The 71,328-nt window shown below is 48.1% G+C and overlaps 2 protein-coding genes and 2 long non-coding RNA genes across 5 annotated transcripts; 2 read left to right on the top strand and 2 right to left on the bottom strand.

Annotated features, from left to right (window-relative positions):
* The first annotated feature begins 1,966 nt into the window (after nucleotides 1-1,966).
* On the top strand, nucleotides 1,967-2,752 carry LOC144168500 (uncharacterized). Its single transcript, XM_077697470.1, has 2 exons — nucleotides 1,967-2,181; nucleotides 2,530-2,752. Exons 1-2 carry the CDS (start codon nucleotides 1,967-1,969, stop codon nucleotides 2,750-2,752), a joined length of 438 nt encoding a protein of 145 aa, XP_077553596.1.
* A 1,333-nt stretch (nucleotides 2,753-4,085) lies between these two features.
* Nucleotides 4,086-6,870, bottom strand: LOC144167628 (uncharacterized). The gene is made up of 3 exons (XR_013322070.1): nucleotides 6,747-6,870; nucleotides 5,564-5,749; nucleotides 4,086-5,311 (listed from the first exon to the last, which is right to left on the bottom strand). It is a non-coding gene; the product is annotated as an uncharacterized LOC144167628 (long non-coding RNA).
* Nucleotides 6,871-18,773: 11,903 nt separating this feature from the next.
* LOC144169884 (ornithine decarboxylase-like) lies at nucleotides 18,774-60,804 on the bottom strand. 2 transcript variants are annotated; one of them, XM_077699295.1, is made up of 11 exons: nucleotides 60,627-60,804; nucleotides 56,803-56,961; nucleotides 55,702-55,808; nucleotides 52,841-52,937; nucleotides 52,603-52,679; nucleotides 48,488-48,654; nucleotides 39,176-39,310; nucleotides 34,678-34,843; nucleotides 22,179-22,332; nucleotides 21,001-21,104; nucleotides 18,774-19,157 (listed from the first exon to the last, which is right to left on the bottom strand). In XM_077699295.1, the coding sequence occupies exons 2-11, from the start codon at nucleotides 56,879-56,881 to the stop codon at nucleotides 18,861-18,863; spliced, it is 1,383 nt and encodes a 460-aa protein (XP_077555421.1). In that variant the 5' UTR covers nucleotides 56,882-56,961; nucleotides 60,627-60,804; the 3' UTR covers nucleotides 18,774-18,860. The 2 variants fall into 2 exon arrangements, with proteins under 2 accessions (XP_077555421.1, XP_077555420.1); XM_077699294.1 differs by having other exon boundaries at nucleotides 18,775-19,157; nucleotides 55,702-55,797; nucleotides 60,627-60,803.
* Nucleotides 42,582-47,372, top strand: LOC144167627 (uncharacterized). The gene is made up of 4 exons (XR_013322069.1): nucleotides 42,582-42,701; nucleotides 43,847-44,356; nucleotides 44,443-44,565; nucleotides 45,622-47,372. It is a non-coding gene; the product is annotated as an uncharacterized LOC144167627 (long non-coding RNA).
* Nucleotides 60,805-71,328: the final 10,524 nt, after the last annotated feature.

Here is a 71,328-nt window from a genome sequence, read left to right as displayed (position 1 = left end):
AACATTTCTTGAATAACAGTTGCGCAGTAAGGTTCTGTGAAGGCCCCACCATAGCTCATCTCCAGCAACAGTACTGTTTCGGCTGCGGCTTTGGTTTTTCCCTGCGGGAATAGTGCTTGTGGTATTTTTGTTCACACTAATTTAGGCTGAAAATTCTGGTCTATATTGATTCCTTATTACCTAATAAACCTTCCGTACCTCCTCTTCTGCTCTTAACAGAGCTAATATTTTCTACAGGCCTTGCTGGTCGCACACGAATATGCAGTTTGCAACTCCGAAAAACGAATTGTCGCCAAAGCGAAAGGCCGAAGCTTCGTAAGCCGAAATACGGATCGCATTAGCGCTCGTGTTGAGTTCTATGGGCTTCATGAAACTTACTCTGTTTATTACACTCAGGAACTAGCAGAACAGAGCCGCATTTATGACGGCACGAATGTTTTCGGGGCGCAGTTTTCGCTTCTCGATTCACTCTAAATGGCCGTTCGGCCGATCGGTATGGTCGGCGTCTTCGGCCAGTGAGCCAGTCACACCACGCGGACTTTCGATCGGCCGACGTGTTCGTTTCCCCATCGTGTGTCAAGGCGGTCTGCCAACGCAGAAGTCGTCGTCGCCGTCGTGTCGTCGTCGTGTCGGCCCAGCCAACACGCCTTAACAAGAAGCGTCGTAATAGAGTAAAAAAAAATCCCGGGCCATCTCCACTAACGTGAAACCTAGGGAACGGCAAAGAATGCAGTGTAAAGGGTATTCTTGGCGCCTTGGTGTTTTTGCCAACGGGGATGAAACCATCGGGGGGTAGAGGCATCACCTTTGCTGTAGAAGTGTTTTGTTGAAGCACGAAGCTTGTGCTTCAACAAGCTTCGTGCTTCGTGCTCTTGTGCGAGGCGTAAACGAGTGGCCTGGTGTTTTTTTAGCATGCGTTACGTTCCAGCACGAGGCGTAAGCTTGTTTCCCGGTGTTTTAGTACTGTGACTACATGAGATGAACGACGATTACGACGACGACGAAGACGAAGACGACATGAGACGCCAACAGCCCCAGCCCCTAAGTGGCTTCGCCCCTAAAAGATAAATGTGGAGAAACGCAATAGCGTTAGGCGTGCTGCAGGAAGTGCTGACTAATCGGAGGTGCCGCCCCGACCTGTCGACGCTACGCCGACAAAGCTTTTCTTCGCCGGGAGTGCGAGAAAAAGCTGTCCAATTGCAGCATTTCTGCTTCGGGACGCACATCGGAGAATCGATGACGTACATGCGTCGGAATGGCGAAGCCCAGGAATGTCAGAAGAAAGGGCGGAAACTCGGCAAAAACGTAGCAACAAAATTGCGAGCTTTCCGCTGTACCTGAAAAAATTATACTTGGCCCAGATGACCTTGACCACGCAACCTAACGATTGCGCTTGTACATTTAGTGTACTCAAAATGAATTGCAGGACCAGTTTAATGAAGGTACAAATGTGCGACCAGGCCGGCTAACAGTAAACTATGTTCTTTAATGGCTGAGAGAACTTGTGAGAACAAAAGTAGAAGTATTGTGGTTGGAGATTGCTTACTTTTCTTAGCTTCAAACCAGCATAGTGAGCAGTCGAGGATCGAAGAGCCAGAATTCCAAGCAGTCAGCCTCAGTGCGTTAGTTGAGGGCTTGGTACTGCTCGTTGGGGTTCCGGAGCTCGCCTTCAAGGAGCACTGACACCAAATTTTCACTTCATGTTTTTATTGGTTAGATCGAGACCTACTGGCCTAACAACCAGGAAACAGTGGTTAAAGCACATGAGCGCACGATATATACCGAAATATAAGGCTGTGAAAACTGCCGTCCCCGGCTGCCAGCGCTTCCTGCCCGGAGAGCACGGGCGGCCAAAAATCCCGAGTATACGTCACAACACTGCCGGCGCTATCACGTGGGTAGACGAAAACCTGTGACGCTCTACCAGCGCTTGTTCGTCTGCTACAGTCCGCACGTGGTTTGCACGATGGCGCGTAGCGGGTCGAGCGACGAGTCTTCGAGCGACGTGGACGATTTTACGCCGCTTGAAGAGCTGCCAGACGCGGCGGCACTCGCAAACGGGTGCCATTTCAGGTTTGACCCGCTGGCAAGCAGCTCTTCAGACGGCACCAACGAAAGCGACACCGACGCAAGCGACAGCCCTGAAGACAACAGGGCCGCACGCGTCGGAAACGTGGAGTGGTAAGCTGTCTTGAAAAACATTGTAAGAGCTTTATGTCAGCGTTTTGTAGGTGCTGCGATGGCGATGGCGATAGCATACGAATTCGTAATTATTTGTCCAATCGTAACGGCATCATTGCAGTTGCAAGCGCTACCCGGCGCAACGTTTTTGTAACGCTGTACTGCGCGAGGTGAACTCCATGTACGCCTAACGTCATGAGTTCATTTTGCTCGCTGAACCTGTTATGCAGATCGATGATGGAAAACGGCGATTCAGAGCGTAACTAAATGGAACCGCGTCCTGGCCACGGAAGCCAGCACTGGCAGTGTTTTGCATGTAGGCCTGCTGCAGTGGTCCATTTCCCGCAGGTGCCAGTGCGGCCACTGTCGGCCTATGACTGACGGGCTGCAGTCCGTGTGCTGCAGGGAGGTGCCCGAAGTCGACGCCCTGGTGCCGGAGGGCGATTCCTGCATAACAGCACACCCCACGTACATCCACGGCTGCCTGAACATCCACGCGTTGGAAATTGCGTACTACGCATTCCGGCAGAACCGGCCAAGCCTCGTGGACGCCCCGGACATCCACACGTAATAATTTTGGGCTCCAATAACTTGGTTTACTACTTCTAAGTGGCGTTCATTCATTCCGCGACTACTAATTGCGCTGTGGTACCTTCAAAATGTGCTTGTTGTCATGCATTTGTTTCCCGTGCGTTCGCAGCACACAAAATCAACACGAGGGAGTGCACCATTACTGAATCAGAACCAGGGTGTACTTCATATGAAAAGTTAAGGGGGAGAATAAAATCCAACCCTCTGCATAGATATTTGTTGAACCTCTTCCCCCATTTCTTTGTTTTGTTGCTTCACCTTGCCCAATCATCATTTTTATCAGTGATAAATTACAAATCAAGCTGTCATGTTCATTTAAAATTTGCTGTGTCTCATTCTAGACGGTACAGGCTGACTGCCTACAGGCAGTTTGCCCGGTGGATCTACCACTACCTGGGTGCAGGCCACCGAGAAGTCATTCCAAGCTGTGCAGTGTGGAAAATTAGGGACACATTCCCATCTGAGGCATACGTTGGGTTCAGGTACCCAGAATATTAAAAGTGGTGGAGCAAAGACAGTGTTTTTATTCCATAATAGCACACAGTGCAATGTCATGCAGTATAACACCTTCTCTCATGCCTCAAGAAAAAATGAACTTGAAGTAAACAGACATACACAGGAATGTATCCGCATCATCACTGCAATCATAATTTTAATGCCAAGGACACATGCACCATACATACTAAGTCATCGTACTTTGCACAAGAAAAACAATGATACAATCTTTTCACCACATCGATTCACGTATACAACTTTGGTTGTATACGTGTACAACTGCAAAGCCTAAAGGCCCTTTTCCTAGAAATCACATGGCCCCATGCAAAGCACGTGGAGTCTTGACTTTGCCATCAGAATTTTTAGTGCAGGTGCTGGTCAATAAGCTTTTTTTTTTTTGCTAGCCACAATTGATCCGCATTCACACGCTTTTCAGTGATCGCTGTGTATTTCATAGGCAACATTCAGCCATACTGACAGTAGTATTTCTTGACCTAAAGTCAGCATTTGATTCAGTCTTACACACTGCAATTCTAGAGTACTTAGCTACTTTTGGTCCCTGTGGAAGACTGTACACCTGGATTGCGCATGGAAAAGCAGTTGAAACACAAGACAGCATGCGTCACCCCTGACAGGCACTACGAATTTGTAGGAATTCCGTTTGGCCTGGCCAATGCCCAAGGGGTATTCAGACACAGGATCAACGTGGTTCTGGGACTCCCACGATACTCTGTGGCACTCTGTGGAACCAGAATTGGAACTTCTTGTGATACCCATTGGCATGAGAACGACATTTTTACAGTTCCGGCTGTTTCGTGCCTGTTTTTGTTTTTCTTCCTCCGTATTTTTTTTAGTCTCGTTGGGCTCGTAAGCCTCGTCGTGTAAGTGGTTAGCCATGTTACAGCAACGAATGAAACATCGCAGTTCTTGTTCCAGTCGTTCGGTCTCGATTCAAGACGCCGAGGTTACAGGACTCAACTCCTGCCGCCTGGTTCGTGCCATCGTGGTGCTATTCGCACTTCATTACCGCGTTGCCGTCCTCGAGATTCGGTGGCTTGCAAGCACTGGCGAAGTTGAGGCCTCTAGCCTCCGTGAAGATGCAGTTGCAAGGACTCAAACAAAAATAATTGATGCATTTTGTAGTGCACAGCAACTCATTGTTGCCAAATGAACTTTGTGAATGCTGTGCCTATGCCTCTTGTAGGTTTTTTGCTTTCTAAAAAACATTCACGTGCATTCACCTTCCAGTACTTAGAGTTCCATGAAATGCCATTACGACTGCGTAGCCACATAAATTTTCACCTTTGCACATCTCTCTCAATAAATGGAACTCCTGTTAAACGGAACTAATTTTTTCGGTCCCTTGAAGTTCCGTTAATCGAGAGTCTACTGTATGTTGAAGGCTTCCAGGTGGCACAAATCAAAACCTAGCCCTCCGCTGCAGTGGGCTCATACAGCACATGTAAAACTCCCCTTCAAAAAACAAAAATTCAGCGGGTTTTTTTAACAGCCTTCATCTAAAGTTACAAAAGTGACGGATCATATGGCCTGTTGTAACCTTTACATTTACTTGTTTTGGAAAAGTTTACCTGTTGACTTTCTTCTAAACCAAGAAATCAAGCAGACAAGGCTTATTGTGAAAGACATGAGGAAGGTTTTGGTCAGGCACCATTATGGCAGACAACACACGAGCGAGCAACATGTAATGTTACAGGTTTTGTCATCATAGGTAGATATTTGCCCAACAATGCACTGGAAACTGCAAAGGTAACCAACATTAAAAAAAATAGCTAAAATCTTAAACTGGAGGACTGTCCAAACTGTTTACAATTAGTAAGCAGAAATTTGAAAGGCACTAACGCCGTTGACATTTCGAGTGCAGGGTCGTAAGTCTCATCTGCAGGATCATCTCTGAATGGAATGGACGTGTCCATTGGTTCCAGCTCCAGGTGGTCTGGCACACTAGGACAAGGCGTTGAGCAGAGCCGTTGATGCATGTGCTCATGCAGCAAGACATCGGGAAGCTCCAAATCAGTTTGGCACCCTAGAAGCAAGATCAGGTTATTACTGGTGAGAGCTTGCACTGAACTGTGTGAGCAACTTAGTGCTCATCTATTCAAAGGAGTGAAAAAAAGTTACTAAGAAGGGAAAGAAGCAATGAAAAAGTAATTATTACGCTGTACAAAAATGCCTTTATAGTGTTAGTGTTGGAGAAAAATTTCTGAAAAATTGGTTTGGCTAAACACGCATTTGAATTCGGTACAAATGAGCTTTTTCTCCAGTAAAGGGAACGCACCGGCATCTTCGGTTGCGGGACCTCCTGCTTGCACACCAATTGAACGGGTTGCGGGCCTGCGGTTCACCTGCGTGCTTTTCATGGCTACGTGTGCGTGGGCCTGCGTCTGTGCATCCACGAGGCCGACTCTGGGTGGGGTCCATGCCTCGTTGGCTGGACTGGCAGCAGATGATGCAGGTGCAATGGCTGAATGTAAAGGCAAGAACTGAACTATACCAAGCAATTTTGGTATAGACCCGGAGAAGGCTCTTACACGCAATCACCTCATACACGAAACACATTCAGTGCAGGGTACAACATCCATAAGCTTGCCTCAGGAGAGAGAGGAGGAGGAAGAGGAGGTTGGAGGAAGGGGTCACTTCATTGCGTGCCAGAATGCAGATGAAAGGTGCTCATTATTATTATTATCATTGATACAATTATAAAAAAAAGTTATATTTTTATGTACGTATTTCCAGAGGGCTAGAAACTTACATTACCATGGTTTTTGCAACATCTTCTGGCTATTACGATTTCTTGGTGTACAAAAATCAGTGCGCAAGTTTCCCACGGTAAGGTTTTGTAACTGTCATTCATTCATGGCCAATGTAAAGACAATGAATAAAACATATGCTTGAATGAAATGCCCTTCTACCCAAATGTGGATGCCAAGACCTCTCACACTGATTTTTTTTCTCCTGAGACAAGCGCTGCCAGCTACAGACAGCTCAGTGACCGTTTCTGTATGATAACCCAGCAAAAAATTGCTGTCTCTCTGCTTCACTGTCTCACAACTACAAACATTCCCCTGCAGCAAGCAGCTTTGCCTAAAGCACACCCCTGTCACTGCCACTACCAACAAGCAATTTAGCTGTCACTTGCAGTCTATATTTCTATACGTAAAAGCGCGACAAAGTAACCAAACAAATTAGAGGTGTGCTGTTTATATTGTTTGTCCTTGGTTTTGAAAGCGCCACTCAACTGGTCTAAACAGAGCACCGCAACAAGCAGGTTATTTACCGAGACTCGAGAGCGAGCTCATAACGTGCAGTTTTTTTTTTCTCGTAGGTCTAAAACTCTTTATACCTTGCCGGCAGGTGCATTACTTTGTACAGAAAGCGGCTTAGCGTGTTTCAAACAAACCGCCGGAGCACTCGGAAGCACAGCGATATTCCGAGCGCGCGAGACAAGCGCTATCACAGACCTTCTTCGCTCGCCGGTGCAATCGCGACGTCGGCGCTGTCGATAGCTCGTGCGCCGCTTTCTGCTGCTGCATCTTCCTGCATTATACGATAGGAATGCAAGCGATTAGGCCAAGCGCTGCGTCAGAAATGTATACACCGTGTGACATAAACAATAGGCGTACGAACCTGTCACTTACGGCGCTTGGGCGTCGCTGCTGCGCTCTCAGCCACAGGTGCGCCGGGAAGAATGGTTGGCAGTGACCCGGGAAAGATCCATGCGCGACCTTTTGAAAGGTTAAACCTCGCCAGGTATTCCGGGTTCTCACTGTAGCACTCGGTTGAAAAGTGGAGCGAACACAGTTCGCTGCTCTTCTTCGCAACCCACTCAGGGCGACCGCTGCGGCGCACGAATTCGACCCATTTATCACGCACCACCTCGTCGCAAGGAAATGCTAAAAAAGAAACTCCACTTCCTGTTTTCGATGGACAGTTCTTCACTGAACAACAATGCATCGTGCACTGCTCACAGCACTGCTCACGGAACTTGCTTCATGCGACTGCCTTGCGATCCGCCGGTTGTTGTTACGCGACGTCACGGATTTTGGAATATCGCGATTGACGTCACCACCTTTCAGTTTCCTGAGTCGACGTCACGAGATGTCGATTTCGGTGGAAGTCGAAAGAAGAGAGGTCTCGTGGGGGCTACATTTACCATTAAATTAAAATATGTTCCACTCTACACACGCTGTTCATACTTTACGCATGACATCGTGGCAGGTAAAGGAAGCGAATGGTACAATAATATCAGGCACAAAAATTGGTGTCAGTGGTCCTTTAATGGCTTCAGCGCTGGAGGTCATTTTTTGAATCAACATCAGAAACAACAGTCGGCCTTGAGTTCCTGCTTACTTTATCTGCACTAGTTAAAATTTATAGCAGGTGATAGGTATTGTGCACGCAGCTGCAAGTTTTGCTATTCCAATGCTGTTTATAGCTAGCGCTGGCATGCCTGTCTGCCTTGGTAGCTATTTACTTGATGTTGGTGCTCAGCACTGTATGCACTGATTGCTGACCTTCCTTCTTAGCTTACATTATAACTTCAGACGGCCTCCACTAGGAACAAAGTTCAGGCCCGAGCCTTGATGTGCTTGGACGCCCTCACAAGAAATATCTGACGCTGCTCCTCTGGGATTATTATTTTAAGCTCCCAACACACGCAGGAACTTCGGAAAAGTCCTAGAAAAGTGTTGACCACACTTTGGTGTGCTTCGTGCAGCGATTTGGATTGCAGCGAGACCCGGAAATCATTCTTCGAGACGCGGGGAAGCGAGTGGTTTCTGATGGACAACCTGGGCGCTTACTCTTTAAGTTTCGTCAGCGGCTTCAACGGCATCGGCTTTCCTGCCGCCCACTACACCGTCCCGCCGAAGGTTGCCGTCATTGCCCGCAAAGCGTGCAGTTGGTCACCCTTTCGCAGTGGATACAACCAGCCGCAGGGGGCCGTCAGAGAGAGACTGAGACTGACTGAGTGGACGTCGTGAGCAGCGTTTCAGCGCTTAATACACCTTTATTGCACTCTGTCATTTCCCCCAATTGGAAGGGAAAATATTTGCACTGCCCCAAACATTACGCCCTGTGCCACATGGTGTGAGATTATCAGCGAACCAAATCCCTAAGACTAAGACTAGGACTAAGACATCCCAGGCTAGAGGAGGCCCCCGACAGAGCAGGTGCCCAACCATCATCAGCGCCTGAGGCTCATTAGAATTGAAGTTTATTCACTCACTGCATGTAAAGCGAAGTGTTTGCACTAAAAACTCAAACTGCGTTCCTCTGCACCAATTAATCATGAGCAAATGCAATCCTCCAAGCCCATTGCATGGGTAAAGGGAAAGGCCGCGAAGTCCCACTAACTTTACATATGGTTTTCAGTTGAGAGCTGCGGATTCTATGCTTTAAATAAAAGAAGTGTTTGCTTATTCACGGCCGCCCCAGCGTCGTAATTGATATGCATACACTCACAGCGAGTTTGGAGCCCTTCACAGCACAGTGCGGAGAGCTGACCACTTTGGAGAATACGGCAGCTGCCGTCACGTAAGCGTATACACCTTGAAATGAAGCCTGCAGGACCCCTCGGCGGCCCTCTCAATGGCCTCTTGTGTGTATGTAGCCAAATAGCAAGAGTGCTGATTCACACGATCGCAATCGTGCAGCCGAATCGCAATCGTTTATAATGATATCGCCATTCCACCTAACTTCAAAACGAACGTTGATGTACCGATTTCCGCGTTCTGGTTAGGCGGTAATAGGTTTTGTTCCTATTTGATGCCATGCCTAAAATCAAGAGCATTTATTCACCATGAAGGCGGCGTTAACACGAGCCATGCGGGCAAGTTGACCACGCCCCGTGCCTTCTAAACAAGTAGCGCTTCGGGATGCACATAGGATTACTGCCGGTGGTCCGTTGTGGCTCAACCGTTGCTGGGCGAACTGAGGTGTGCAGTGTTCAGCAAAAGTTGATGAAACACATTCAGTACGTTTACCGTGCATATCAGTGGCGTGTCTATAGGTAGTTAGCTCCAAAGTGAGAAGTTTGCTCTGAGCGTCGAATGCAGGCGCGGAATTTAATGTTGTGGGGTGCGCAGGTACGTTACAGGTAAGCTAGATGTGTGGAATGTGATTTCACTACGGGATTGCGCCATTTAATCAAGCCCACATTAAATAAAAGCTGTGAAAATTGCTACAGTAAGGCATAATACGAATCGAATCATGGCTTTAACCACTTGAATCTGGCCTGAAGCAGGCCTGAAGCTTGAAGTTTCAGTGGACGGAGGGGTTTCTTCATGTAAAACAACAAATGCCAACCAATCGTTGAGATTAAGGTGTCACTGGTTTGATTTCTTTCTTTCTTCATTCTTTGCGCACCAACACTCGTTAAATAAACATTCATTCCTCCTCCTTCTTTAAACAAGAACCTGAATGTCTAATAGTGGTCCAGTATAACTTTTTTTGTACTAAGTAAAAACATTGCTAACTACTGAATTGTATTGAAAATGCATGGCTTAGTTGCAGTGGAGCCCACCACATCATATACCATTTGAGCGCAAGCATCGGTGCTGTTCTCTGCTTTCGCCACCAGTCGACACTGGGACAGAGGGGGATCAAAAAGAACGAACAAAAATATACAACAATAAGACATCCTGTGAAGGTGTATCCTGTGAAGGTGGATGGCCAGCGCAGCTCTTGAGCACCCCACATAGAGCGGACGCAAAATTTATCTGAGGGGTATGAGCAAATTTTATTTCTTTTCAGCATTGACGGCGGTTATCTCAAAGAAAGACATATACATACACGCACGCACATTTATTTCTACACTACTGATATCGAAAATGGTATATCTTGATAACTAATCTACTCTAAAGGCTATCCAAGCGAGGAGACTGTGATCTTGAGATCCAGATGTTGTTCTGAACGACGTGTGACTTCGTTGGTAACCGCCCGCTATTGCGCACATACCGGTACGTTCGTTTTTCAATGTCTCGGGCTACAACGACACCCGGATAGTTGACCGCTTCGTTCGAGGTCATGGAAAATACAGGGGCCCTTAGCCATATATTCTCCGTTTTGAAAATTAAGCCCGTTTGATCAAGCAGCAAACACACCGAAGCATCGCCAGTTTTGGCGAATTTCGGCCTATGCAGGCAGCTTTAATCACACGTCACAAAGAGGCCCAATTTCTACCAAAGCGGTATGGTTCCTTCAGCCTGCTTGAGTTGGAATCTGCATAAGCGGAATTCTTGGTTCAATGAGTGGTACGATAATGTAGCCGAGATCAAAAAATTAAAGCTGTTCCACTCTATGTAAAAGATCTTGGAAGTGCAGAGCATTAATTCGCCATAATGGGCTGTACCGCCGATATCAGCTCACTGCTACTACCCCAAGCAATTCAAATTTTCCGCCTTCGCGGTGCTCGCGCGCCCCCGTCTGAAACTGTGCCAGCGGGAGTGCTGTTCCTTTTGCGATTGCTTCAATCTTGTACGCAGGAGCTGCTTTGCATCATTCCGAACGCGCCATTTTTTTCTTGCGTGGCTGGAGCCTTTCTGCGGGATTTTGAACGCGCCGTTTTCTCCATGCGCGTGGAACCCTTTTGCGTCATTTCGAACGCGCTCTTGTTTTCTTGCGCGGCCGCTTTTTTTTTTTTTTTTGCTTTCTATTGTAAAACCCAACCCAACGAGTGTTTCTGAGCAAGAGTGAGGGCTAGTGTTGTTAGAGCGCTAGTGTTGCTGGCCAACGGGACACCTAAAATACGAACTTGCCAGGTACGCCAATTAACCCACGACCCTCAGTCTCCAGTGGCTGCGAAGAAACTGACCATGGCGGTGGTCAGACCTGTGACGCAGCAGAGGGTGCTAAGAATACCTGGACCCGGACAGGCCGCCATTGGAAGCTGAACGTGGCAACGTTTAACACGAGAACCTTATCTAGTGAAGCGAGTCTGGAGGTGTTCGAGGAATTAAAGGGCATCAAATGGAATGTCATAGGGCTTGGTGAGGTTAGGAGAACAGGTGAAGCCTTTATGGTGCTGAAAAATGGACACGTTTTATGTTACCGTGATCTAGAGGACACAAGAGAACTGGGAGTTGGATTTCTAGTCAATAAAAGCATAGCTGGCAACATAGAAGAATACTATAGCATTAACGAAAGGGCAGCAGGTCTTGTAATTAGGCTCAATAATAGGTATAAGCTTAATGTGGTACACGGCTATGCCCTTACATCCAGCCATGACGACCAGATAGTGGAACGCTTCTATGAAGATGTGGAATCGGCAATGGCTAAAGTAAAAACACAGTATACCGTAGTTATGGGGGACTTCAATGCTAAAGTAGCAAGAAACAGGCTGGAGACAAGGCAGTTGGGAACTATGGTGTGGGCTGTAGAAATATCAGGGGGACCTACTAGTTGAGTTTACAGAACGGAATAACCTACGCATAATGAATACCTTATTCTGTAAACGGGAGAGCCGGAAGTGGACGTGGTGGAGCCCGAATGGCTACCGTAAAAATGAAATAGACTTCATATTATGCGATAACCCTGGCGTCGTGAAGGATGTGGAAGTGCTCGGAAGGGCAAGGTGTAGTGACCATCGTATGGTAAGATCTCGAATTAAGCTAGATTTGAGGAGGGACCCTAACAAGCTAGTACGAAAGAAGCCGATTAATGCGCTAACAGTAAAGCGTAAAGTAGAAGAATTCAGGATCGCGCTGCAGAACCGATATTCATCTGTTACCGAGGAAGCCGAGCTTACGACACAGGAAGCCAGCGAACCCTTACACGCATTATGACGGAGTGTGCAGTAGAAGTCGGGAGCACGATGGCTAGACAGGATACTGGTAAACTTTCCCAGGAGACGAAATATCTAATTAGGAAATGGCAAACCATGACAGTCTCCACGCCAGCTGACAGTTAATCAATAAGTGGCTACGTTTTGTGAACTTTGCAAACGGAGGAGAAAGAGAGCTAAAGGAAGTACGAGTGTGCTTGCTTCATTTCCGAGGAAGTGATTACGGCATGGACCCTTACGTTAGCTCACTCCTGGAACATGCTGGCGCTCGTCGCCGACTTCGTCAAATTTCAAAGCGCTCTGACCTTGGGGGAAAAAAATACCGTACACACCGCGCACTGACGCTCGTATCTTTCTGGTCGAAGCAGAGAGCTCGCGCGAACGGCTTTCCATACACGACACCGGCCAACTGGCATAAGCGATACTGCTACTGAAATTGAACTATTTTTAACCGTAATAAAAATACAGCACATACGTACCAGTCTGTATTCGTCCGTCGCGACGGGGCTGACGAGGCAGCGGTGCCGACGGCTGGGCGTTCGTCTGTTGTGGCTATCGCGGAATGGTCGCTTTCCGGTCCATGCGCGTATCCCACAACTCGTGCCGCTCGTGCACTTAGAAGCATTGAGCGTTCAAGTGATGTGAGGTTGTTAAATGCAAGCCCGAGCTTCTCGGCGAGAGTTTGTTCTCCGGATCAGGCGATTCCATGACTAGGGCTGCGGGTGCACTAGGTTTTACTAGTATTTTTAAAATGGCCGCCGTCTCGGTTTCGGCACGAGTTCCGGTTCCTGTTTGATTCCCGCTGTGGGTACTATATGGAGTCGACATACTAAGTATCTGTTTCATGGACCGACTTGTATGACGGCATTGTTCACGTCACGAAATGTGCAATTTAGCGGGAGATTTGAAATTTTGGGTTAAATTGCCTTATTTCTCAGTCAATAAAGCATCATTTGCTTCTGGGAAAGCGCTTAGGGTACTATGAAACACCTAATCTTTCGAATAAAACAAACTTTTTTTTTCTCTTCATGGCTCCTTTAAGGATTCGTCAGTAGAAAAAAACGCAGCATGCACCATAGTTATGTATTTTTTAACGTGCAGCTCGCTAAAAAATAGACGTTTTAAATAAACAGATGGATATTGCAGCGTCGATTTCCTGACGGGCACAATTTGCAAGGACTGGATAAAAGCGGGAGAATTTTTTAGACCTTCACTCAGAGTACGAATAGACAGCAGGACAACTACAAATGCAAGAGTCAGTGCACAGCACATGATTGCCCATCCCATTCACAGGCTGAACACCAGGAGGGAATGCTTGCAGCATCTTCATCCCTTACTTGGGCTCTCAGTTATCAACACGTGAAAAAAAATGGAGACACCCCCGTTGCATTACCTTTATTGCATCACTCAAATCTGTTAAGAGAACGAGCAAGATTTCAAGCCGAAGCTCTGCGATCAAGTTGAGAAATACGGCCATTTCTATAATTTACACTGGAAAGCTGAACTGGGCATCGATCCTGGGCGACCACGGACTTCAATGGATACACGGTGAATCTTCTGCCACCCCACGAGGGGATCTTACAATATATATATCAGTCGCACTCTGCAAAGGACGATGATGTTCCCCACAACGACATGTTCACGCGTTCGCGTTCGTTTAGTGCGCCTCGGCGTGTGCAATGTGGCTCTATCTGGAGGCGGTATGCTCTTGCTGCTACATAAAAAAATTAAAAGGAGGGGCGAAGAGCGTTCACAGAGATAACCACTTTGCGATGCGCAAGCCTGTAGACGCATGTTGCTTTCACAGACGAGTAATTGTGGATTTTATGCATGTATGGCAACATCATTTATTCTGCATGGCTATTTGGTCGACGCAAGACAATTGTTTAAAAAACCTGTGTGTAGGTTTTTTCCGTTTAATAACAATAGGTTCCCGTTATGCGACAGAGCAATTTCCTTTTGGGATGTGCTGTCAATAAACATTTCGGAACTTTTAATATTTAACAGAAATCACCTTCCTTCGTTCTTCTGCATGATATCCCTTGGATGGTTTGGAATTCTGCTTATACTAGTCTAACGCCCCCCTTCGTCCCCCCCCCCCCGCTCCCAATGCAACGGGTTTGCCCCCATTAAGAGAAAATCCTGCCGACGCCGACGCCCCCACTACAACATTTTTTTTGGCAGTGCACCATTCACCCTGATCTCAACTCCCCCACTGCAGTCTACCTGTATCCCTGCACTCGCGGTTTTGACCCTTTTTCTGAACCCCCCGCGTTCGAAACGACCATGTACCTGCACCCCCTCGTGCAGTGTGACTGGTGACATTGATCACTTCATTATGAATTGCTCCAAAACCAACCCTGAGCGGACGAACTGTTTTCGTGATCTCGAGAAGTTAGGAGTGCCCCATGCTTCATCGGAGGACATTATTTTTCCTAGGGACCACTGGATTGTGCGAAGAGATGTGTCTCATCTCCTACTCGGATTCTTGCAGTCCACAGGACTAAGTGAGGTGTGGTGACATTGCGTGTCTGTTATTTTAGGACTAAGTGATGTGTTATGACTGAGAGATTTGATATGGTATTGGGGATGATTAGGCGGAGCAATTGCCGGCAGCTATGCAAGGCTAAGTCCGCCTTATTCAACAATACTTACTACTACTACTACTACCCTTCCCTCATCTCCCACAAACGTCTCCCACAAACGAGGGACAGGGGGACCCCGCCCCGCCGTGACTTATGGCACTACGCTGAAAAAAAAAGTAGAGGAAAGTGCTTGTTGGGGTTTGGGGCTTGTTTTTCGTGCTGCGCGGAGTTTTCAGGGCCGCGTACTCTCGCAGCAGCTTCTCCCTCTCTCTGCTGCAAAGGGACACCAGTGGAGCAGGACGGTTCCACGGTTCCCAGTTGGCCCAGTGGAGGCATAGTGGCGGCTCTTTTCTGCCGAAGAGGTGGCTGGCGCGTGCATTGAGAAATGAAGTGTCGCGCCCCGTCCAGCTTGGTTGCGGCCTCGAAGACGGGGTGTCCTACGAGTGGGCTGCTTTGGCTAGGTTGTCGGCCTCTTCGTTGCCATCGAAGCCGACGTGCGAAGGCACCAAGAGCAGGGAAATATCATGGGCTTCTCCTTTGAAGTCGCGCAGCTTCCAGCTAAGCTGCTACCCGAGGGGCAGTAGAGGGTTGAAGGGAAATGGTGCGTTTATGACGTAACCAGCTGAAAGTAATAAAGGAAATTGACAGGTATACGTTGAAAGGTGATAAATGGCAACCATATGTCATACCCCGTGGAACAATATCATACAGTATACGATACGACTGATGCTATGTATTGCACGGTAGGTCCATAATCACATGGAATTAACTTTCGGTTAGTTTAGTGAAAGGGCCAATTAACCCACATAAATGACTGAAAATCGCCGTTAAAGCCACAGAAGGTCAATTTCAATTAAACATATGAAGAATGTTGAATGAAACGACGTTCTCAAAAGAGGCGCGTTCCATAAACTGTCTGAGAATTTGATCTGGACGGCTGAATGCTAATAGAACTTCGTCCAACTAACAGCTTGGGAAATAGTTTTCAAAGGTCATACTTCGGCTGTTCCCTTACCAGCAAAAGCCGATGTCGTGGGAAGAAAAACCCGCCTACGTCACTACAGAAAACGGTGTACGTATGCTCAGTTTCTGCTGCTAGCTGAGCCCCAGGTTGCGGGTACGATACCGGCAACGGTGGCTGCTTTTCAGATGGGCGAGAAAAGCGAAAACGCCGGTGTGTCGAGATTTCAGCGCATGTAAAGATCCCGGAATGGCCAAAATAAATCTGAAGCCATCAACTACGGCGCGCCTCATAGCGCACACGTGAAGCTTCGGGGCATTAAACCCCACAATCAACAAATAAAGAACGTTCACAGATGATAGTGATTAAAACAGCAAGCTGATATTCAACACAGACGCGACAATGGCTAGTCCTAATGCAAATATACATGGCAGAGAGAAAATTGGAGCGCGCACTCACACCGCTTTACCGTTGTAGTATAAACTAACCCTGGCGTATGGATGATGCCCACGCGCAAGCCTGGACGACGCCGGGCCGTCGCCCGGCGTCGTCCACGTGCGCTCGGGGTTTTCTGTTTACGCTGGACGTATTCGTGTTGGCCTAAGAAGGTCGGCCTAAAGAGTGAGTGCGACTCAGCGAGCAATGGAACGGAAGACGACAGGTGTAACCTTAGGCGATAAGAAGAGAGCAGAGTGGGTCAGAGAACAAACTTGTTGTAAGGTTTGACTTTGGAGGTCGCTGCAGTGCGAACGCCCCCCATGACGCAGGCGCAGAGACGTCGGCCATCACCTTCAGCAGGAGCCGCTGAGAATTAGGCCCGCTCGACGCGCGGCGCCCACAGAAACGAGCAAGGCCGTGTCCGGCTTGGGACAAAAAGGACCGGCTTTGTTTTATTGTTGGATGGCGACCACCATGTATACACGTTCTCCTAACACCGCTTGCTCGATCGGAGAGCATTGTACTTGGCCTTGCTGTTTCTTGTTTTCTTTAACGTTTCCCCTTTCCTCACTGAGAGGATTTATGGTGCGCCCTTCGAGCGAAGGAGGTCTTTTGCTTTCGGACTCACTGGAGGTCGCGTGTAGGAACCCGCGGCGCCGGTTAGACCCCGGCAAGCTTCTAAGCCCCACTGCGGGCTACTTTAGTTGTCTTTTATATGCTCTGTAAATGTTCCTGTACATTAACTGTACATAGTTAGGACATTGGAGTCTGCCTCGTTCCTCACCGCGACACGAGACACTGCGGCGCATTCCTGGAGAAGAATATTCCTGAAATTTACTAGCGTGTTAATGATACCAGAAGAATTAAGGAGAAGAAATGGGAGTGGGCAGGGCACGTAATACAGAGGCAGTATAACCGTTGGTCATTAAGGGTAACAGAGTGGATCCCTAGAGAAGGCAAGCGTGGCAGGGGGCAGCAGAAAGTTAGGTGGGCAGATGAGATCAAGAGGTTTGCGGGGATAAATTGGTCGCAGTTAGCACAGAAACGGGATACTTGGAGATCTATAGGAGAGACTTTTGCCCTGCAGTGGGTGTAGACAGGCTGATGATGACGATACAAGAGCTCTGCTGTAAAAAAAAATTACTTCAATATTTTTGTCTATCGTTCGTCCTTCTGGCCCTTCGCCAGCTCTGTTCCACGTTCATTTGAAAAGAGCGGTATTTCTGAATTTAAGTTATTTTCGCTGCATCCTGTACTACGGTATGGGAGAGGCCTACGGTATGGGAGAGGCGCCCTACAGCCCGCAGAAGAAAAAAAAATACACATGGAGCCATCGCTGTAATACACTACAAAACGGCTAAATTGAGTAAATGCGAACATGCGCCCCAAGAAGTGATTTAATTTTTGTAGTGTATGATACCAGTATATGTTTGCGGTCAATCTGAACACTTTTACCTGAGAAGAAGTTACACTACGTCCTTTTTTCCGGACCGTGAAGATTGGAAATAAGTACCAGTTCCGATGTAGCCTGGATTATCCTTCAGCGCATGTTCTCCCGACAGTCGTTTGAAGGGGGACAAACGACAGTTAAACTATCTAAGGCCTCTACAACTCTCCTGCTCCAAGACCCGGAGAAGGATGAAAATTAGCAGGTCCCTAGGTGTCCTTATCCCCGAACATATCCAATGGCTTGGTACGTGTTAATAGTGCGGTCGCAATAGCCAAGGAGAGATGAGGTGGGAGACGTCCGAACGCTACCGCGCCGTGGACCCAAAATCGGTTCCCCGCTTATTTTCCGCTCGTGACTGGCACTGCACTGGGGGCATCTAGCCACCACTCACCGGTAAAGGCGCAGCCCCAGCATTATCGCTCTTGGGGATTGTCCTTGTGTGGCAGTAGACGCCTGTACGTGTTGGGGCGCCGCCACAATGTACTTAAAGGAGCCATGAAGACAAAATACAAGTTGGGTTTATTAGAAAGACTACTTAGTCCCGATAACAATGATACCAATATCATCGCAATCTTCGAACAAATAACGGAGATATTAAAGAAAACGTGTGAAGCAGTCGCGACCCCCTAGCCAATTTCCCGCAACTTTTCTATGACGTCACGGAACCTTGTTTGTGCGATTGGCGGCCGCCTAACTGACCTGTCGCGACGACACATGACTGGACGTCTGTAATGGGGCCTCTAGTTCCATTTGACCGCATCACTTGAATGCTAACATGCAGTTAACGCATTGAAAATTATGTTTTATTGTTGGCCCGTATGACGTCATTCTTGCTCATAACACGTCACTGTGGCGCAAAATTTGAAAGTTTTTAAATACTTCTTGCTTTTTTTTCGTTAAAAAACATCTTTTGTGGCTGTAATGGAGCTGAGTGAGATACTGAGTCCGTGTTCTTTCAAATTAAACGAAGTTGTATTTTCTCTTCATGGCTCCTTTAAGCAACACCACACTTTGTAAAGCTCCCAATGAAATAATTATTTTGCTCAGATTAAGTGGCAGTCCCAGTGCCAACTGGCCGCCGTTAGAAGGGTTTTACGGCGATAGCCCTATACGTCTGATCAGTACAAAAATTTGGCGTCGATGACCACCCTCAGCAGATGATGCCAAAGAGCCCTGCAAAGCGCATAATGCGTGGAATGAACCCATGGCATCACGCGAGAAAGTCCGGTGCATCTTCTCCACAGAGAACGCTGTTTCTAAAAGAAGTGAGGTAAAGGGAAAGTGACTTCGTTTATAACAAAGTAAATGAAATGAAATATAGAAATTTTGAATATCCACTAGCTCATTCGGATAACTTCTTCAGTCCTTCCTGAGAACTTCTTCGGGCTGTGTGTAGCCACTTTGTAGGGGTGAGCCGGCGATCACTTCTCGGATTGCGGAAACAGCTGACGGTGGGGCGATGTAGTGGACGGGAGGAAAGCCGGTGCCGTTGAAACCGCAAGCGAAGCTCAGTGTGTACGCTCCCAAGTTGTCCATTAGGAGCCACTCGTCGACGCGCACATCGAAGAAAGGCTTCCTGGCTTCGATGCAATCCAGCGGGTTACACGTCCCGCCCCACAGCGTGGTAAGCACGTCTCGAGGTCTTTCGAGGGGCTCCTGCGGGTATTTGAAGGAATTCATTATAAACGATAAAAAAAATCTTGCCAAGCACGGCATCAGTTGAGAGAGAGCGGTCGACGTACACCCGTTTCTGATATATGTATGCAATTTTGGCAAACTGCCCGCACGTGGTTATTTGAGGGGACTTTGAAAATTATTTCAGCGTCACTTCGCATAAAACAGAAGGTCCCTGGTTCTATAATACACAATCAGCCACAGCACCGGTTCTCGCTTAGTCGTGGCTACTAAGTACGTGTCTCCACTGCTGTCTTCCGCCTCTCTGCGGATATTAAACTCAATGGTTCTACCTTCATATCTGCTTCACTGCACTGTCCGGACTTCACGACTGATCAAGTCACCAGAAATGACGTCATAACTACCAGTGGCGTCATTTACGCCTTTGTTCTGACGTCTGCTGTTAAAACTATGCCCCTCCGCCGCGGCCTTAGCTACTCGGAAATACTGGTTTAGGCCTGTTGGTAGGCCATTGCAAAATTTGGTAGCTCTGACACAGAGAAAGACGAAACACGTGGTTATTCACAAGCCGCTATAGGTAGTGTCCTGTGTGTGCCAACCGGCTTCGTCCGTGACAGTGTTAGTAGTACCAAAATTTTGCAATAACCTTACCCAGCCCCTTTATCCATGCCTGAAACTCTCGTGTCTGTGACCTTGCAGTGCACCTTGCTATGCAGTCCTGATTTCTACAGTTACTATAGTCCTAATCATCAACTCGCTGGAATCACTTGCTGTGAAGGTCCCTTCCGGATACGGATGCATGAAACAGGTGTACTTACAGACTATATGAGAATTTGTGTTAACGTATATTCAGGGCTTTGCGATAAAATCAACTTTCACTACAAAGTGCACCTGTCACCAATGAGTTACCGGTTTTTGCTGACAGACGATGCCGAAGACCCACAAAGTTCTGGAACCCTGTTGGTTGCGCCCTTTAGCTAAAGAATATTGGCTATAAAATTAGGATAGTGAAAATAACTGCAGAAAAAGGCCGCCAGGAGGCCGCCAAAAAGTCAAACCACGTTTCGAATAAGACAAAGCGTCTTATTTCTATGGTCCTCAGCGTCTTGTGTGGTAGCCCGTAGGACAGAACTGCAGCTGCATTTTCAGCCGAAGGGTTTAATACCTTTGTTTGAAGAATATTCCTTCAGAAATTATGGTACAAGAAACAGGTGTAATAATAGTAAGGGTGATCAGTATTGGCTGAATTCGTTTTTTTTTTACTACATTCCCTGTTACAACTAAGCTCCCATAGTTCCGGATGGCCAAGCGTTCCGCAGCGGATCGCATGGCGCCACTCCAAAAACCAAATGTCTCAAGCATAGCAGGGATAATGTATATCAAAACTAAGGCAGTAATATAAACGCACTTGATGGATACTAAAGTAATTGACAGAATGAAAACTGTAAAATTAAAAAGAAACAAATGTAGAGAAACGCAGGAACTACGATCCACAAGTCTACCAATCGCCCGTGAAAAACCAACATAGCAACATAAGAACGAGTAGCACTTCCGTATGCGCTTTTTAAGCAAAGAAAACGTTTCAAGGTTCCAAAACGTTCCAAGCGCTGAAACGTTTGTTGGAAGAGAATATCGGTTGCATTCATGTCTAGTTTTTGTTTTGTTCGTTTCGTGGTAAGGTAAACCTCTCAGCACAAGCATACGTAGCTAAAATATAACTTCTTGTGCGTGTTGGCTATTGTGGCCGCCAGCACTGACAGGCGAAGACCAGCGACAAATCATGCGATAGAGATGCACAGCGGGATAGAGCTTATCAATATACAAGGCACAATGCGATAGTACAATATAGAGCTCTTCCGTCTACCTCCAGGGGCCAGATCCGGACGTCCGAGTACTCGTACAAATGCCGAGAGATGCAGTTGTCCCGGCTTTCGTTTAAGAACACGTCCTGGTGTACCTGAGGAAGGCCTAAAATGCAGAGGACAACACCATTTGCAATTCCTGTGGGGACCATTTATGACAATCAATGTTCACAATTGGTGGCAGGGTGGCTTCAAACATGCGCTCGGATATCCCGATGCCTGCCTGATTCGTTGCACCGGGTTCTGAGTGGAACGAAAACTAACCCATCATGACAAGTAAGTGAAACTATGCGTAATGATACAGTCATCTTATTAGCCAAAAGCAGTTTGATCTTTATAGGATAGCTACATTATATTCAAAGGTACACAGCAATCGGGAAAAGGCAGATCTTGTCACCTTAGGAATGGTGCCATGTGTACCCAACTAGCCCAAAGTTAAGCTTTAGCAGATCTTGTCACAAAGCGTGTCTTCCTGAGGGGCAACGACAGCAAGAAATACCTAGCGAGTCATTATGCCTTCACTGTAAAAATTACCGCACGGGCGGTATAGTGGTTTGTCATGGGATTCACCGATATCTCACCTGATGCACACATATCTTGACCTATTTGGTAACCATAAAAGAGATTTTAGCGGAAATACATAGAATAAAACACCGACGGGGACAGAGACACGTACACATGCACGCATGCTTACACACACGCGCACACACGAGCACACACGCGCACGCACGCACACACACGCTCGCACACGCTCGCACACACACACACACACATGTGCGCACGCATGCATGCACGCGCACACACACACACACCCACACGCACGCACGCACACACACACGCGCGCACACACACACAGACGCGTATGCGCACGTACAGGCACACACGCACGCACACACAAAGAGTTAGAGAGAGAGAGAGAGAGAGAGAGAGAGAGAGAGAGAGAGAGAGAGAGAGAGAGAGAGAGAGAGAGAGAGAAGCGCGGGCGCGCAAATAAGCCGCAAACTCTGAATATTACTTAGCCTGCTAAGCAATTACTGTGCAGACAATTTGTATATCACTTCTCAATGTAACCTAACGTTAACATCGTAAATGAATATTCTCCCCTTCATTAACACAAATTAGCGCATAACTGATAGATCCGGAGGTATGTAAAGCTGCATGCATAAAATTGTGCACCCACCGTCCACAAGAACCTGCCGGCGCCTCTTTCCGACGACACGTACGCCAAGTGCATAGGCAGACGACACGAAGAATTGGCCGGGCTCGGCAATGATTTGCACGCCGCTCGAAATAGGAAAGTGCCGATCGGTTGCACGTCGAATGCACTCGCAAACCTGCGAGGTGACCAGCCGCGTCAACGGCAGCAAGCACAAGAATTATTTAGGCAGGGTCTAGCGTGTTCTCTGAAGACTGTTGGCTTCGATATTTCATGGTTGCTGCTAGTTTGGACCAGCGTCATTCTCATGCAACAAAAAACACTATAACATGCCCGTACATGTACTGAACAACACATGAACCCCTTCCGTACTTGCACATGATTAAAATTTAAATAACAGTGACGGCGTCAGAAAATGCGCTTGATGTACACAAGCAGATGAAAAAATAGTGAAACTGGGGACAATCCAAGCGAGGTCCACAATCATATAAACATTTGGGGATGGCTTATATGGGTTCGAACTTCACTCAGGGCGGACAAAACCTACAATAGAAAAATCACAAGCAATGCTAAGTACATCGTCGAGCAACACGGCGACGACCCGAGAACGAGATGCGTCGACGCGGCGGACTACGGCCAAGGCAGATTCGTTGCGGTCACGATCAACACAAGAACGGGAAAGTGCGTGAACGCCACGGAGGCCGAGGAAATCGCCCTAGCAATAACCGAAGCCGACTGCGACACGATACTGAGCGACAACAAAGAAGCCGTCCGAAACCTGGCGAACGGATGCGAAAGCAGCAAAGCAATCAAGATCAAGAGGTCGGATACCAGAGGAAACTCCAGGGTGGAAGTCAGGTGAATTCCGGCGCACGCTGGCGAATGCTCGTCCCACGCGCAGAACCACAACGATACGGCCCACAGGGAGGCACGCGCGCTGCAGAAGGACTGTCAATTGGGCTAGTTGGTACTTGTTCACGAGGGGAAAAAATCAGCGCAAAGACGGGGCACACAGGGCTCGGGAAACTCGAAGTTAGCTAAGTGGGGGATTCTGAAGTCGTGCCTTCAACCTGACCTGGAAAAGTCCTGCTTCCACACGGTTTGTGAAAGCTTCGTTCTGCAAACGCAGAGACTTGAAGCGACCTGTTAACCAGACAGGGAACTGGTAGGCGTCAGTCAGGTGCTAAAGAAATAGGTGAAAACTAATGGAGAACCAGTGTAGAAGGGCCAGGATGAGGCTAAACGAAAAAAGTACGCGGTAATCCCTTATGTCCACCAGCTATCACATAGGTTAAGGAGTGTCGCTAACAAGTATGGTGTTGCTGCGGTATTCTCAGCCCCGAATAAACTTTCTCGTGTCTTCCCCGCAATTGAGAAAAAAGCGAAGGCGCAGAACCGTAGGCGGGGAGGGTGCTAGGAGTACCACAACGTGTCCTTTGAACAGTGCCGGCTGGGGGTTGGTTACTGCCTACCCTTATTGTGTGGTTCGATGTATGTGGGCCAGACTGGTCGATGCCTCAACACACGCCTGCGCGAGCACAGCAACAAACTAAAGGCTGATAACGGTGCACATCTAACCGCGCACTGTGGCAAGTGCAAATGCAACCCCGGCTTTGAAGATACTCAGGTGTTGTATCGACGCAAAAATCGGCTCACCCGCGAGGTTGTGTAGGCGTTTCATATTATGGAAAACAGCAGATGCATTAGCAAACCCTCTATCAGACTTGCTGATAAGGAGGTGACCTGCTGATAAGGAGGCGACCAAAGGGAGAGCCCGAGGTTACGGCGAAGCACTACAGAACGGGCCACAGTCCAAAAGAGAATACCCCCTGCCCCATCGGGCACTGAGCGGCGAACGATTCTCAGACGACGATTCTCAGAGGCGGCGTAAGCACACCGAAGAGGGAGAATGCCGACAAGTACGCCCAGGTGGAGCGCATCGTCATCAACGGGATGGTCCACGAGGTGAGCGCGTACGAATCGGCGCCCCACGGTACAGTCAAGGGAGTTATACGGGGCATCCCGCTAACGGACACCGCCCAAGAAATACAAGAGCTGGTGGTCCACGAGCACAACCCGACGGCACTTCAGGCGAGCCGGATTGGCAAGACCAAGTCCGTCGTAATCACCTTCACGGGGCCCAAAGTCCCAAACTACGTCCGCTACGGCAACCTGCTGATGTAGTGCTCGTTACACCGCAAGCAGATAGACGTCTGCTACCAGTGCGGCCGCGTCGATCATCGCATGGACGTGTGCCCCAGTCCCCAAAACCGCATATGCCGGGGATGCGGCATCGCCAACCCGGACGCAGAGCACACCTGCATCCCCACGTGCGGCCTGTGCGGCGGCAAGCACCTCACCGCCGACCGAGCCTGCAAGGCACGATTCAAGACACCGTACGTGGTACGACGCTGGCGCTGGGAGCGCCGCCGGGCGAAAGACGAAGAGAACCCAGGAAACAGAGGTCCTACAGGGTTACCCCAACGTAGCAGCTCTTCGCGGAGCAGCTCGAGAACACCAACCCGTGAGGGCGAACACCAGAGCCGCCAACGTTCCCGGTCCCGAGACGCCCCAAAGGGGGCTGGCCGGACGCCATCGGCCGGCCCCCGGGGCCGCCGCTGGGAGACGGTGGCTAGATGCGGCAGCCGGAGCAGGAGCGGGCGACGGCAGGAGTCCCGTTCGAGATCCAGGTCCAGGTCGAGAGCCCGGGGCGGATCAAGTCGACGGAGGAACGCCGAAAAAAAGGTGGGCTGGACCGACAGGTCTCCCGTCGCTCTCGCTAACGAGAAGGAGTTTCCTCCTCTCAAGCCCCCTCCCTCCCCTCCCCCCGCAACCATGAATCAAAACACCGAGACTCGGAAAGAGTGCGGCGAGTGCGCAGAACTCAAAAAGCCCATAGAAAAGCAAAACACTCAGATCCAATTGCAGAACATGCAAATCACGGCACTGATGGAGAAAATGGATGCGCTAGCTAGCGGTAGGGCCGCGGCTCGGGCAGTCGAACCAAACGAAGCGTCCGGGGACGCTAACGCAAATCGCAAAGTGCCACGAAGGGACCCACCCTCGTCTAGTGTCGCGCCAGGAGAGGCGAGCCCGTCCACGTCGGCGCAGACGAACCAAGAGGAGATGGACGCCGAAACCTCGAGGCGCGAGGAGACGGTGACGCCACAGTGTAGTCTGAAACAGCAACCGCCGCAAGGGGGCGACATGTCAGCGATCCTAGCGGCCATCAATCAAATTACGGAACAGTACGGCGGCATTCGAGCTGAACTGCAAGCTATGGAAACCCAGGTGAAGGGCATGTCAATCAAGCAAGAGCGGCAAGCCGCCAAGGTGGCCGCAATGACCGCAAAGAGCCGATTTTCGGCCTTGAAAAAGGGTCGCACCTGTAGAATCAAGGAGACGGTTGCGAGCAGACGCGGCCGCGTAACTACTTCGGACGAAGATGAGCCCAAACCGTAAGAAGAGATCATGCGGGGGGGAGACAACGTTAATTTATCAATGGAACTGCCGGGGCATCCGCAACAAGGCTGCCGAACTTCAACTACACATTGACGGCCTTGACCAGAAGCCGGACGTGATTGCGTTACAGGAGACGCACAGCAGACCCAGACTACCGGGATACGTCTCCTACATGGACCTGACGGAAGGGGGCACGGCGATCCTGGTGCGCAACAACGTGGCAGCAACCCAGCACCTCACGGCTCAAGAGGGCTGCAAGCACACCCTGGTCGAGATCCACACGAGAACCATCGGAAGCAGCAGAAACCTGTTCGTGATGAGCGCGTACTACCGACCGTCACGCAGGAAGTACGACTTTGACAAGATGGTGAGCCAGGCGAACAGTTGGCGTGGAGCAGGCCGCTCCTGATCCTCGGTGACTTCAACGCCCCGCACACCACATGGGGCTACAAATTTCAGTCCAAACACGGAAAGGCCATCGCGAAGGTGATGGAAGACCAGGAGATGGCACTCCTCAACGAGCCGGGCGTTGCGACTCGACGGGGTAACAGCGCGAGCCGCGACACCATACCGGATCTGTCATGGCTGGCGGGATCCTTAGACACTACCTGGCGCAATGAGGAGGTCGACCTCGGATCGGATCACAACATCCTCAGCATAACAATCAAGGGACCCAGCGTCCGGGCGGCCCTCGGCAAGGCCAGAATCACCGACTGGGACCGCATGCGCAAGTGGACGGAAAAAGTGGAGGAGACTCCCGAGGAAGAAGCGGAGGACACCAGCCAAAGGACATACACGGAGTGGGCGAAAGAGCAAAAAACTGCGCTCGATAAGTTCACGCAGGTAGTGACCACAACGGCACAGACACCGTTCGTCGATGCCAAACTCGCCCACATGTGGGCGGCGCGACACTCCCTCACGCGGAGGTGAAAACGCCAGAGACGCAACAAGAAGCTGGTCAAACGCATAGCGCTGCTCAACAAGCAAATCTCCGAATACGCCGCCAAGCTGTGCCGCGAAAATTGGATGAGCACCTGCGACGGAGTGCCGGGCAAGCTGTCGGCGCGAAGGACCTGGTGCCTGCTCAGACACCTGATCGACCCGCTAAGCAGAAAGTCTGCAACCAATCGCAACCACACCAAGGTGTTGAACGTCTACGGAGGAGACGGTCAGAGACTCATGGCGGATCTCGAAGCAAGGTATCTGAAGACGGAAAAGGGACAGTTCCCGATACCTGAGGAGTATGGGGGACCGGAAAATGCGAAGATGGACGAGCCCTGCATCATCACGGAGCTGCTAACGGCAATTGACGAAAGCAACAAGAACAGCGCGCCCGGCACGGACGCCATAACATACAAATTACTGAACAACATGAGCGATATAGCGATGCAGTGGCTCACGAGCTCCTAAGGCACATCAACAGAAACTGGGAACGCTCGGAGCTGCCCGCAGAGTGGAAAGAAGCCGAGGTGAGGTTCATACCTAAACCGGGCAAGCCTCTGACGATCGAGAACATGCGACCGATCTCGCCAACATCCTGCGTGGGCAAGGTAATGGAGCGCACGGTCCTCAGAAGACTCGGAGGATTCCTGGACGAGACGGGCCAGATGCCGGCGACCATTTACGGGTTCAGTCAGCACCTGAGCACGCAAGACGTCTTCGTCCAGCTGCACGAACTGGTGATCAAGAAGGCATCCAGACACGCACCACGCGGTATACTGGCACTGGACCTCAAGGGTGCCTCCGACAACGTGTCACACTCCAGCGTGCTTGAGAACTTGCGCAAGACGGGCTGCGGCTGCAGATTGTACAGTTAGGTCAAAGACTTTCTGACAAAGAGAACGGCGACCATCCGGATAGGAGAGGAACAGTCGGAGCCAATAGAACTCGGAGATAGCGGCACCCCTCAGGGATCGGTCTTGTCGCCTCTGCTCTTCAATCTGGCCCTCCTGCCACTGCCCCAGTTACTAAACAAAATCAAAGGCGTCGACCACGCGTTCTACGCCGACGAAATAACGGTGTGGACGTACCGCGCGGGGTCCGATGCCTGGGTGGAGGAAGCCTTGCAGAGAGCGGCAACGACCATCCACGAGTACGCAAAAACATGCGGCCTGAGCTGCGCCCCGCAGAAGTCGGAACTACTCATGGTGCAACCCGGCAGACCGAAGAAAGAGCCGCCGCCGAACGTGGTGGTCAGCATCGAAGGAACAGAAATCAAGCCCACGCAGCAGATCCGGATCCTAGGACTCCTGCTTAGGGACGACGGAAAGGCGTACGCAGCTTTCAACAAGATCAAGACAACGTCCGAACAAATCTTAAGCATGATCCGCAGGGTCACCAACAAGAACCGAGGCATAAAAGAAGACGACGCCCTGGCCTGGTCTAGGCGTTTATCGTGTCGTACATCACGTATTCCGCCCCGTACCTCCAGCTACAAAGGCGGACCGAGAAACGCTGAACACGACGATCAGGAAAGCGGTAAAGCTCGCCATGGGCTTGCCCGTCCACTCGTCTACGCAGAAGTTGCTGGGCATGGGCAAGCATAACACGGTGGCAGAACTGGTGGAACCCCACCTTTCCAACCAAAGAATACGGCTCAGGCGAACCGAGCACGGCCGGGCCGTTATGCGCAAGGTGGGATGGAATATCCAACCGCAACCGACGACGGAAACGCTACCCCAGGAATGGAGGGATGAAATAAAGACTAAACCGCTCCCCAGGAACATGCATCCGGGGAGAAACGACGAGAGACGCTCCGCGAGGGCCAGAACACTAGCCCGGCAGCTGGAAGAGGACCCGGAGATTTTATACGCGGACGCCTCGCTACCCAAACATGGAACCAGAGCGACGGCGGTCGTCACCACCATCGACAGACTGGTCACCAGCGCGTCAATCAGAACGACGAACCCGTCCGAAGCCGAAGAACTGGCCGTGGCCCTCGCCCTCGCACAGCCGGGAGCGAAGACAGTGGTCACGGACTCCAAAATGGCCTACGCAAGCTATCGCAAGGGAAGGGTCTCTCCTGCCGCACTAGCGCTTCTATCCAGACGCAGGCCACCGGGACGAGCCATAGATCTCGTGTGGGTGCCGGCTCACTCGCAGGTGGAAGTCAACGAACTCGCCGACCACTACGCCCGCGAACTGACCAACCGGGCCGAGGACGAGCCGGGACTACCACGCCCCGTCACGAGCTACAGAGACATTACCGAGCTATACAGGGAAGGCAGGTGTAGGTTCCCCGGACCTCACCGGCACCTCAACAGGAACCAACAGACGATCGTACGCAGACTACAGGCGGGGTCGCTGGCGCATCCCGTCCTCTTACACAAAATGTACCCGGAGGAACACGATATCAAGTGCCCGTTCTGCAAGAGCAAGGAAGGCACCCTGGCACACGTCATAGCCGAGTGCACTCACCTCAAGAACCCCCCACCACCCCCTCCCCCCAACTTCCCCAACCCCAATCCCCGAGAGCGATGGGCGACCTTGTTGTCCAGCCTCGACCTGACGACCCAACTCGCGCTGGCAGTCAGGGGCCAGGAGCTGCTGGATGCATATGGGACCCGCAAAGAAGGTTCCACCCCATTTGGTGGCTGCGTGCACTAACCACTTAATGGGCTCTATTAAAGTTGATTCTATCTCTCTCTCTCTCTCTCTCAGAGGCGGCGATTCTCAGAAAGCTACAGACGGCGTCGGTCACGTCACCGGCGGCACTACCTTGCATGTACCCAGAAGAGTACACAAGCGGCCTACGCGAGATATGCAAAAGGGGGCCGACCAACCGGTGGCACATCATGTGGGACTACGGCACCGACTCAGAAGGAGCCAGCTTCGAAGAGTGCCCGGCACGGCTACAGGAAGCCATCGAATCGAGAGGCAAGACGGAGCAAGAATGTGTCATCCAGCAGGTCTTCATCGCACTCAAAAAGCATGGATTCGGGAAAGGGGCTTGCGCCTAGTAGGGTAGCGAAGAAGATGCGACGACGGGCCGCGTCGGGACGGGGGTCCTAACAAACCCCCGCCCACTGCAGGATCGATGTGAATAAAGTCATTTCCAGCCCAGTCCAGTCCAGCCTTCTTACGCACTTACCATCCTACGTTATGTTATGGACACAGAAGTCTTAACGTGGCCTATTTTGGAACGGGTATGCTGGTACTGTAGGCACCCACGAAGCACCTTATTGCTGGTTACTCCTACGTCGCTAGGTGAGGTGAGTTGAAGCTTTCTTGTATGGGATGCAAATGAATAAGTGCCAAAGTCAAAGCAAGAATGAATGTAGTGGAGTGATCACTGAGGTTAGTACGTAACCGTTATGTTGAATAAAGACACGTAATAAAGACATTGCCTTTATTGAACCGAGAGGTTTTCATTATTTACTCGTTCCCGCTTGCATCGACGACTTTACAGTTGCACAATATGGCCTTGTGATCGCTGTGGTAGGCGGATAGCGGTCCTGCCTCGTTTTCAAGCGTCAGATCTACGCAGGAACGGTTTTGCGCTCCGCGTCGACCGTGTCGGAATGCTGCAGTCGTATAGACGGGCTTCATAACGCAACGTACCCGGGTTCGATGCGGACCACGGGACGCGTTTTTTTTTTACTCATGAGGCGCTTGTGTAAAGTTGGCTTTGCTGTAGTGCGTTTTGTAGCGCGCCAGACGCCAGCAGTAAGGCATAGAAAGCTTCGATTTAGTAATCTGATAGATTGGCCGACCATAGCTGCCACTTTGAGAGGAACGGGGAAGAAGGGTTCCGATGGTAAAATCATGTCTTTGGCATGTTCCGCTCCGCATTCTAACAGGCGACGCCCAGGCATAAAGTCAACTCTGATAAAGTAGAACTCCAATGTCCCCTCGCTATGCAAATTCACAAATGCTGGTACATTCACGCCCACTGCAGTCAGAGTGATTCGGAGTCTTTCGGCTTCACGGCCTGACCACGTGGAAAAGGCCTTGAGGGGTTTCTGTTTTTAAAGGCGATGCGAATACAAGGCCGATAGTAACAGATAACATCAAATAACAGAATGGATTAGTATATATTCTATTCACTTGCATTTTTTGTGATTTATTTAGGTGTGTAAACGATTTGCGATTAGGGAAAATGCCTCTTTTTTATATGCTCTCTACCCGACTATATCCCTCCGTCTGCAATTTCTGTCTTATGCTTCGCACCCTGTACCACCAAGTGTAAGAGTGCCAACAAACCTCTTATTTACCCCGTGCCCCCTCCCCCCTCTCGCCCCGTCCCCTCTAATGAACAGTGGAGGACTCGTCTGGCCGAGTTGACCCTAAGACTAGCGATATTTCGTGAAGAGGGCCCGGATGGCAAGCCGCAGTGCGGGAATCGCTGACTAGGGGTTCTCTGCACCTGTCCAGTGCCCTGGCATCAGCCCTTATGCTCATGAATAAAGTTTTGTTCTTCCAATCTCGCTCGTTCACGGCTTCGCTTTTCGAGAGCTTGGAATGGGGCTATCTGGAATGGGGCTATCTGGAATGGGGCTTCGCTTTTCATTCAGAGATTCCTGGCGCGGCGCTTCCTCGGTAGTCTTAGTGCATGCTTAAAGCAATTTCCAGGGTCCTGGGAATCCTCTAAGAGCAAATTTAAGCTGTAGAACAGATATGGCAGAAAGAAAAACAGGCGCGCAGATGAACACACAAATCAAGTCTCATTTAACGGCGCCAGAAACGAAAAGGGGGCGCATCAGTGAGCGCCATGGGCATGTTTTAAAAAGCCAAATCATATCCTCGCCGTCTTTGTATTTATAATTTCATTACACTTCGTCGAGAATAGCGGCGGTGGATGACCACAACAATCGAAATGCCAAAGCTCGAACCCTGGCAACTCAAGCCGGGCGCGCAACATATGTCAAACAATTTCTACGGTTGTTGGATGAGGACGGCTGTCGGTTTCCAGGTATGGTATTCCGAGAATTTTAAGTTGACGCGTTATTTGCCACATATCAGCTCCGAACAATTACGTGTTATGCGTTGCGAACACCATGAACGCCGCAGAGCCTTGTGAAACTATGAACGCAGAGTTGCGAGCAGTTCAATACTTTCCGTAGTGTTTTTACCTCTGTCGGTATTAAGTCATCCGCTACACGCGGACGGGGTCCTTCACTATTTACTAACATCGCTTTAGACTTCGTTAATTTTTCGCAAAGCAAAAACCAAAACTGAAAACAACTCTAAATGTCCAGATGCCCAGGCCCATGGAGTGACCACATGTGTGAAACCAGCAATTGCGGGATTTCGCGCTCGCTAACTAAGAAAGCGCAAACTGACAGCAACCTCTGCATTTAAACTATGGTTTGAAGCCTCGCGAGATGCATGCCAGCTCCAACTCACCCCTCTCTAGAGAGAGAGAGAGAGAAAGACTTTATTGAATTGTCCTGCGGGGGGAGGTGGGCGGGAGCCACTCAGGGCCTGCCCCCTCCTTGACGTTTCCTAAGTCGTCCCCGAGACAACGCCTTGCGGGCGTCTACGAGGTCGACGCCTAATGGTAATGGTAAATAGCGGAATTCTAAATATTTATCGCGGTATAAAAGGACAAGGGTTAAATTTCTCACTGCTTTGTTGAATTTATTTTTACAAGAGTAAGTACTGGCTTGAAGCAACTTGCGTGAGCACCCTTCACTTCACCCAGCGTTTTGTGCGGAACACCCGGCAGACCTGTCAGATTTTCATACTGTTACACATCCCAATCCGAAAGCATTTAAAATTGGGAACCGCCTTCCAAGCTATATACCATAAATGATGTCGGTAGTATGAGGAAGCCAGAGAAGGTACCATTCCACAGCTTATGGGACCAAGGACGCCAAATAAACTAAGAATACAGCTGCGCAGCAGCAACGTCCCATCCCAGCGTCGGCTGGTGGGGACGACCAGGACGGCCAGTGAGCTCACGGCTACCTCGACTGTACGAGGCCGTTCACTGGGCCGCCACCCGAAGCACATCGCTTGCTCTAAATAAATGTTCAATCTCTTTCGCAGTCCCCATACGACTTTAAAAAAACGTGGAAGCAGCAGAGTTCTGCAGAGGGTGTTGTAGAATCTTTCAACATCTAACAATTGCAACAACACTTGCGAAGCACCAGGGGAAATATTTCGACATTCATTTGAGGCATCGATGCTAATCCCAGTGGACGATTCCACCCCTCGTAGAGTACACGAGCAGACTATATTTCACTGGATCCGACTAGATTAGGATTGCGTAATATTCGCCCGCGGAGATTTAAAGACACTAAAGGCTGAGTGATTTTTTAAAACTGAAACAGTTTTGAGCTCTCTCGGCTTTTGTTCTACGAAAAACGATGCGTTGTTTGCTGAGAAATAAGCAAACAAGGCTGGTATTTCTCTGACCCGCTGCCCTTTCATTTTTTTCGTGGAGTAGCCATTGCGTCACAAAGTAGGAGCAAAGCTCTGGCAGCAGCGGTGCAGTCTAGAGCGTGAACGCTGCCAACGGTAGCTTTTACGTCCCCCGGCCATGGCCAACTACGGCAGCGTTTCTCTGGCCGAAGAGGCTGGCTTGGACGTTTATGATTTTTCATTGACGGAAGGCGAAACGCTTTCAGATGCTCGAACGGCCAGTGTGCCCACATGTACCGGTGTCTCAGACCTCATTCTGCGAGCGAAGCCGCTTTTGAGACAACAAGCGCCGTTTCGAATACCGAGTGTAGCGTCCTGGGTTAGCGACTGGCACCGTTCAGGAGGGCGCCTTCAGTGCACTTCGTCTGGCGATCATCTCCTCTCGTGTTGAGTGAACCTAGCGTGAAGTAAACACTCTCCACGGCAGCCGTGTTGAGCAGTATTGCCCGCCTGGCTCGAACACAGCAAGGCAGAGCGATGCTCACTGTATACGGATAATCAACGGCGGTTCAAGGCGAACGGAAAAGCAGAAGGGTGGTTCGTTCAGCTAACCATCCGCAGTAAGTTCATTCCACGGGTGATTATGTTCGAACCCGCAGAGGGCACTCTTTACCCATAGCCACATCTGCGCGCGAAGAAAGGGAGATTGGAAGGTCAGGCGGATCGCTTAACCACCAGCAGTGCGTCTTGTTCCTTTTTCCACTTCTAATGAAGGGACCTTACCTGCTTCCTGCCGGGTATATGGCTTGCGGAAGCTCGAGCGGTTACAGTTTTATGCTGTTTACTTCACTAATCGTGCACCAATGCTTTTCGAAAACGAAACTGAAAGCATGATAGATGAATGAATAGTGAGGGAACCGGCCTGCCTGGCCGTGTATAAAAGCTGCAGTTTGAGTTTTTTAGATACGACGAGCTCACGGAAAGCTTTGGTATACGTTTATTTAACGTTTTCAACCCATTTGGAACTGTTAATTTCAGGAAACCATCTATAGATGCTTCTCCGATGAGCTCTCCCCGTTCACGACTTTTTTGACGTCACAAACCGTAGTACCGAAAAGTGTACGGGGCATCCCCGCCTGTTCTCACGTTTCTGGCGTTTTCTGCCTTATTAACAACTGCTAGCCCCGAGAATGGAGTGTTCATATTCTAGGCACCGTAATCTATCGGTAGAGACCAGCTTGTTTTTGCCCTTAATTTTAGTGTCCCTTTAAAAAGTTCTTGGGCGCCTAGCGAAACCATCTAAAAAGCGCTGTCCTCACTGCGCAGCAATTTATAACCAGTAGTAATAGATAACTTTATATGTTCTAAATACGAATTGTAAAATTTATTTAAGGGAAGCGCCGTTTATCGCAGGCCAATGCAGCTGGTAGCGCACGATACGGCGAGCTCGGCGGCAACGCCACATCGCCAAAGCCATGTGAACGCCTATCCCGCTGCTTTTGGGAGTTTGCTTGAAAATACTCGAAGGCTCAAAATAGGGGCATTGCGTTAGCAGTTTTTGCTGCAGTGCTAACCACACTAAGCAAAGAGTTTGTTCTCCCTGAGGCCAAGCATAAATATATTCAATGTACCCCTAACGCATGCACCTTCCAGTTTTTATTTGTTTTTAACTTGGTTTAGTTTCCCACAGAAATCGAAGCCCCACCTCATAGACGTAATGTAAACTGCAAATGTAAAAAAAAAAACAAGCTCTAACCTGCTTGTATTTATTCAAGCTTCGCAGACCTCCAGGGAATCCGCCTCCGATGTTGAGCACCGTCAAGGGGTTCCCCATCTCGGCTGCCAGGTCGAAGATGGCCTTGGCCTGCTCTATGCTGCGGGCAAAGACTTCGGGATTCTTGTGTGTCACACCCACGTGAAACCTGCGAAGACGAGCAATAATTTGTGCACGGAATCGCTGCATGTTTTCGGAGAGCCACGAGTGAAAAAGCCAGTAACAGAAAATTACAAACAATAAAAATGTCGACAAATAAAGTACAATTTCTCCCATTTCTACTGATATTGAATTATGCCGCACATCTGAAAGGAGGCTTTCATGGCTTCGGTACCGCAAAAAATACATTGTGGGTGACAAAGTGAAAGAAATATTGTAGGAGGTAGCATATCGTACGGCAGATAACGGCTTCATTGAAGGCTGGTTGAAGGGTCCATGCACACAAAACACAAGTCTGGATCATTCGAAAGAAGGCCTCGTTAGAATCATACTCACACCGTTTTTAACGTAAACTTCGCTCGAATAAACTTTCTAATTAGGAAAAAGGGAATGGCCATACTCCTTACTAGCTTATTTCCGGCACTAAAACATATGACGTTTTATGCACAGCCGTGCGCGAGCTGAGACCGGCAAAAGCAAACGCAAGTTAGGCAGGGCTTATAAGCTTGCAGAAAGAGCTAGTTTCGCTCAAATGTAATGCATATTCATTTTATAGCAGTAAGAATGGTGGGGTAAACAATGAAAGTTACGTAAGTGCACGTAAACATAGAAGTACCACTGCGTGCTGCTGTTGGTGCGGCGCGCAGTATACAGTTGCACAGCAGTCCGGCGCTCTGGGCTTCTCTCATGCTACACTGGCCGATTAGCGTAAGCGACATTGTCTTACGGGAACCTGTTTGTCTGGCATAAGCCATGTTCAACGAAACGATTACTTTCTACCCTAACAAAAACAAACCAGGTGCAAGTACGGTCAAAAATAATGTAAAGGCGGACAGCGGTCGGGTTCAGTATGGCGACATCATCTAGGAGGACTGATAGCAAACGAGGCTCCGCAATCCGCTGCCGACTAAATAGCGCGCTAACTATCGCCTAAAGGTCGACCTGTCCTTGTTACGTCATGTCAGACGTCCCGAAGCACACGATTTGGCGGGAGAATCAATATTTTTGCTCATTTTATTAATTTCTCAGTAACTAAACTATCGTTTGCTGACGGACAAGCGCCAAGGCACTATAAATCACCAAGCCTTTCGAATAGAACAAACTTGTATTTTGTTTCCGTGTCCCCTTTAATGAATACTGGTTGCGGTACGTTATGCCACCTCCTAAATTATTTCTCTCACATGATTTGTCACCCACAAATGAAGCCGCTCCTTCTGCTGTTTTCCTATGTAGCGCACTCTGAAGTTGGCGCAATACATAACCTCAATCAGTCACTCTGTACTTTCACCCTGCGGCTGTGTGGTTAGAAGTAGATTTTAGCAGGTTCCCCCGTATTCGGCAGTGCGGCTCTTCCTTGTGCCTGTGAGCTCACTTGCGATTAGCTATACACATTCGCTACGGGGAGATGTGTTTATCTTTACGCACTCACAGAGAAGGATGAAAAAGCAAGACGCTCTGGTTAGAGCGATGCAGAGGCTGGTACGTTCGTCGAATGAACCGGCATGGGCTCTTTTACAGGTTCTGTATACCCTGCTGTATTTCGGTCGTTTTGCTGCTTTGGTGAGGCAAGCACATTACGTTCAGTGCATATTTATCTTTCATGGATTCGCTTGGAGCACTCAATAGAGGTTTTTTTTATTTTGAGACGGCGCCCAACCACTACGCAGCGACTGCATCGTCACTGTGAGATCCTTCTGCGAAATATTCCGCGGTGGCGCCAAGTTAAGGGCATGGAAGCGCTAGCGCTGGCGTTCTTTCTGCGATTGGTTCACGATCCCTACCGTGGTACGTTTAGAATGACGGCTTCCCGGGAGTGTCTCCCACATCCTGCCATGATTCCCTCTGATTCACTCCCATGGTATTCGGCCTGCCGAACCTATAGTCCCTAAACTACCTGCTAATAAATATCCTTAGACGTCAGCGCCTTTCGGAGTCTTCGGTTACAGGTTTTCTCATAAGGCTGAAACGTCTTCATACGAAAGAAGTCATCAATGTAAATACGATCTATACAAAATCTACGTAACCTCCCTATATTTTTTTCACATTGACCCACCCCCTATACCATGTACTCCCAAATGGACTTTCTATCAATAATTCGTCGTCTGTAATTTTTACCATTGTATCTGAACCTGCTCCGGCTTTAAAGGGGCCATGAAGACAAAATACAAGTTGGGTTTATTAGAAAGACTGCTTAGTCCCGATAACAATGATACCAATATCATCGCAATCTTCGAAAAAATAATGGAGATATTAAAGAAAACGTGTGAAGCAGTCGCGACCCCCTAGCCAATTTCCCGCAACTTTTCTATGACGTCACAGAACCTTGTTTGTGCGATTGGCGGCCGCCTAACTGACCTGTCGCGACGACACATGACTGGACGTCTGTAATGGGGCCTCTAGTTCTATTTGACCGCATCACTTGAATGCTAACGTGCACTTAACGCAATGAAAATTATGTTTTATTGTTGGCCCGTATGACGTCATTCTTGCTCATAACACGTCACTGTGGCGCAAAATTTGAAAGTTTTTAAATACTCCTTGCTTTTTTTTTGTTAAAAAAACATCTTTTGTGGCTGTAATGGAGCTGAGTGAGATACTGAATCCCAGTTCTTTCAAATTAAACGAATTTGTATTTTCTCTTCATGGCTCCTTTAAACAAGACCGATTGCAACTATTAACACTACGCTCCATTCTGTCCAACCAACAGGACGATACTCGACGAATTCATGTTGATGACGCCCCCCCCCCCCACCCGTCATTAGAGTGAATCCTCGAATTCATTCTCCAATGTGGCCTCTATAAAACTATAAAACGGTTTGATTTGTAATTAACTCACCCTGTATGGTTTAGTCAATTACGAAGTGTAGAACCTAATTTCCAATGGGACAAAATGACGTACAAACATGTTTTCGATACCTTTACTCCATAACCTGTGTCTTCCCGCCTTCCCCCGTTCCCTCCCGGCCTTATGACCACTTACTTTCGGGAAGACGTCCCTGAACCGGGCTCCGTCACCTGCGTCACGTGTGGTAGCGTGGTGTTCGAGCGGCCAGCAAAAGTTGCTGCCTTGGTGTAGACGACATAAACCCGAAGGCAAAACCTAACTGGTTTACTGCATAGCGAGAGATGGTCAGCGATGATACTCGAAAATCACCCTTCCAGAAGAGCTTGCAGCATAGCTCGAACAGAGCAACAGCGGGATCCAATCCTGTCAATCGAGTGCCTTCTGCGCTTGGAGGAGCCGCGTATTTATCGACGAAGCGCTAACAATCAAACAGCTTTTTTAGTGCTTTGCACGCGGCACGAAAATAATAGACACACACAAAAAACTCCCAAGCATTTCCCCGAGGGTGAACATGGTTAAGTGCGAATGCACGGGGTGATGCTATGAGGGGGAGTAAAGTTAAAATCCGTTGGCATTCGCCCGTGAGCGCGCGCGAGCCGACCCACGGAGGTCTGGCAGTTTATCGCTGCATATATAGGGGGGTACGCCGCGCCGAGCGCGCCGAGCCAGGTGGCTGAGAGAGGAGGCGAGCGCAAGGGGAGAGGGACAGCGGCGCACGGCAGCTGCAGCCGAGCGAAGGGGAGAGGAGAGAGTGTGACGTCACGGTGGAGAGAGAGGCGCGCGGCAGCTGCTGGGGAGAGGAGGCGCGCTGTGACGTCATACCATGACGTCACGGCGCGAGGAGCGGTGCGGGTAGCGGCGTGCACCCGCGCAGCCACGGCGAGGAGGCGGAGCGAGCGCGGTCACGTGGTGAAGTGACGTCACCGCGCCGTTGCTACCGACGCTCCTCTCCGCTCCACGCCGTTGCTAGGGAGAGGAGGACTGCGGACGCCGCCGCCACCGCCGCCGGCGGTGGAAGGTTTGGGGTCGCTTATAAAGTGCATTCGCACTTAAAAAACACTCGTTCCATAGTTTGTGAGGACCGGGGGAAGCTGCGCACGTTGAGCCTGAGAGAGGGGGAGAGTAGATCTCTGTGAGTGACGTCCGCTTTCCCGGTGCATGTCTCTGCATGAATGCCTTCTTTTTGATATTTTTAGCAGCCATGGCTTGAATCACCACCAGCGGGCACCGCACGGCCAGCGCATGTAGTAATATATTCGAGGGAGACAGGCTCTGCCACAAGGCACAGGAGCACTACACAAAACTTGCAGCACACGCGAACAGGGAAGCGGCGCGCTGAATGGTAACACCGCCTTCAATAGACATCCAGCAAATCAGATTTCGCCCTTTCTCTCTTTATGCCCATGTACGTTTTCATAAGAATAAGGGCCAATTTCCAAGGTTTTTCCACTAATAAAGCCGAATGCCGGTACTCACGCCACTCCGACCACGTTGCAACCAAGATCTCGAGCCACCTCCAAGATGTGTCTTGCCTCTGAGATAGAGCAGCCGAACTTCTGGTCAAATGGGATAGAACTGTCGTCCTCATCGCTCATGATCCGAAGCAGTAGCCTTATGAAGAAAAACATCATTTCAAAAGATACTTCTTAACATGCGCATTCAGATAATAGGATCACACCAGCCTTATTCAGTACATGTTTGTTTCTCTTTTTCGCATCACCTACAAGTTTCCGTCACAGTGAACAAGGTTGTTCCTTCTCTTCGTGAACAACCGTAGTTACGTCGCAGTCGTGTTCATTGCGCTTACATGCTACTTGAACCTTAGAAGTAATGTTCATTCTCCAGTTGTTATATCGGTTTTCGTATGTTTATGTGAATGTTGTTCAGGTTAAAATGCTAGCAGCTCGCTGAAGGGTCTACGAAGAGAATTAGCAAAATTTTTCACTTTTAAGAAAAATAGCTTTTGGTAACTGTCTCAGCCCCATCCCAGCCACGAGAGTGTTTTTTAACAAAAAAAAAAACGGAAGAAACGTTTAAAAACTTTCAAAGTTGGCGCTACATGTGAAGTATTATGGACAAGAATGACGTAGTATGGGCAAGCATTAAAGACGTAGTTACCCGCGTATTATTGCATGTTAGCATTCAAATGACACGATAAATCGAAACGGGAGGACCCACTACCATAGCCACGTAGCGTTTCTTGGCGGCGGACTAGGCAAGCGGCCTCCAATCGCACAAACAAGATTCGGTGACGTCATGAGAAATAGTGGCAAAGTGGCTGGGGAGTCACCACCATTGCATCTGTTTTCACTAATATTTTCATTATTTGTTTGAAGTTCGCGATAAAACCGTTGTTATTGTTATCGGGACCAGGCAGTATTTTTTTTTCATGAACGAAACCTGTGTTTTGTCTTCATGGACCTTAAAATTCAGCCCCGCATACTTTCAGTATGACGTCACAATGCCGTGGGCAAAGGGTTGAGCAACATTGGGAGAGGTGAACAACCTTTTTGTCTGGAATTTACTGGTGGGAAAAACTCAAAACATGGCGCAGGCTTTCATGGGTTAAGGTAGCAACATTTCCAAATCACTCGAATGTCTTTTCAACAAAAATATCGTGAATGTAGAAGACACGGTTTTAGTGAATCTGTATTACAGTAAGATGGGCTGCCCTTACCTCTCGTACATATCAACGGTGTTCAGATTTGAAAAGCGTTGCCTATAAATGAGCGGTGATCACTAAACACCCTTGCCTTGCAGGCTACACTCTTAATCTGGTTCCATATAAGTTCCAGTTAAAAAGGGTGATCCATATATTTTATGTGGATCCGAACGAAAGAATAACTGGAACGAGGCATATAGGTGGATCTTATCTGGAACCGTCAGTTTGTTTTCTTTATGTTCGTGGTTTTTATCTGGAACCGAAGAAATTGGGTCATGCGATGTCGGCGGTTCCGGTTACTGTTCCACTTATGTCCCAGTAAACGGTTGGGGAGAATGCATTTGTATATTTTTTGCTCGTGTCTGGTTCCACATAACTCGTGCATGGCAGTGAAGTATACACTCTTTCATGCATCAACTGGAACAATGAACCGCATATATATTAGGTGCTTCTTGACCCAAGATGCACGTGCGCGTTTAATATACACGCGCACACCGCACATACAATATAATGAACTTCGCCGACATCTGTGAAACTGCCTTGAAGCAGTTACTTTCATATTATGGCTAAGCTGTAGTTTTAGTGATGTCCTTTGACAGAAAACGAAATCCCACTTTTCTGTCACCGCCGTACAAAGCATTAAAAATGTCGAGAGGAGGATATCTTAGGCAAAAGAAGAAATCGCAGGAACCCATTTCCAGGTGTTCTGCGGCACCCAAACCGCTTTCGTGAACATCGTATTTTTCTAATTTGAGGCGTCAAGTACAAAATCACCACTGACTTCAATTTGAGAAGGACTAAACGTCTTCCCTTACTCCACATGCCGTTCGGGCAAAGCCATAGCTGCTATAGCGCTGAAGAATTCGTGGTGCTTTTGTGAACATCTTCATTACGAAATACTTGTTGAGGCCATTACATTTTATGCATTTCTTTACAAAGCTTCGCAGAAACGGCAGTTTTTGTTCAACACTCAGTCATCATCTCGCTGTGGTGTAGTACGCGCTCAATGGTACTTAGTCCACGTTACTTATGTTGTGATGGGGTACATACATAATGGTAACCGACTACGTCACATTTTACACCCCACACATCATGCTACGCATGCAGTTATATGCTTAGAAGTTAGTTTTTGTATTTTGTCTCGTCCCGGTTAGTAATTTTCACAAGCAAAAACGAAAGCCTCTTTGCAGGAGGAGAATGACACAAAACCCGGAGAACTAAATCTACCCCGCGGCATCTGCCTTACATTCTATATATTTATACTGAAATGACATTCTTATTTCAAATTATGCATTGCAGTATCGCGAAAATTCGCAGTGTTACCCTAATGTTGTTACTTGCCGTAGTAATTCAAGTTCACCGAATGACCTGCCTTCTCCTGCTGGTCCCCCCGTTGCTCTTTTCCTGCACTATTGGTGTTCATGAAGAAAAACTGCTGGAAAACGGGCAGATGTATTATTACTCGCTAATTAGCGAGTAATCACACTGGATTCACTATGCGGAAGTAGTTTTCTATAACGTGGGTATCAAAGAGCGTCGCAGTATATATTATTGGTATTGGAAAGACTTGTTGTCAAGAGAACGCAGTCAATAAAGAAGCGTCGTTTTGTTTTCACTGCAAAGAACGAAATAAAGCTGTCATCAAAGTGTATGCACACATACCGCACGCGCTCACGGCCCGCGGAGAGAAACAACTTTAGCCCAACTAACGTGTTAAATTGGCTAATATCTGAGCTCTTTGTTCCAGCCTCAGAGCCGCGTAGACGTCCGCTTAGACGCCTACTCCCATTTTCCGAAGCAAATATAAGCGATCAAGGGTGCCGAGCTTGTGATCTCTTCCGCGGACTGGTCACTGGCCACGGCGTGCATCCATGCCAAAGGCACGGAGGAAGAAAAAGTTGGCCGAAACGATTACGAAACGACCGCCACTTCAGTGCGGCATGCCGTGCGCATGCGTTGACAGCATGGAGGAAAGAATACAACTTATATACAAGGCAGCGCCGCTTGCGTTGATGCGTGGTATAGTGGGACGGCAACGGGTACAACGACGATGAAGGAAAAACGGGACTGCGTGAACACTTTTTACGACAGCAGCGCCCCTACGTCTCAACGTTTACGGAAGCTAGATTTTGTTCTTCCGCATGCAGCGCCACTAGTGGCGTTCTATGGCGGTTTTCTCGATTGCTCGCGTTATGCGCCTGATGTACTAAATGAACTGCCGGTCAGACTGGCGGGAACGGTTACCAGTTTGGTTGTGGCGTGAAACTGCGGATTTCTTCATGTCCTCGGGCTGTATTTACTGTTCGACGAAGTCAAGTTTTGCCGGGAGGCGCAAAAAAGGTCAGTGCTGCTTATTTATGTTCTGGTAACGGTTGTTGTTCTTTGACTTGTTCATCACTGCGTCCGATAAATGTGCCGCTCCGCTGCCTGTTCGATGCGAGAAACGTTTGCTGCCGTTATTCATTATAGCTTGTGTATTTGTGGGTCGGAGTCGGCTTGACATTTTTGACTGCGTAGGTTAGCTAGTGCTATTTAGAAAGTGGCTGGTGCGCGCATTTCTCGAGTCTGCATGTCCCCTTATGGTGTGGTGTTGCTTAGTTGAATATTGACGGTTGCTGTACCTGTCAGCGGTACTGAATCTTCTCGGGTTAGTCGCACGCTATTGTCTCACGCGCACACACTACACAACATGTTTGTCGGAGCGTCTGTCTTTAGACTTATCGGTATTTTCAAACTTCCGTGTTAATTGCGTTGTGTTGGTCTTCTGAGAGCCATAAATTTACTGTGCTAATCACGCTATTCCGCCTAATGTTGATGTGCGTTCAAGGCGTTGGCGGCAGCACTGCTTTTTATCTGTGCTGTGTGTGTAGTTGTTCCTTGTTTCTTCCAATGCCTTCGATGAATTCAGATGATCTATTTACACTAGTCAACGTTAGTTGGCTCCCTGACGTGTAGTGAAATGCAAGGAAGTGGTTGTCTGAGCAGTAGCGTAGTAACAAAACGTTCCTTTTGTGGAGGGGAAGGCAGGTGGAAACACGCAGAAAGTGTGGTGCCGTTTCTATGCTGTCAATGTCAGTGGTAACCTGAGACCTCAGAATAATTACCCATAAAACTCACGTGTGGACTATTAAAAGTTTTAACGTCACAAAGTAAGTTTAAAAATAATCCATTCCTGCCATTTTATCCTATCAATGTCAGTGGAAGCTCGAGAGTTGGAATAATTTTCAAAACGCTCGGGTGCAAAGTTGTTGCATCATGATGTGCACCAAACATTAATGCATTTCTGTTCTCCTTTGAACGTAGAAATTGTACTGCAAAAGCAGATTGCTACATTCTGTATTCATACTGTATGACCTGTTCAGAAAGAGTATATGGCTGACTGTGGCGACATTTGGCCCTCCACTGATAGGTTGTGACAAATGTGTTTGTTCCTCTGCAAAAAAATGAAAACAAATTATTTCCTTTCTTTGCATGCTCCTGCGAAGTCATGGTTGTGGCATTCACTGGCTGAAGACATCTTTGGCATGCTGATGGGTCGTCGGGGAGAGTGTGGCGGATTATGAATGCCCTGTGGAGCTCATAAGCCACAAAAGAGTACTTTTTGAGTCGTGCATATTGTGCAGGTATTTACCAGTTCGCATAGACCAAGGACAGGTGAGCTTAAAGTATGTTCAAATATTTTCATATGTCAAATTGTTTAGCAAGAAAAGATTATCAGGGCTTCCGCTGTAAAAAAGACATTCTACTTTCGTGGAACAAATCAGACATTGTTCAATATTTTCTCGTGCTCCCTGGGTAAAGTAAGGCATAAATTTATTCTCTGATATTTTTGTACTGTTTATTTTCTAGGCAATAGGGCGAAGATAGACCTAAAACAGCGGTACAAGGAATACATAAGGCCATTTTAATTGTATTTGGACCCCTTCTTGGAAGTGTATCATCAGAAGGCAACACATTAGAGCTCTTGCACGGGACGAAATCATTGCATTCTACAAGTAAGTACGCACTGCCATTTTTGGGTCTTTCGTGGCGCGTTTTTAGGTAGTTTCTTTATAACTAATGGTTTGAAACTTCTTTTCAGTGACAGCTTGGCCTGTGGCTCAAGGTGACAGTACGAGCTTTTCTGAACACGTCAGCGAAACTTTCCTGGAAGTGCACTTTGAGACGGCCCTGGCAGAAACACCCGGGTCTTAATTTTGGTTGGGTAAGCTGGCATTTTGTTTTTGCGAGACTCAATTTCTGGGTCTGTTCGTGCTAATAAAATCTCACTGTTAAAATCTCACTGTTAATCATGAACGCCAATATTGGCCATTGTGTTCACATTCTGCCTATTAGGGATGCTCCAACAGTGGCCAAAAAAAAACACTATTTTGTATTTTAGTTTTGTAAATATTTAGCTTTTACACCTTGAGAGTTGTTGCTGTGATTTGCCAGCACCACGGACACGCCCAACGTGGTTGCTGATACAATACGGTGGCAACTGACGATTTAAATTTCCCGCTTTTAATACGCCCGTAGCACCAATAATACTCCCAAATACAGGCGTAGCATAAGTAATGCTTGCATTGGATTTTGACAGGGGGTTAAATAAGGAGTAATTTTTTAAGGGAATTTTTTAAAGCACAGAAAGTGACGTCTGCAAGAAAATGTGCTGTAGTTGCGATTTATAAGAAAATTGAGCAACAGCCTAGTTCAGCATTAGTCAACTCAACTTCTGCCTCATACCACTACGAACCATGGAGGTAATACATATCGAGAGGGAAATATTTTAGGTGGAACTAATTCCACAAAAAATTTCTGCCACAGTGCGATATTTATGATTTCCTATGACTGGCCATTTATTTCTTTGTGGTAGAAACTTCGTTTAGCGGTAAGTTATAATAAGCCAGCCTCACTACAGCATTCTAGGAAGCACATTATACAGTACAGAGAACATTTTTTGCAGAGAGAAGGTGTGTAAAATATAATGCCGAAAGGTGATTATAGTAATTATTATTTGATTATAAACGAAACCTCTCAAGGATAAAGAAACCTTATATTCAAGATACCGAGGCAGCAAAGTTAGATACTTTCCAGAATCAGGGCAATTTCATTCATTGTCTGTGGTGATATTGTTTAGCGCACTTTCACCTTTAACAGCACTCCCAAAAAAAACCCCAAGAAATCACTGATTTTAAATCAATTACTGTGTTATGAAAGGGCCTAAGCAACTCGCTCATTTAAAGCAACGATGTAACAAAATTTTCTTGTTTCCTTGAAGGTACATGAGGTGAGCAGTAAGTCTTCTCGAGGCCCGGTTATTCTGAGAGAAGGGACTGGCGGCATCAATATTGCCCGCAAGAAACACATCACGGATTCGCCGCCTGCATTGTCACTTCAGGATGTGGTCATCCTCTTCGCCGCATATGTCATCTTTTTCATCGTGTCATCATGTTCATATGGTTGTGTGCCTTTGGAGAGTTCTTGGGACTTTTGCAGGGAGTTCTTGGAAAGCACGAGAAGTTTGGCAGCGGCCTTGTGTCATTTAGGTTGGAGTCTCTGTTGAAATACTTGAAGTGTTCAGCTCTACTTGGGATTTTAAATTATTGGTAGAGGTTAAAGTATCTCTTTAAAGGCATGAAGGAGGTCAGATGAAAGGCATGAAGGGGGTGAAATCAGATGAAGAGGTTTAAGTTACTGGCACATGCAAGTTTCATGTCAACTGAACACTGAAGTCGTGCCTTATTTTTCATCATTGGCACAATGCGCAGGCTGCCTTTGAATCTATAGTGGGTGTTAATGTAGTTCATGACACCGCATTGTAACGTCCTTATTATTCAAGTGTAGCTCATGAGATTTTTTTTCATGGCAGTGCTGCTGCTGATGCAAAAGTGACAGTGATTATTTACGCAGATAGCTTCCGCCTTCATTGATAAATTTTAGTACCGGATGTGAGCTTACACCCATGACCTAGAAGAATCGAAAATGTGCGTATTTGGCTTGAACAAGTTTTCTTCTTTGAACAAAGCTGCATTTTTTGCTTGGCAGAAGCAGGGCTTTGGTCACAATTACACTGATAGCAAGACGGGGGGGGGGGGGGGGGTTTATAGCACGCAACTGTGGATTTCACCTAAGGTAAAATGTTGAGGCTGGAAAAAATGCTTTCAAGTCTCCTTTGTAAAACTGGCCACCTGTATGTTTAAACGCTGGCTTCTTTGGTTCTTAAGGATGTCTGACTTGTCCCCGCTTGAATTGATGACGTATATAATTAGTCTGCTTGTTAAATTTTAATATGAGTAACCTGCTTCCAGCTACCTGGTTTGCAAAATTATATAAGATTCACACTGGCTTTTGTGAGACTTCTTGGGATGAATTATTTTAAATAACTACAAATTGTTTGGGCAAGTAACATGCCTTAAGTCAAAGGCCTTTTCAGGATGCTCATAAAGTCTATGTTGCCTACAAATAGCTTGATGTTACACTTACGTCTGGTGTCAGGAAACTACTATCTTTAATAATCATGTTTTAATGGTGGCATACTGCCACATGTGACCTCTCGTGTCAAAATGTTTTATCGTTAATCTTGGCTCGAGCGTTGTTTTCCCAAACTCTTGCACTGCAGTGTTGTAGGTTTGTGATAATACAACCATGTATGGCTTGTTTTTAGGCCTTTCCCTACAATTTAATAGCAAACTGCATTTTCCCAAACAGTTATGCGTAAACATAGTATGGCAAGCGCAATGAGTCATTCCGCCTTTGAATTACCTTGGTTTATCTGATAAGACAGCATATTTGATGCTCACTGTTGTATAATGTCTGTGTCAGTGCCGCGGTAGACGCACACGTCTATTTATTTGTGAAGCAGTTGCCCCTAATACCGTCTTTATTAACCATGTTTTTGAGTAAAGGTTAATATGTGAAAATGCCACTTGGAGCCTAGTGTTATCGTTACGGTATTTATTCCTTGTACGTTGGTCATTTCCTGTGCAATTTAAAATAGACAGCTATTCAAATCTGAAATGTATCATACTAACACCCAATAAAGTTGTATAGTATGTTGAAAAGCAGTGTATGAGTCATAATAGTTGGTTGCGTGCGTATTTTAATGCAAGTATATTGTTTCTTTTACATGCAGCTGAAACCCAGAACAGGATTCTGCGGGTGAAGCCAAAGACTGTGTGCCGCTCTAGGTGCCTCAGACCAACTTTTATATAGAACTGTGCTCCGATAGGCAACTGTTGGGAACTGTCAGGGACCACACTGCTGCGGTGGTTTCTGTTTTCCAATTGTTGGTATCACTGCGGGTCATATATCAAGGCTGTGTTAAAATGGTGCTTGCGGTTTCCTGCTGATACCAATGCATCCGCCAGCCTGGCATATGACCTCGGTGTATACCGACAGGAAAGCAGAAATATTGGAAAAGTGGAGTCCCATAGACAGCTTCCCAATGTCTATAGGAACACCGTTTTATATAAACAGCTGGCCTGAAGGTACCTGGAACGGCGCACCGGATAAATTCCATAATCATTTTACATGGATCAATGTTCCAGTAACTTAGACTACCCTTTTATTTGGAACAGTGATCCGCATACTTGTATTTGGAACACCGATCCACATAATTTAGTTGCAAAAATATGTGGTGCACTGTTCCACTTAATTTTCAGGATATGTGGAACACGGTTCCAAATATATAACTGGAACTTTTTTGCAAAAAAGTTCCAGTTACTAAGTGGATCTTACGTGGAACCAGATTAAGAGTGTACGTTGCAGCCCCATCTTACGCGAAAGGATTTTGTACCTAAAAAAACACTTTTCTTTTTCCCAGCCAGGAATGAGCAATACTAAACTTTGAAAAATCGCGCGTTAAGCGCATGGCAAGAGTATCGGGCACTGACTGTGAACAATGAAAACGTTTCAACGGAAGCCTAAAGATTGTTATAGCTGCCTTCCATGTGTGCAGCATTTCATTGCTTGAATATAAAATAATACAGGGCAGATTACAAACGCTGGTTTAAAGTCCATGTGCAAATGGGATGCGTAATCGAAGCAGGGGGCTTTTCTAGGAACGCTTACGCATGTCAGCAGCTCCATTAGAGCAACAATTCCCTCTCAAAACATCACTAAGTACAGTGTGCTTGTGTCCTCACCTGATATTCTTGTCTTTCACCTTATAGAGCTCTTCAGTGCAGTCGAATGTCGTCAGAGTCACGCCGTGGGCTTCAGCGAACTTAATGTGCTGCGTGCTCTTCACAGTGTTAGCGTAGATTATACGCCGCGGCTCAACACCCATATTCAAGATTATCTGAATTTCATTCTGCAAACAGGATATAAGATTGGCGACATCATAAAATTAAGTCAAATCTGTTCTACCTTGAGGTTATTTCACTCAAGTCTCAATCACACGAAATAAACAAAAAAATCCAAAAACCAAAACAAATGTCTAGATGAGAGCTGGATGCGTAGGACAGGTAACGCAGCCCTATGTGTCAGCCCAGGGTTAGGCAAGAAAGCTGCTAAGAAGTTTCGCAGTGTACCCTTTGTCTCTGTAGAACGACCTGGTGTGCGCGCCGATCGGGAACAGCCGCGACAGCATACGCGCGCAAGCACGCATAAGGACGCACTCGTGCGCACGCATTTCAGAAACAGGTGCGTATGCTCTTAGTCGTGTTTGTATGCAGGTGCCTCTGGAACTTCGGAGACAACACGTTCTTCTCCCCCTATTCGTGTAAGCGTGCCCACCTTAGTCAATAACACACACTATAGGTTGCACGCGCAGTTTAAAGTTCACAATGAATGCTTAAACATGTCACAAAAAGCGGAAGCTAATACTCTTGACTGGCCCAAACTATTTCACGCACACATGTTACCGCGAAGATGTCAATGGGACGTTAGTCTTAATCATTCGTGATGCATGTTCATTGTCGTTCATGTATACAGAGAGAAAAGCAGGTAACACTTCCCCTAAACCCAAATCCTAAGGAGCAGGTTCTAACGATCGGGTGACACGGCATTACCCCTCTCGATGGGGCGGGTTTTGAGTCCTCTCTTGAGGAGGTCTGGAGGTTTTGTATTTTATAGGAATAAAATATTTTGTGTTTTACAGGAGCTGTGAGTCTCCGCATTTAATTATGAATTGTTTGCATACATACGAACGTAGGCCTCTACACGTAACGTTTGTGTGTGCGTTCGTAAGCACATAACGTACGATAAAATCAAGGACATGATAAAGACGCGTAGTAAAAACAATTTTCACAAAGGTATTGGGTGAGTTTTTTCAGGTTCACTTACACTATTTCCTCGCTAAATTATAAAACTAAACTCTTACAGAAGCTCGTTCTGCACGAGCTATGCCATTATCTGCAATTCATGTCCTGATATTTCAAATTTTCGGTCTTGAGAATCATGTATTCGTGTTCGCGTTTTATTTGCAATCGATGGTACGCGTTTCAGTACATGGGTATCCGTACCTACGTCCATGGGCGTCGGCAGGACTTTGTCTTGAGGGGGGCAAACCGCTTGCACCGCCGGGGGAGATGGAGAGGGCAGGGGGAGTGGGCAAGGGGGGGGGGTGCCCCTTTTGCACCCCCTGCCGTCGACCATGCCTACGTATTAACTTATACCCAGAGGCGTAGCGCCTCCCTGTTTCCGAGTTGTCCTCATAATCCCCTCCGCACTTCTTCGTACTTCGTACCTTCTTCGTACTTCTAGTATCTTTCCGGCGCTTTCCCGCCATATCTTAGACTCATTGCTAGTCTTTATAGCCCTCATACTACGAGGAGAACTTGTGGTGGGCCGAGTATAAAACTCCTGAAGGGCAATGGTGGAATTTTCACACGAGTTATTCGTGCCGACCGAATGCTCTATGACCTACGACTGGAGCTCGGCATGTGTTGCAGGACATTAAGAAATGCCGCCCGCCATGAAGTGTCCATACGCATGGGCAGAAGGCATGCATATTCACCAGTCTTTCAGGCGATCATGCCGGTAAGCACGACAAGCAAGGGCACACGGGCTAGTGAATTTTGAAGCTAACGTGAAGCAAAAGCAAGGAGCGAGGCACACATACATGATTTATATCCCGTGAGGAGGACAAAAGAAAACATGGGTGTGTGTATAGCTTAACATCACCAACATTGTAAACCAGAAATTCGGATTTGATTCTTTCGAATGAATCGGTACATAACTTTATGACAGGTTACATGTGTTCTCAGGTGTCCGTTGAACACACTCCCGTTCCTCCTAAATCTGAGTCCTCGCTAATGTAAGCCGAGCGGATGACATACCCTTGCCCTTCAGTAAGAGAATTTCTGCGACCCTCCTTCTGCTTGCACGTGGTGACACACCCCTAGCCCTTTTCTTCAGAGGTGACGTGTCACTCTGTTGTAGTGTGACGCGCACTCCACTATCTGTAATGAAGAGCTCTATCATAATGGTCCTCCTCTTTCTGTCCAGTAATGTGAGGCGATGTGTCGTTGTCCCACATAAAAATAGTCATGAACCTACTTCTCTATCCGCTGCCAACGTCACTGAAAAAAGGACCGGGTCATCTGTTCTTTAGTGAGGAGCGCTCATGGTAAGGTGGAAACGCACTTTGCACCAATCAGAGCGTACACAGGTGTGCTCATACAGGAAGATGCATGGTCACCTATATTGATTGTTAGTATAGTTTGCCAATGCTGGGATATTGACGACGTTCGCAATGGATTGTTACCTGTTGTTACTATCGGCATACGGTGTTGCGAAAACCGTCCGCAATATTATCGGGTTCAATAACCCAAGCCTTTTCTCGTCCGCCCCCCCCCCCTTATCGACGGGGAGCGACCCGGCTTTGTACGCAACAACGCGGCGGCGACTGACGCTACTGCTGGACACAAGCCGCTTTCGGCGGCTTCACGGTAACCTAAGCGCCCGCCGGCGAGGCAAGCCACAATGACCGAGAACGTTGCACGGAGGAGGTGACAAAGGCGTCGCGCGGCATCGCCCTTGCGGTGGCAAGCTAAGTGGTCCTGTCTTATTCGGCGGCGAGTCTCACATCGGGAGAACCCTTTGTTGTGGGTCCGAGACGCCGTTATTCAACGAGCGCTCGACGCCGGATTAGTGATCTGGCCCAGGCGTCCTCCGGTCGATTCAACCTCGGATAATCCTAAGGCCTTAGCACCACCCGAGTCAACCGACGCTGACCAGTACGAGAGGAAAAGGGCCTTCTCTCTGTGAGTGTGTGGGCGTCAAATTCAGTGCAACATATTTTCGGGATTGGCGCGTTCCCGAAAACAGCGGGAGAAAGGGTGAAAGGGGGTGGACCCAACCTGGTTACTTAATCTCGCGCGCGCAGGAGCACAGGCCCCTGTGTACTCAGTCAAACGCCATATAAATTTCTTCGCCCTACTTGGCCCCAATGATTGCCCCAACTCCAGACCAACGAAGGCCATCACCGGTCACACTACCAGATCCGCAACATTATGTACGTACAGTCATGGACAAAAGAAATGCGAACACGAAAGTATGAACCAGAACACGCAAAATTAAAAATACTGTTAGTGGAGGCCAAATAAGAGCCCGGTATTGGTATATTTGGAGAGCCATATTTCCCAGCTTTGTTTTCGTCCCTAGCCCACGCATCATTTTGAGTTGAATGGGAGGAAATCCCGCTGTTTGTGTGTTGAGGTTCATATTTTTCTGTTCTCATTTCATTTGTCCATGACTGCACGTACAAACGTATATTTCTGAGAGCAAGAGAGAATATTTACTTTCGAAAAACAAAACAAAAAAACGAGTAGGAAAGGGTAGCCTATAAAGTGAGAAATGCATTTGCCTTTTTTTAGAACTTGGCGGTTCAACGAGCCGAAGCTACATCGATTCTATGAGGGCTCGAATTAATATTGATGACGTGGGTACCCTTTATGTGCGCCGCAGTATCAACCCACGGGTCTTCCGCTCTTACTGTCCATCGGAAGCACGAACCGGGAACTGCCTACCATAAAAACTGGAAAGTGCTTACGTCAAAGAGCAGTAGCGAGGCAGGTGTGCCGGATGCACAAGAGAACACTTCGCTCACAGGGTACTCAATGACGAGACACAGGAGGCACTGTATCGGGGAAACTGCTGTAGCAGTCAATATACCACGCGTGCACGCCATGAATGCGAATATTGTTTACGTTTAACGTTGCGTTTTGTTAGGGAATACCATCATACCAATACTTTTGTGTATACTGAAACGAATATTTACTGCAAAATCAACACAAGAGATTCTTTTCAAACTTACTTTGTTCGAACAATCAAAGTTCACCCCAAGGGATTTCAGTATGCCAAGGACGACGGGATCACCACATGATTTCACAGCTAGAAAAGAAGTAAAATAAGAAGGCATGAGTTTGTTGTGCGTCAACAGAGAATTTGGCGAACGGTGAGTGGTTTTTGTAAGTGAAACTTCAGAAGAGCGAAGTTAAATTTGCATATGGGGCAGGGGTTACATAAATACCGAACGGTGTCACTTCCCATACCGTAGAAAGGGGTAACCCGGGGAAGGCATTGGCGCCACAGCTCTACCTTGCGGATAATGTCCTGGACATCGCAGACAAAGAAGGCACCATCGCCAACCTGCAGTGAAACAAGTTTTTTCTTGTAATTCAAGATTCAAGACACAAAATACCTTTGTTGTGCTGGAAACCCTTAGAGGCTGACATCAGCGCGTAAAAGTATTGGAAAGCGTCTACATGAGCGACATCTACAATGACAACGATTGTTTAGGCCGTAGAGTTTCTTAGTAACTATACTAGAGAGGAAACTGCGCCTGGTAAGCCATGTCGTCGTGGGGGTTTATGGTAAGACTCCCCTTTTTGGCTTGGGCTTGGCATGACAATTGGATTCTTAAGTGGTTTTTTGGGATTTGCTTTCTTCACTATGCATTAACACGCTTACGAGCTACAAGGAAGCCGAAAGTATGGCCGAAATCCTCCCTGTTCTGGGGTAGACGTGTTCGGTGAAGCAGCAGGCAGTGCGTTATCGCACCTGACATTGCTCATGCCGCAGTCGAAGGAAGCATGACTGAGCGGGTAATATGCCGAAGCGAAATTTGTAGCCGACGAAAAGGAGAAACAAAATGTACTTCGATGAAGACAAAATAAGACCACGGGGATACGACAGATACGGGCACTTGTATGCGTCCTACCTTGTCATCGTGCACGACTGTTTAACGCCACGTTTTCTTTTTTCTTGTTGAACTAGTTGGCGGTCGGTGCACTGGTTCACCACGAAAGCAACGTTTTAATAGGCACGCTCAAAAACCTTTCCAAACTCTTCAAGCAACTTATTATTTGCTATAATGGTCAAATTAATAAAATCAGAATCTGTAATTAGTTTCCACCCCAAATATTAACCTTGTTCGTAACCACAGCCTTGGACTGCGGAATAGCAGGCACAACCGTTCAGGCAAAAATGCGCTTTACTTCCTTTTTCCTGTGTTTTACAACTTCCTGCTTTTATTTTCCACTTACATAATTGCACACTATTTTTCGCGTTTTTGTGGCACTTTGTTTAAATTTGCGGTCACTAAAACGTTTTAATCCAAGCCAATGATGAAACTTAGGCGAGCGCAATGTATGATGGCGGTCCATGACGACAGAGACGGCCTTGATGTGAGCTGCATAGACGCTAGCGCCTTATTCCTCTCTAGTGTATATTGTAAGAAACTCTATGGTTTCGGCTACTGCTATGTCGTCATCGAGGAAGATGGTAGCGAAAATTATGAACTTCTCGGCCGATATCCCACGTCAATGCAGACGGTGACGGAAAGGGCGATAAGGCTGTACCGAGCGAATGAGCGAGCGAATGAGCGAGCGAGTTACACTGCGATTGCCGGACGCAGTTCAGCTTGACGGGCAATTTCCTGCGGCGACGATAACAACGCCGCGAAATTACACCGCTCCACCAGTACAGAACCAACACTTCCGGCACGGTGCAACGCTGAAATAGGCTCTACTGAATAAATACTGAAATAGGCTCTACACTGTTCCTAAATCAACCCCAAACATAGTTAACCACCGTTATTTGCAAAATAAATGTATAAAATCAACCCAAAACTTAACCACCGTTATTTGCAAAATAAATGTATAATGGAGTAATAACACTCTTGCATAAAAGTCGGACATAAAAATCTTGCAGATATATGTTGCTGAACCTGTAGTCGCAAAAGTGAAACCAAAGGCTGTACCTCTAAGCTGCGGAGGTCAGACGAAGCGCTACTTGATGCAGTTGTTCAAATGAATTACATATTGTCGCTAGTGTTGAAAGCCACCCAGAAGATGGCGCTACGGGCTTGCAGGAAGTGCCAGCGCTCTACCGTGAAGGAAACAGAATGGTGCTACAAAAGCGCCCATAAGAATGGTTGCTTTGGCTACTGGCCTTGCACGGGCTGACGGTGGCAACGACAGCGGCAACAACTGTCTTGGCTGCTCACGAATCATACATTGACTAAGATGATGGCGGAAGTTATGGTGGTTGACGTTTAACTTCTTGGCTGTTTTCCTCCTCCGACCAAGACGACTGAGGCAGCAGCAGCAGCAATGACGGTGCCAGTGGTGCCAGTGTGATGCGGTCAATTAGGCCATGCCGATAACGCATAACGGGGTGGAATGCTCTAAACAACTGCCTCAACTTGTTGAGTAATGGCCGCAACTACTGACGGAGTAAATAGTTGTTAACTTTATCCTTGACGATAAATGTCTATACAATGATTAATGATTCTGAGGGCATAGTAGATGGCACTAATTACAATTCATCTCAAGGATAAAAGTCAATAGGTTAAAAAAAACAGAAGAAAACATGGCACGCCAAGTTGACGCCAGAAACTAAAGTAAATTTCATCAAAATGTATTCGTGGTCTGTTTTTCACTGTTTTTTTTTTCTCACGCTTTTCGTCCGCTTCGCAGCTTGGATTGCATCAGTTGTATCGAAGTTGATGTGCATGAGTTGATATGCATGAAGCGCCTGGTCGACGTCACTAGTAACTGGCAAACCTGTTAGGCGATAATTCTGCCCACGTGCTCGTGCGCTTAGGGAAAGATAAGCAAAGGGAATCAATAACAAAATTTATAAATATTCTATACATTTCTTATGTCTCATCAAAAGAGGAACCGCCATTCTGGTACAATGGTATTGTTTTCTGTTTTTGTACAACAGTACTATACCTGAGAACTGAAATCCGCTTCCGAAAATAAGTGGCGCAAGGAAACTGACACCGAAAAAGAAAGCGAAAAGCTAAATAAGGTGCGCAAAAGTATTCTTCCCGTTTACAAGTTCTGAAAAGACCCGCGACCTAAGGTACCCAAAGTGCATCAACTCTAGGGCGAAATTAAACTTTTACCTGTTTGTGAGAAATTTCCCGCGCAGCCTCTTGAATGGTGCCGTGGGTGAAGATGAACGTTTTGCTTTCGTCAAAGGGCAGCCGCGAATCCTCCTCCTGCAAGTCGGCTGTTGTAAAGTATCCAATAGCCAAAAGTGGCGACCAATAAGTTGATAGCCACTTAAACACTCCAATTCTTAGACAGGATGCATTTACGTTGCAGCCCAAACAAAAATATTCTATTGATTGATTGATTGATTGATTGATTGATTGATTGATTGATTGATTGATTGATTGATTGATTGATTGATTGATTGATTGATTGATTGATTGATTGTAGGGTTTAACGAGCCGACGTAACGCAGGCGATGAGGGGCGCCATAGTGGAATGCTCCGGCTTAATTTTGACCACTTGGGGATGTTTAACGTGCGCCAAAATCTCGTATACACGGGCGTTTTTGTTTTTTGCCTCCATCTGAAAACCCGCCGCCGTGGCCGGGAATCAAACCCGCGTCCTTGTGTTCAGCAGCACAGGCAATGCTTTTCTAAACAACTAAATCTAGTGGCAATATACTTGTCAATATTGTTGAGCAAAGAGGCAACATTAAGCATGTATGAGGCAAAACATCAATACATAACTTATATTTACATTGTTCTCTTAATTTAAAATACATGGGTGCCCGATTTTTACAATAGCCAATAAAAATACGACCTGAAAAAACGAAAATCGCTCGCGGCGACCTTTCGTGGCAGTGTTCCACGTTCAAAAATAACAAAAGGTTCTAGGAGATGGCGTGAGAAGTGGAACACGGCAAAATTTAATCAGCGCGAGCGGGAATAGATCTGATAGCTTTGAGAAGATCTATGAAGCTTAGCTTTGCGATTAGGGAGCGCCCAGTAGCTTCGCTGTTAACATCAGCGTTCGCGACGTCAGGTCAGTGAAGTTGGCCTATTTTTATTTTATTTTAGCTGACATTAAAACCGACATGGTCTTATATAACAGCTAGCTCTATCTCCTAAATTGTTTGCATGGCACTCATTACGTTCATATAAACGAACTAAGCTGGTCCATGCCCGATAGCTAGTATCACTGGAGGCGCCATTGAGAGCTTGTTTACTCACCACACCGGGTGTCCTCTTTCCCACGTAGGGAACGCAAGTGTGCGGTGAATGTTCCTCCGTCAGCCAGGCGGTGGAACATCGATTTGCCCAACGACCCCACAGTTCAACAAGCAGTCGGTGCAAGTCCATATTCTTAAAGACTGCTCTTCAGGGAATCGCCTGCAAGTTACATAAGCAATGTCGGTGCAGCTCACATACTCTTGCACCTGAAAAGTGTATCCACAATGCTGTTTGCCAGTTCTTAAACACATCTCAACTGCGATAAATTTATCTATTGGCTCAACCAGGGAACCCACCTGTTCGACTGTAACGCTTCACGTGACGCACTTTTGTTCCCCAAAGCAGTCTTTGCAGGCATTGAGATTCCAACCTGGGTTTCTTGGGTATCAATGATAGAATTCAGCCCAATACAATTGGCACTCGGATCTGCTCTGTATCTACCGCGCTTCGGAAGCGTAGCAACGCTGCCACAATAACCAGGTTGCAACCTTATATAGCAATCATCATAACATTACTGAGTACGCTCCTGTCACTTGAGCTGGTGGTCAGTGACAACAACACGCGAAGTTACGCCGTAGTACAGCGGAACCCACCGTTAGAAGCAGATCACGCAGCTAGGGAGGCTTACGTGGCGTTGAGGGGCTCAGCCATTCGCTGCACCCATGCGCATACTATTAGATAATCCCCTGGCTTTTTACCGCTGCCCACTCGGTCGTTAGTCCGATGGCGCCGAGATGACTACAATTACTTACTCATTAAGAAAGAAGACACAGAAATGCCAAGAGACCGCACGCATGTTGTTTGTGAAAGAAAGAAGTGAAGGGGGCCCAATATGCCGCGACTTCTGCAAACAAGGAAGGGACTATTGAAGAGGAACGGTGGACCTGTTGTGCAGCCAGGCAGAGACGCTACAGGGAAATCCGCGATGCAGAATATTAAACATGATCGCGGCGAAACAGCTCCACGGAGCACGAGCCATACAATCGCGAAATTTCGACCGTCACAGGGAACGGCGAACTCATTTGGGCGTAAGCAAGTTCAGACTATACGCCCCGATGACGCTGAGTGCGACCGCCAACAACCTGGCCCCGCCGGTCATCACGAACAGCGGTGAGAGCAAGCTGGCGAGACGTACTTCAGAGGAAAATTCGACGAATACGTACGAATTCATAAATTTGTGTAACGTCTGCTGCAGATTGTAGATTGCATGCGACCTCACAAAATTTGAGTCAAACCCCTTCAAAACGCTACGTGAAACATTTCCCAACTATTCAGCGTAAAGCAAAAGAACCACAAGAACAAAAAAAATATGCAGTGCCCTTCCTCTCAATGACGAAAAAAAAAAAATGGCTCCAATCCATGCTGTGCAGGTGGTTGGAATGCAAAGCTGTAAACGACACCCACAACAATTGACCATGCGACGTCACTTGAATTCCCACTTGTGGCTCTAGCAGCCTGCGTCGAATCCTGGTTACGGCGCTCTTGAGAGATACGGTACCGTTCTTTTCGTCGAGCTTTGTATTCGAGCTCTTCTTCTGCACTTTTTACTTTCGTAGTCCCCCCCCCCCCCCCCCCGGCAGCCTGTCATGAACTGCAGGCGTCGCTAGAGGGGTTTTGTAGCTGTTATCTGGGATTAGCGGGGACGGCGTCCCGAACGCAGCAGCGTCGACCACCGCAGGGCTACACCGGCGGACGCCGCCGTAGCCCGGCCGTGCGTCGGTAGAAAGAAAACGGAGAGGAGCTCTTTCGAAGGTTGAGGAGGAAGGCGGCACGCGTGGCTACTGCGTCCTCTCTCTCACTGCCTCCGTGTCACTCTTGTTTCATGTGTCGCCTCTAAAGCGCCCTGCCCATCCCCAGCCGCTGAATCAAAACCAGCGTCTGTGTCCCCGTCTTCACGTGTGGGTGTAGCATAATCGCCGAGATGACGGACTCTCGCTCTGCTTCTCATCGGGCCCAGGCGTGATCCCTGGTGGTGCCAGTAGTTTTATTTAGCCTGGCTAGGAGTTTCTTGTGGCGCACGCGACGAAACCGTTGGCATGTAAAAGGTTGAAAGCTTTGCTGTAATATTTGAAAAATGAATGCACGAAACGAAAAACGCTTGTTTTTAATTTGTGATTGAGCATACGCCCTGGGTAATCATCTCAATGGAACTTGGAAGAAGTAGAGTTCTATTGCACTGGGCAAACATGGGGTTGTCCATTTGTCTCCCGCGTAACTTGAATCTGACTATCTGTGGAACACACCAACCCAAACCGCTCCACCACCGAGGAACTTAGTCAGGTCGCATCGGGCCTTCAGAGAGAGAGAAAAAAAGAGAGAGCTGATGCTAATGAAAAAGCTTTATTTAAATGAAAGAGAGGAAACATTTTAATGAGCTCAAAGGTGAGGTAGAACCCTAGTCCCGGAAACCATGCGTTACCCTAGCCGTCTTGTCCCGTGTCACCAGGAGACTCTTGTCCTCGGGTTGACAGTGTCTCCCACAGCTCAGGAAAGAAACAGGTGGAGAGGGGTGGTAGTGCTGAGTTGTGAGCGTGTTACAGAATTATATCCTGGAGGGTACCTAGTTCTGGACGAAATTTGCATAAAGTGAGGTGCTGTGCGGGAAAGAATAAATTCATTCGCACCGAGTGTACATTCGTGCCTGCTTGTAATTGTCAGAGTGTTATTTCCTGAGTTTTGCCGAGGAATGCGTGAGGGCACGGGAATTTTTATCTGGTGGTCCGGTAAAGTTGAGCAATGTCCTGATAGGTGAGAAGAACCGTCGGAGCTGCGGTGACCTCGGGACGGGAGGCGCACGAGTTTAAATCTCCCAACAGCACAACGCGCATGTCATCGGCGAGCGCGTGATACTTGGCTGGACGTGCACGCCACCTCCCCCCCCCCCCCACCACCCTTTCATCCCCTCTTTATGGAGGAGCACGCATGCATGGATGAGGACGCATAACGACAGTGCACACATATCGCGAGCACGCATGGAGGAGCGACCGGCGATGTGCGCGTACGTAGTCGGGAAAGATACCGTCCAAATCGTCGCCCGGGAAGTCTTTCAACGTGTTCATGCCTCGACGGGAAAAACCGCGTGCAAGGCTTTACTTCAGAAGACCATAGAACACAACACAACTCTTAGCTCTGGAAACGAAATCTTTCTGTTCTACGCGATTTCGCTGATGGACACGATATGTGGAAACTTAAACATTTACAGCTTCGCTGAAAAACAAAAGACAGTCAACATAATTTAAATTAGCTGTTGTTTTTGCTTAGGTTAGTGATGTCTTTTTTAATATAATCACTCCCGGTTCCTCCCGAAGCTTTCAGGATGCGTTAGCATTGCTACAAATCGCGATTTCTTTGTCCGCTTGTGCTGGTTTATTTATTGTTTCAGCGTTGTGACAGAATTTTTCAGCTCTTCCTTTTCTTCGTTGGTGTTTCAAGCCATTACTACGCGGTTACTAGCAAAGGTTTTGCATCATATTGATAACTCACAAAGGAGTAGAGTTACGGCGGAATTGTTTTACAAGGCAATACAGCCGCTACATATTTTATGGAAGCATATAATTCACAACCTTCGCTCCAGGGAGTACACGTTCAGCACACGTTAGGCTTACTCTGCGTGATAAAACCGGTTGACTGCGTGATGTAACGTGCTGATGAAATCACCGTCGGCAAAATGTGCGTGGTCACTTTCAAATCACGTGAATAATTTTGCCCTTACGCATTCTGAACTTCCCACTACTAAATAAAAACGCTGTTATTCAACCACAAGTATTGTCTCGCGAACGACAGAGACGCTACCAAACAGAAAAACAACGGTAGGCAATACTCACAAAAAGGTTGAAGTCGCACTCAAACCGCTGTGGAACGCCAATTCGTGTGCTGCCCTACCCGCGAACGTTTGACAAGTGAGGAAACGACAATCGCCTGCACATTGAACGCTTTGTCATTTGTAGCTAAATAAGTTTCATGAAATACGGAGTCCACATTCGGTGCAGCTGCACTATGAGAACGGTTAAATCAAAAACCACTAAGCAGGCGTATGCGGGCCGCAGATACGGTGTTTGAAGCGTGACGTATTTACGGGATTGGGGCCAGATGTCTTTCCGCTGGAAACGACAGCCGCTCAGGTGACGTGTCCCCTTTATTCGGTGTCGCTTCATTCCGTCGCTCGGGATTTATACTTGCTTTTTTGCCTAGATTGAGCACTACAGGTGGTTGTTTCCTACACTTTCGTTATGCTACACATTTTAACGCGAAATGTACACGTGCCGTCGTGGACATCAACATCGATTACACTCGCTTCGTAGATGCGTCAAGCTCAGAGGCTGTATCAAATTCTTCCTCAGTAACCCCCACTCCGCCAGACACGGTAAAACGTGCTGCGCCTCGGAAGCCGCAAAAATGTTAGTGTTAGATGCGTGGTGCTCGAAAAAAAGGGACAATAAAAAAATAAATGCTCCACCCCTCAACGCGTGTACGCATGGCGAGTCTTCGAGAGGCCGTGCCTGTTTATCTCATCGCATTTTTAGCCAGTGCGCGCACACGCAACATCAGGTTGGCGCTTTAACAGGGGAGCTATTTAAGCTTGAACTTTGTGCGGTGGCGTTACCAAAAAGTACCTTGAAAATAATTTGCGCCTCCTGTAAAGGTTGCCCCACCGTAGACAGGGCAGTAGAACAGCGAAGCCGGCTTTAAGGGGCATGTGTGTATCCGGAAAAAAAAATGTGCAAACGCAAAAAAAAATTGCCGCAGCTTGCACTAGTGGTGCAAGGCTGTAGAAACAGCGGAGCTGGGGGTTAACTTAGCTCCCCCCCCCCCCCCCCCCCTGAGATGCCTTGTCATTGTGGGAGACCGACCAGACCGGCCTGGTAAAATCCTGCTAAACTTCGCCTCACCCCTCAACACTTAACTTAACCTAGCAAGAACATCAGAAAACCTAAGAAAACTTAACAAAGCCCAGCAAAACCCAGCAATACTTAGCAGAACCAGAAGAAATTAGGTCGATCCCCAGCGCCACTGTTTCTCCATCCTTGCCCTAATAGTGCAAGCCGTGGCAATTTTCTTCCTATGCTTTTTTAGGAACTTGGTGCAGTTGCCAAGGGATGATCAGCCTTCAGTAGGCAATTCCTGGAGTTTCTGCACGATTTTCTAATGTTGCGGAGTGGTGTCAATTTCTGTATCACACCCAAAAACGTTGTCACACATTTCGCGTATGGCGTCACGTACAATTCTCCCCCCAAAAATTACACCCATCTCCCCGAAGGGAACCATGAGGAGGATGCGGAGCGTCATGGGGGTTCCGTTTGCGTTTCCGTTATGTTTGTTAGCCAATTTTGGTGGAAATGTAGTGAACCCCGTAATGCTCATATATCCTACTCATGGTTCCCTTCGGGGAGATGTGTGTAATTTTCCTTATTGTATGCGTATATACGCGAGTGAGACCAGATTGAAGTGGTATCTAAAGGTCTTTAATTAGGTTTGCACGTCTTCTTACTTTGAGTATCACGGCCTTATGGTCGCTGAGGTGGACAGTCAGTGGATCTCGTAGCAGCGGTTGTGTGCAGTCGTCGCCGTTGCAGTTGGTAAAGACGGGATCGATACACGTTCCGTGGATTGTAGTTGGGTGATATTGCTGTTAGTGTTTGCGCTGATGCTCTCACTTAATTGCGTCTGCACACTCACTGACGGGGCTGTTGCTTCCATCCTACTTCATCTGAAGAATCACGGAGTCAAGCGCAAGCCCAACCGGAGGTGTTGTTCCTCTTCTATTGCACGTACCCACGTGGGGGATTGGCTAAGAAACGGTGGTGTGCGGACGCGGGAGCACCGCCGACGCCGTGGGACATACCCCCGAGTATAAGACGTGGGGGATTGGCCAAGAAACGGTGGTGTGTGGACGCCGGACCACCGCCGACGCCGCGGGATATACCCCCGAGCATAAGACGCTCCGCATCTAAAATTTCGTCACACTAGTGGCGCTTAGAATGGGCAAACAGCGAAGCTGGAGGCCCCGCATAGCTTATTGTTTATGCGGCTAACGTTATGCGTGGGCATGCTTGGAGCCTCGGACAAGTTTTCTGCGTGGTGTCGTCGTTAGCCCCCAAAGAGCAATGAAGACTCAACCATTTAACTGTGTACAATGTACGAGTGCCCACACAGTAAACGAAAACAAGCCGGATGGGGAGTTTCATTAGGTTTATGCTCCGGTAAATCACCCAACAGTACAACGCTTACTCCGTACTGCGGAGTGTATAAAGCACTATACGCCTAAACACTCCGTCAACCAAGTGACGGTGTAAATACGATGCGATAACATACCATTGCTCCGGCCGAGGACGGAGTTAAGCACATAGCCTCCAAAAAAACTCCGGCTTGGGAGATTAACGCCCGGAAAAGCTCCGTCCATGAGCGGAGTTACAGGACGAGACTCTCGCGAGATCTCGGCGCAAACGAGAGGGCAGTCGTCATATAGAAAGCGTGGCATGCCGCCTGGAGTTTCCAAAAAGTGACGACCTTGCTGCTTAAACGGCACGCGAGGGAGGAATGTATCAGCAAGATCAACCAAGACGGTTCCCGACGTATTATGTAGTGCGCGAGTTCGCTTCCCGGTGGCAGAATGTGGCGGTGTGTGCGTGCGGGAGCGACAAACAGGATACTTCAGATGGCGATTGGATCAACAAGCGTAGGACTCGTCGAGGCATAACACTGTTGCGCTGTAAAAGCAACCAATCTTCCTACACAGCAAGGTGGATGTCGCCAACGGTAGGGAGGCTTTCTGGCCTATACTCTGTACTATGGTAGGTGCATACCCGCTAACGCCGTGATGTTTGTCAAAGCCTGGAATTTCAATTTTGCTTGAAAGATGCCACCGTCGCGGACTGACGCGGTGGTGGTGGCGTAAAAGTGAACGCGTTTGCGTCTCGCTGCAATCATTTGGTAAGAGCGACCCGCCTAATGTTTTCATTCTTCATTGAAAAATGTTCCAGGAGCTGCACTTTGCTTCAAACTAAGAGAAGACGGTCAAAGAGAGGCTAGTTTTTTCCGCAATAGCACCATCGTTTGCAATGTTCAGTCACAATTCGTCTTTTTTTTTTTTTGTAAACTGCGCATGATTGTACAAAGTACCTGTACATGTTTATTTATTTTTTTTTCTTGTTTTCCTAGCCTAAATTCGTCCCTCTTCCTTTATATCCATGAGTTTACAGTGCCAGAAAAGCTCTAACTACGCCGTAAACACGCCGCAACGGTGTTGCTTCAAGCGCTGGACACATGTACGACTGGTGCACGCGATTCGCATGCGACTGACCGTTACGATTGATCGTTAGGACCTGTTTTGGCCTCGTTCGCTGGTAGGAGGAGGCTCACGACGAGCGACTGGCAAGCCAGATGCAGTCGTGCAGTCGTCGCCGTCGTCGTGAGACCACAGCCAATGAGAGCCCGCTGAGCCCGCAACCGGCTTGCGTTGCTCTGGTCGGCTCGGGTATTGAGAACTTTAGGCTTATCGTCCTGGCGAATATTTGATCGCCGCCACCTGTGCAACTGTGAATGACAATCCGTAACACAACTTTGCACCACACTATCATCCCCTTTCTCGCATGTGAAACTTTATTTGAGCTACAACTGCCGTTTGAGCGATCGGTGACCGAGACATATGTGCGCGGAAGCATCGAGACAGGCTACGCAGATATCTGCGTAGCCTGTTTCGATGCTTCCGCGCAGGTATCACCATCTCTCGGCCGCTCGGCGCAACGCGCGCCGCTGCATCCACGGCCGGTCAGCATAGGCTTGCATCGCGGCAGATATCTGATCGCCGCTCTTGAAATAAGCCCTGAGAACAATCCCTAGCACAATTTTTCACCACACTAACACCTACTTTCTCGCATGTGTAACTTCGTTTTAGCGATCAGATTGATTCGGAAGAGCAGCGACAAGCGGTTGCTACCATGGTCTGCTCCGGTTCGAGCCGCTGAGTGTGCCGAGATGGCAGGCGCGGCCGGCGTGTGCGCGGACTGTTTCCGAAGGCAGAAAACGCTTCACGATTGCAATTTTTCACCACAATAACACCTACTTTCTCGCATGTGGAACTTCATTTTAACGATCACATTGATTCAGAAGAGCAGCGACAAGCGGTTGCTACCGTGGTCTGCGCCGGTTCGAGCCGCTGAGTGTGCCGAGCTGGCAGGGGTGGCCGGCGTGTGCGCGGACTGTTTCCGAAGGCAGAAAACGCTTCACGATTGCCTGCTTTATCCATTTCTTGCGAACAAACGCGCGGAATCTACAAATTCAGCTCAGCGATCGTCCGTATGCGCGCATCGGGTCATGTGTCTCAAATTCACGCGTACGACTAGTCGTGGCGACAGTCGTAACGATTAGTCGCATGCGAATCGCGTGTACCAATCGTACATGTGTCCAGCGCTTCAAGCAGACATCGCCCGCTTCGCCCTCCGTCACGCGGGGAGAAAATCTCCCCGTCGTTTTCTTGGAACATTCACGAACGCCGTACCGCGCACACCGAGGAACTGCCGCGCGCCCCCACCGTTTAGGGAACGCGATTAAAAGAAGGGAGGGGGGGGGGAGTATACGCACACAAAGCAAGTTGACTGGCACAGAAAACATGGGCGCCTTACGCAGGTTCCTATGCGCATTCCAATGTCGTCACCTTGTTTGCATTATCGTTTGAACCACCTTCTTTTCTTCGGGCCTCGTGATATTTCATTTTCGTCATGTATGAATACCCTGCTTATTTTTTTTTTTTTTGATTCCTCGGCTTTTTGTATTGAGACGAAGTATGTGTGTGGCTTTTCGGTACTGCCTGCGCTGTTTTGAATTCCGTTAGCCTTTCCGTAGTTGTTTTTTCTGACGTGGCTATAGTCATGTCATTCTTGTAAACTGTGTTGCAAGCTTGGTAATTATGATACTCGCCAAATATGGTCCTGATTTTCAATTTGATTTCTGTTTTTATGTTTAAATAAATCACGCGGTTTAAAGAGCGAAGACATCTAACTTCCGCTTTACCACGTTTGGTCACTTTCCTTGGAATTTGCGCTTATGAGTCAGCAGAATAGACACAGAAGTGATGGGCTTACATTGGAGCTGCAAATAAAATGTATCGGGTGTTTCAACGAGCCCAAGCTGCTATGACTACGGGGCGGGCCGTAATGGAGGATTTTTGGCCGCCTGGGGTTCTTTTACGTGGCGAAATTATCGCAACACGAGATTCATTGTTTTTCACGTTAATCGAACATAAAAAACGCCGCTGTGGTCGGGATCGTACCACCATCCTTGGGCTCAGTAGCACAACCCCAATGGGCCACCGTATGGCTGGTAGCCGCATATATTTTCCACCATATTTCATGTTTCAACTGATTGGTATTTCATTTGTGTTTGATGTGATTTATTTCTGGATGTGACTTAGACTCCATTATCGTATTTATTCGGGTTCTATCTATAGGTTTAGGTATCAACTGATATATTTTTGAACGCAAATATTTTGTTCTATTGTGAACTTGACGTGCTATTTGTTCTATTTTGAATTTGAAATGGACGTGAAGTTGACGTTGAAGTTGGCAAGGAAATAAATGTCTGTTTTGTTCCTTGCAAGTCTCGGTACTTCCCTGCTCATCCTGGTTTTTTAAAGCATAAAATACTGCACTAGACACTCAAAAACACTTATTTGTGGCGGACCTTTAGGTGGCATAAAATACTCCTCCGGATGGTTAAACACGCCCTCGTTCAGGGGTGTTCTTAATTACATAAAATACTCCGCTAAATGCCACAAAGAAACTCCCCTTCGACGGAGTAATTGACAGCACGAAATACTCCGCTAAATGCCCCCAAAAGCTCCCCTCCTCTGCCTATTAATAACAGCAAGAACACTCCGCTAAATGCCTGAAAAAGCTCCCTCCCTTAGGGGAGTTTACTACATACTCCCTTTGAACGGAGTAAATAAAACTCCGTATACGGAGGACGCTAGACGACAAGCAATTTACTCCCTATCCGGGGTATTTCCATTTAGAGTGCACCGCCTTTACGGTGAAGCTCCAAGAGTAAGGTAGGCCGAAGCGGGACGAGTGTTGCCTCAAAATTTTTGAGCCTGTTCGGTGGCCACCGTTAGGCTTTGGTCGTCTGGCGTGTAAAACGTTAATTCAGTTGATTAACGTTGTCGCTTCTCTGCCTTTCGGCATTTATATTTTGGCATTAATTCTTCTCTTCGAACCGTAAAAACTGCACCACTCGTTGCAACAAGCGATAGAGTGAGCCACCCCGCGACGCTTTTCAAAGCCGCCCTTGTACCAAGTGTATCGCGCCTCCGACAGGTGACGACACGAGTCTTGCACGAGCGCGGCGAGGCAAAACTCCGGTGGAGCGGTGCCAGCGCGCTAGGTGAAGTAATCCCTCGGTGACGGCGAGGTTTTCCTGCGCACATTCGGCGGCCAAACTGCCAGCTGGAACAGCGTCGCTGTTAAAAATGCAAGTTCGGTTCTGGATAGCCATCATTATTTAACCGCCTGCAGGTCTATTGAACCAGACTTCCGAACAATAGAGAAGCTCGTTGCGGCCAACCTTAGGGCTCTAGCGCGATACCAGCAGCTTGCTGTGCGAGACCCAGAGGCTATGCTGCTCCTACAGCACGGGAGCCGAAACCACCTCGTACCTCGCCTACCATTCTTAGATATACGAAAACAAGAAGTTTTGTCATACCGCCTAGGCCACGTATTTTACAGCGAAGTGGCATGTGCCTACCCCCCTTCCCACCAGTTTTCATTTCGATTAAGACGCTTTACTCGGCACCGCTTCTGTGGGTGCCTCCTCGTCGCCAGCTACGCCTCTTTCGCAAGTTTTTTTACCCTTCGCCACCACCGATGCTTTTTTCACAAGTTGCGTCATCGGATGATAACGGTGCTAGCGTCGTTACCAGCAGTTGCATTGTCAACTCCCTACAGGACGAGAGCGTCGTTCGCTCGGATAATGAAACGCAGGAATTAAAGCTTAATATCAGTTTAGCGCGAGGGCGGTTCACATGAGCTGTGAGGCCCGCCGTAGTGGATGGAGGCTCCAGATTAATTTTGACCAACTGGGCATCTTTAACGGGCGCCGAAATCTCAACACACGGGCGTTTTCGCTTCTCTCGTCCATCTGAGAAACAGCCACCGCGGCCAGCGTCGAAACCGCAATGTTATTGTGCTCAGCAGCACAATGCCGTAGCCACTCAAGGATTGTGGCGGGTAAGAGAGGGAATAGAAGGAGCCTCGGCGCACACAGAAGTACGAATAGGCGCGAAAACATCAGACAGCCGATGCGGCAGAACGGGCAACCGCTGCCGTTGGCGCCTCAAGTGGCACCTCGTCCAGTAGTTGATATTGTTGCCGGATCTCCAGGAGCAGCTCATGGGTCGGGCTGCTATAGTCGCCGACGCATTATGGACGTGGGCCACCAAGTTGCACCAACCCTTTGTTGAATAATCTTTTATCTTCCTCTGTCTCCGCCTGATGAAGACTAGTTTGCCTGCTTGGAACGCCAACGTGAGCCAATAATTCCTGGTCAGTTTGAAGGGCTTCCGGGGTGATATTTTCGCTGCCGGTTTCTTCCACCTCTAAGCAAGTGGACATCAGGGATTGTCGTGATCGTGCCACGGACCGATGCCACCTGTCCGCTGCCCTCCATGGTCGGGCGGTTTGGGATGTGAGTCACACAGACAGTACGATGCCTATGACAAAGGATGTAAACGGGCAGCCCTATGTTAATCCGCCAGAATAAAGCTCGAGCCCTTCCAATTTCATTCAGGAAATTGGCTAGGAAGTATGCTCAATCGTAAATTACAAACAAACACCCTTTGTTTCCTGCACTCCTCGGACTGCACCCAGTTTCGATTGTCACCCTTCTTCACACAGTGGAAGGGCACTGAATTTGTTCAGAGTTTAACCCAGTTACATTGCTCCTACATCTTCCCCAGTCAGCGTTGTGCTCCAGGTAGATCACCGACATTTCTTGAACAATTTTGTTGAGCTTCAGAGTATCTACTGCATTCTAATGCCCACACCCAAGTGCGGCGCGTCTGGAAAGACCACCTGTGGGTAGCACCCACCGCTTGCTCCGGGGCGCGCTCCGGCCGGCTACGGGGCCTTCCAGCCCATCGCTTCAACCGACATGGTCCCCTAATAAATCCAAAGCTAGAATGGCTGAGCCCGTCCTGTCCTTCGGCACTCTGCTTCTGAGTTGCAAGCCAGCCTTGTCTTACTCCTGATTACTACCTTAACCTCGCAAGCACGACTTATGCGAGATCCACGCCATGATCCGCAACAAAGCCTCCGTTAACCCGCCGAAGCTGTCAAGTTCATGGTTCGCGTGAACAGTGCCAAGAACCTTGCATTTCTATACTGTGCTTAGACACTCCGATCAGCAAGCAACCCGGGGTCAAATAACCATAATCGAACTTGATGATTGCCATTGTCGAGTCGCCATCTATTCCGCCGTTCCATCAAACGCCCCTATAGTCGAGGTGGCCGACATTTCAGCTGCCGCACACCCCGAGTATCTCATGCGCACGTGCCCATGCCGCCTCGGTGAAGCGTCGAAATCAAATCTTCAAATGCTCTCGGCGGAGTCTGTTTCGTGTCTTTATTTGAACGGCAAAGTAACGCGGTTTCGCTTGTTGTCTCTACACCTAGAAGTACAACGTGGTGTGGTGATAACGCGCCTTACTGTCACTTTGTCACCATGGGCTTCAATTTCCAAAGGACTTAGAGGCAGACATAAACACTGCTAAAACAACACGGACGGTTTATCGGTGACTGGGCACACAAGGCTTTCGCATTAAACTATTTTGTGAGCTGCAAAAGAGCAAAATACTGTCGTCCTATTGTTGTCACCCTACTTGATATTTTGCATATTCGTGACAAGAAAAATCACGGCATACCGAGGTACAGAGGCTTCAAATGGTGGACGCTAAACGCCTGAGGCGTGAAAAAAAAAATACTGGAAAATCCGTAGCCTAGGTACAAAAACTGGGATAATAAAGTTTTGTTTTGGTTTTCGGCGTAAGCGCAGCGCTGTCTAATTAGGCAACCGTTCAACTGAAGACTTCTTGATGTTGCAAAAAACAGAAGGACTAAAACAGAACAAAATTACCCCTCTCTCAAAATGCAAGGACACAGACATTGCGAAATGAGTGTGCGTTAAGAGCAAAGAAACCAGTCGAGAGGGCGGCGACCAACGCGAAGTCATTGGTTCACAGAGAGTACTCGGGCCCATCAGTTGTACCGCAGATACATGTGCACCTTCGAGTAAACTGTCACGTTATCCTGCATTACCTGGTGCGTTCTTGAAAAGTGACAGCAGGTTATTGATATAATTAAAACGTAACGATATGGCTGGCAAAATGCTTCCAGGTGCCCTTCTGTCCGAGGGACCTTTCCATTCTAGGAATTTTGAAACAATATCACGCAGAAACTCGTTTGGTAGTTATCCTAGTAATGCGAGGCATTTGTTTCGGTTGTCCGACTCTGCGCCGAAGCCAAGCGAGCATCTCGTTTGGGGCCCACGACCCCAAACTGTCCACCGTATTTTGGCCGCTCTATGTACATTAAAGGGGTTCAAAAATAAATCAGGCGCTCGGTGATTTAGTTCAGCGGCGGGAGACGTGGAGGCCATGGCGGGTAGCGGAAGTCGCCGCTCCGATGAAGGCTAGATATCTTGCCATCGCATGGGGAATTAACCTTTGCACGTGCAGCACAGAAGATAACTTGTGACATAGTTCCGTGTCTAAATTGTTAGCGCTCTTCTGACGTGGGACCATGACCTCAATCGGTTGCACGCATTACACGACGTTCGCATTTGTCTTCGAGGAATTTATCGCTAAAGTACTTGTCAGGAAAATTCTCTCCCTGGGGTTTCTGATACGCGCTTGTAACGGTACCGTGATGAACCATTGCCACGTTTTGCCGCACCTTGTCCCTCGTACAACTGAACTCTCTCTGTTCGTGGTGACCTTTGCTATTCCGCGATTGTATCCTCCATTCTTGGTCACTGGTGTTCGTTAGTCCATGGCATGAGTTAGTCTCAGGTTCGCATCTCGATACTGCAAATTTTCATTTATAGCCAATCTGTCTACATATTACGGTAGCACATGTTACGATGACTTTTACTGGCATAATTTTTGTTACTGAAGCTGCGAAAATGTTGAAACATAAAGCGTTTCAAGTGGGCAGACTGAAATCTTTGTGAAGTGCTCATATAAATGCTTCGCCTTTAATAACTCCAGTGACAACGAAACACTTCTTACGAAACGCAAATGTGAAAGCATTGATGTCTTATTGCTCAGTGTATCAGTGAATACGCCGGCGTTGTGGGCGTCGCACAGTACCCTGCTCCCACGTGACTGCTGTGCCGTCGGATGAGGCAGCAGGTAGTGGGAGGCTCGGCAGAGCGCGTGTTGAAACTGTGTCCTGCTCTCATCATGGTCGCCCTCAACACCATGATCCCTTGACTTTTGCGTCTTTTTCTTCTCTCGCTTACTTAACCAGTCTCCCGTTA

The sequence above is a fragment of the Haemaphysalis longicornis genome, unplaced genomic scaffold, assembly GCF_048455015.1.
Source record: "Haemaphysalis longicornis isolate Haplotype H1 unplaced genomic scaffold, Haemaphysalis longicornis Haplotype H1 scaffold_2, whole genome shotgun sequence".
NCBI classification, from domain to species: domain Eukaryota; kingdom Metazoa; phylum Arthropoda; class Arachnida; order Ixodida; family Ixodidae; genus Haemaphysalis; species Haemaphysalis longicornis.
The sequence above is the reverse complement of the archived record's forward strand: the minus strand, read 5'-3'. Positions and strand labels throughout refer to the sequence as shown.

Excerpts from the sequence above, each read along its gene's own strand:
- LOC144168500 (XM_077697470.1), top strand. The coding sequence starts at position 1,967 with ATGGCGCGTAGCGGGTCGAGCGACGAGTCTTCGAGCGACGTGGACGAT. Across the intron at positions 2,182-2,529 it reads CGCGTCGGAAACGTGGAGTG|GTGCCAGTGCGGCCACTGTC; the intron begins GTAAGCTGTCTT and ends CATTTCCCGCAG.
- LOC144169884 (XM_077699294.1), bottom strand. The coding sequence starts at position 56,931 with ATGGACTTGCACCGACTGCTTGTTGAACTGTGGGGTCGTTGGGCAAAT. Across the intron at positions 52,938-55,701 it reads GGGAAATTTCTCACAAACAG|GTTGGCGATGGTGCCTTCTT; the intron begins GTAAAAGTTTAA and ends GTTTCACTGCAG. Across the intron at positions 21,105-22,178 it reads CCGGCAGGTTCTTGTGGACG|GCCTTCCTCAGGTACACCAG; the intron begins GTGGGTGCACAA and ends TCTGCATTTTAG.